Here is a 72,089-nt window from a genome sequence, read left to right as displayed (position 1 = left end):
AAGCTTGACTCTTAGTCTTGTCCATCCAAATTGGAAGTCCCAAAAACCAGTTTTATTTGTTATTATCTATCGTCCACCTGTCGTTACTGTGAGTTTCTCTGTGAATTTTCAGACCTTTTGTCTGACTTAGTGCTTAGCTCAGATAAGATAATTATAGTGGGCGATTTTAACATCCACACAGATTCTGAGAATGACAGCCTCAACACTGCATTTAATCTATTATTAGACTCTATTGGCTTTGCTCAAAAAGTAAATGAGTCCACCCACCACTTTAATCATATCTTAGATCTTGTTCTGACTTATGGTATGGAAATAGAAGACTTAACAGTATTCCCTGAAAACTCCCTTCTGTCTGATCATTTCTTAATAACATTTACATTTACTCCGATGGACTACCCAGCAGTGGGGAATAAGTTTCATTACACTAGAAGTCTTTCAGAAAGCGCTGTAACTAGGTTTAAGGATATGATTCCTTCTTTATGTTCTCTAATGCCATATACCAACACAGTGCAGAGTAGCTACCTAAACTCTGTAAGTCAGATAGAGTATCTCGTCAATAGTTTTACATCCTCATTGAAGACAACTTTGGATGCTGTAGCTCCTCTAAAAAAGAGAGCTTTAAATCAGAAGTGCCTGACTCCGTGGTATAACTCACAAACTCGTAGCTTAAAGCAGATAACCCGTAAGTGGAGAGGAAATGGCGTCTCACTAATTAGAAGATCTTCACTTAGCCTGGAAAAAGAGTTTGTTGCTCTATAAAAAAGCCTCCGTAAAGCTAGGACATCTTTCTACTCATCACTATTGAAGAAAATAAGAACAACCCAGGTTTCTTTCAGCACTGTAGCCAGGCTGACAAAGAGTCAGAGCTCTCTATTGAGCTGAGTATTCCATTAACTTTAACTAGTAATGACTTCATGCTTTCTTTGCTAACAAAATTTTAACTATTAGAGAAAAAATTACTCATAACCATCCCAAAGACGTATCGTTATCTTTGGCTGCTTTCAGTGATGCCGGTATTTGGTTAGACTCTTTCTCTCCGATGTTCTGTCTGAGTTATTTTCATTAGTTACTTCATCCAAACCATCAACATGTTTATTAGACCCCATTCCTACCAGGCTGCTCAAGGAAGCCCTACCATTATTTAATGCTTCGATCTTAAATATGAATCAATCTATCTTTGTTAGTTGGCTATGTACCACAGGCTTTTAAGGTGGCAGTAATTAAACCATTACTTAAAAAGCCATCACTTGACCCAGCTATTTTAGCTAATTATAGCCAATCTCCAACCTTCCTTTTCTCTCAAAAATTCTTGAAAGGGTAGTTGTAAAACAGCTAACTGATCATCTGCAGAGGAATGGTCTATTTGAAGAGTTTCAGTCAGGTTTTAGAATTCATCATAGTACAGAAACAGCATTAGTGAAGGTTACAAATGATCTTATTATGGCCTCGGACAGTGGACTCATCTCTGTGCTTGTCTGTTAGACCTCAGTGCTGCTTTTGATACTGTTGACCATAAAATTTATTACAGAGATTAGAGCATGCCATAGGTATTAAAGGCACTGCGCTGCGGTGGTTTGAATCATATTTGTCTAATAGATTACAATTTGTTCATGTAAATGGGGAATCTTCTTCACAGACTAAAGTTAATTATGGAGTTCCACAAGGTTCTGTGCTAGGACCAATTTTATTCACTTTATACATGCTTCCCTTAGGCAGTATTATTAGACGGTATTGCTTAAATTTTCATTGTTACGCAGATGATACCCAGCTTTATCTATCCATGAAGCCAGAGGACATACAGCAATTAGCTAAACTGCAGGATTGTCTTACAGACATAAAGACATGGATGACCTCTAATTTCCTGCTTTAAACTCAGATAAAACTGAAGTTATTGTACTTGGCCCTCAATTCTTAGAAACATGGTGTCTACCAGATCCTTACTCTGGATGGCATTACCCTGACTTCTAGTAATACTGTGAGAAATCTTGGAGTCATTTTTGATCAGGATATGTCATTCAAAGCGCATATTAAACAAATATGTAGGACTGCTTTTTTGCATTTATGCAATATCTCTAAAATCAGAAAGGTCTTGTCTCAGAGTGATGCTGAAAAACTAATTCATGCATTTATTCCTCTAGGCTGGACTATTGTATTCATTATTATCAGGTTGTCCTAAAAGTTCCCTAAAAAGCCTTCAGTTAATTCAAATGCTGCAGCTAGAGTACTGACGGGGACTAGAAGGAGAGAGGCATATCTCACCCATATTGGCCTCTCTTCATTGGCTTCCTGTTAATTCTAGAATAGAATTTAAAATTCTTCTTCTTACTTATAAGGTTTTGAATAATCAGGTCCATCTTATCTTAGGGACCCATCGTAGTACCATATCACCCCAATAGAGCGCTTCGCTCTCAGACTGCAGGCTTACTTGTAGTTCCTAGGGTTTGTAAGAGTAGAATGGGAGGCAGAGCCTTCAGCTTTCAGGCTCCTCTCCTGTGGAACCAGCTCCCAATTCAGATCAGGGAGACAGACACCCTCTCTACTTTTAAGATTAGGCTTAAAACTTTCCTTTTTGCTAAATCTTATAGTTAGGGCTGGATCAGGTGACCCTGAACCATCCCTTAGTTATGCTGCTATAGACGTAGACTGCTGGGGGGTTCCCATGATGCACTGTTTCTTTCTCTTTTTGCTCTGTATGCACCACTCTGCATTTAATCATTAGTGATTGATCTCTGCTCCCCTCCACAGCATGTCTTTTTCCTGGTTCTCTCCCTCAGCCCCAACCAGTCCCAGCAGAAGACTGCCCCTCCCTGAGCCTGGTTCTGCTGGAGGTTTCTTCCTGTTAAAAGGGAGTTTTTCCTTCCCACTGTAGCCAAGTGCTTGCTCACAGGGGGTCGTTTTGACCGTTGGGGTTTTACATAATTATTGTATGGCCTTGCCTTACAATATAAAGCGCCTTGGGGCAACTGTTTGTTGTGATTTGGCGCTATATAAAAAAATTGATTGATTGATTGATTGATTCCAACTATGTTGCAATACACAAGCCGGTCTCCAAACAATGAAGGTAGGGTCTCTGTCTGCATTATCTGCATCACATCAATTTCTGGTGGGTGCTGGACTCCGCTATGGCTGCCCTTTGTCACAAATCCTGTTGGTGCTTTTCATGGATAGAATTTCAAGAAGCAGCCAGGGATTGGAGGGTGTCCAATTTGGTGATCTCAAAATGCTAAAATGGTTCTGTTGGTTTCATCAGACAGTAACCTAGGCAGGTTTGAGGCACAGTGAGAAGGGACTGGGATGAGGATCAGTATCTCCAAATCTGAGGCCATGGTCCTCTTTTGGAAAACACTTGGGGCCGCTGGCCAATTTTGACCAATGTGTCGACTTCCGCAGGTGGCTATCAGAACGTTTTGGAACTGAAATCCAACACCTTTCGGATGTGCGCCAATTCATAAGTCCGACACCACTCTGTGTGATTCCGGCTATGTGTGACTGGGTATAAGGATCACAACTAAGCAATTCATGAAGGAGTTAGAAGCATCAGACAAAACTGTGACATGGTCCACATTTAAGATAGTACAGTTTACAAGGTACATAAAAAAGACCTTTGCCTGTGTCATGGTCAACTGCAAACAGTTTTCTGGTTTTGGCCCCATCCACCCTCCAATTAGAGTAGAAAGCAAACCTTAAGCAAACGTTATGAGCTCATAGTGCAGACTGTCAACTTTAAGGTAATCATATGTTGTAGGAATTAGACAATGTTTAAGTCTGCTTCCAAGTATTTTCTGCAAAGGTAACTGGACAACAGAGGGATGAGTGGTTGCATGTACAGGTCTGTATTTTTACATCATTTCATTGACAAGTCAGCAAGTTCAAGATCTAAACTTAATTTTGTCTGTTGAATATAGTCCTGTCCACAGCAGCAAGCTTTCAGCTCTTCCTGTTTCAATAAAGTGAGCAATACATTTCATAATATCAGTCCCTTGGACCACAGACCAGCATGTAGAGTGGGGCTTTTTCTCAGACTCAGGCCATCATATCTTATTCTTGTTCATTGACCAAAGTGTCCTGTGGCATGACAATGAATCCCAACTTGCTCTGCCTTTTTGTGTGACATTAATTTGCATCTGGGTTGACACCTGGCCTCCAGCCTGTAGAAATCTCATGAGCAGATCAAAAGATTGGAGAATGGTCGGGTGTCAGCCCTTTATGGATGCAACAATGAGAAACTCTGCTTCCCAGAAATGAAATATAATTAGAAATACATGACTGCATTAATGAAATTTAAAAATATGAAAAAACAACAACTGCTAATGCAATTACCAAATTACTTAAAAATGATAGATTCATGTTATGAAAAAAATCATTTGTGTGGCTTTTTGGGGCCAATGTGCATGTCATAACAGTGATGAATATCATATAAACTCTTCATAACCTGTGGCTATCTGGGCATGAATGATTTAACAGTCAAAATACTGTTGAAGAAAAAAAAAGGTATGTATGTGTGTGTGTGTGTGCACGCGGGGCAGTCAATATGTGAAATTGTTGCATTTAAGAGGTGAACCCGTACACAGTATTCAGGCTGCAAATACAAGTGATCAAGAGATCATAATCATGGTGAGGGTGATTGCCAAAGGCAGATGATGAATGGGGTCAGCAGGGCAAAGCAGAGTGGATACAGAAAGCTGGGTAGTGACTGGAGTTGATGGTTGACCAGCAGGCATTGAGATTAGCAGGAATCAGGTGGTTGAGTGAGGATGAGAACTGATGGAGGCCAAAACCTGGTGAAGCCATCAAACAAAATATAGTATGTAATGCATCAAGCAGGCACACAAACACGGTCTTAGAGCACATTGAGAAATAGTTAATTTGTAAAAATGTAGCATGAGAACGAATCAAAGGGCTCATTCTGTAGAAACATCTCAAGGATAGTAAAGTAAGTCCCTTCAGCTGCTCCCTTGTTTTCACTCGGGTTCACCACAGCAAATCCAAGGTGGATCTGCATGTTGAATTGGCAATAGTTTTACGGCAGATGCCCTTCCTTACACAACTCCACATTACATGGAGAAATGTAGCAGGGGTGGGGTTTGAACCAGGAACCTTCCACACTGAAACCAAGCGCACTGACCACTTAGACACCGCCCCTAGAAATCAGTGTAATCAGTGTACATGAGCTCAATTTTGAGCTTCACGGCAAAGGCTGTGAATACTTACGTACATGTGATATGTTAGGGTTTTTTAAAAATATTTAATAAATTTGCAAACCTCAAAAAACTTTTTTCACACGGTCATTATGGGGTACTGTGTGTAGAATTTTGAGGGGAAAAATGAATTTCATACATTTTGGAATAAGGCTGTAACATAACAAAATGTGGGAAAGGTGCAGTGCTGTGAATACTTTCTGGATGCACTATGGATCCATTGTGGAATCAAAGCATTGCAGCGCTTGAGAAGTTTTTATTGAATGAAGGGCCTTTCACACTGCAAGCGTTGAGGGTTTTAGATGTGTCGCGGATCATTTTAAAAACCATTATCTTCAGTGAGACACTTGCGTTTTTGACACTGCGCAAAGCATTGCGTCAAAAGCTGAGCTAATGCAACGCTCCACCGGGAGAGGACATTGCTGCTAGTTGTCAAACTTAAAGCCAATCCAACTTTCGCCACTGTGTGCTGTGACTTAGCTTTGCGCTGTCCAATAGAAACAAGGCATCAGGCTAAAACACGGAAGACTACAGTGCAGAAACCACTCATCTGTATATAACACTGTATTATATACAGATCTAGTAGCAGAAATGTGTTACAGAACTACTCATTTATACAAAGCAGTTTTCTGAAGAAAATCCTTGCAATTTTTTTTTTACCTCAAAATTAATTTCTGATTACTGTAAAAAAAGTTATAGAACACTTGTAATTAAAATAGTAAAAAAATAAAAGATTATTTAGAAACCTTTGTTCATCTGTGAATTAAAACCATAACTTGTTGTTTCAGATAAGATGATTTCTTGATTAACATTATAAGGACCTTGGACATTTATTTTTAGATAAATGAAATAGCATGGAAATTAATGTGTACATTTTTAAGTCTGGTAGATTATTCATAGCTGCATTTCAACAAGAAAAGGAGACACTGTAAATAAATACAAATATATAAATGCAACAGGAGATGTAACAATGACTGCAGTGTGATTGTAAATTAAGATTTCTTAATGTGACATAAACCTCATGATGAAATCATTTTTGATTTCATCATGTTCATCATAAGTTGAAATGACTCATTTTTTAAAAATGAGTCATTTCAACTTGTAATTACACCAGAATATATGATTGCCTTTATTGTTGTGATCAGAACAGAGTAATTTTTAAAATATGAATTTGACTAGTGATTGTGAATGTTTTAAAATTGTGCACAATAGGGGTAGGGCTTCTACCTGTGCAAATGTCTTTTGACTGAACTTTGACTTCATGGCCATGTTTAATCATCCATTCATTTAATGTTAAAATATAAAATGAAACAGCTTTGTAAAAATAATAAAGTAGTTGCTGTTTAAAGAGCCTTTTTTTCATTTAGAAATGTGCCAGCTACGTTCCAAAGGTTGATGAATGCTGTTGTGGGCGATAGTGCATCTGTGCAGTGAAAATGTGGAGCTTGTAGAGACATTTACGTTCTCAGCAGTGGCATTCATGCATCTGGATCATTGAGATTGAGAGATGCATAGGAAGGTGTTCTGGAGTCACAAGGTTGCAGGACAGAGGTTTGACTATGCCAATACCTTTGCAGGAGAAAACATTCCAAGTCTGATGCTTCCCGTCTTATTGTATCGTTGTGAGATGCATGCTAACCAGTGACCTTTTCTGAGGATCCGTCGGTAAAGCTGAAATGACTTTGTGTCAAACAAGTGATATTTATGAAGAGTCAGATGAGGGGCATGACACAGTGTGCAGGTCCCTCAGTGTTGAGGACCCCTTCAGCTGATGAAGGTCAAGAGGATTCCAACATTGCACCTGGCTACAACAGATAGATGTTAACTTTTGACAGGTGGGGATGGATCAGTTGTCTGCCTGGGTAGTTGCCATCCTCGACCCAGGGTGATTCCTTGCTGTGGAGGATGTCATGTCACATGGCTTCAGCGCATGTTCCCACACTTGGTTTTACCTCTCCTTGAAGATGGTATTATTTTCCTTTGTTCCCATCTTCACAATGTGTGCTACCATTGAGTGAAGTTAATTGAAATCCGTCAAATGGTTCAGGATGAGTTACGCTTGCAGGACTCCTGGATAAATGCATTGATGGACAGATGTTCATATGCTCCCCAAAAGTTTTTATTTGCGGTGGTCTAATAATACTAAAGTGGCAGAAACAACGGTCTGGCAAAGAGTGAATGAAGAGCCAGAGTAGATACATACTGCATCACTGATGATTTGACAGGTGTGTAGACAGAATGGCAATCAACCAGCCAGGAGGCGATGGAGGAGTGTCACTCCCAAACCACAGACACACATATCCAGAGAGACAGACAGAAGCAGGAGGGATAAACATCAGTTACGGCTGAGACCTTGACAGAAGTGTCTCATTCTAAAACATTTTCTAAGCCATTACTGCAGAGAACCAGACATAATGATGGAAACCCATTATCGCTAAAAAACATCATCAGTCTGACAGCTTGGAAAAAACCCCAAAACATCATCAGCGAAAGAGCAGCACAGTCAAAAGTCACCTGATACTTTGAGGATTTTCCATTTTCCCTGAGCCGTGCATCAAACAGATAAAATCCAGGCTGAATAAAGTGACGGTCATAACTGTAACTCCTCATCTCCGCTCTCCTGTTACGTTCTGTCTGAGTCACAGAGCGAATGACAGACACAGGCAGGAGCTTGTTAGCGTGTTGGAAATAATTTGTTGGCTTCTGGATTGCAAGTTGTTAAATCTTTTCTTGTCAACAGATGTGAAAACAGGCTCGGCACATCACCAATTTGACAACATCAGCAGGGTGCCGGGTTCAACCTGCTGCTGCAGAAAAAAAATAATTAGAAAAGCCAGCCAAGCTAAACAATCATCTATAAAATAATCATTTAATCATTATAGTTGGTGTCATCATGGTTCATTCAAAAGTCATCCATGGCGAATGACTTGTCAGTATCTGCATTATGTAAATCCACTTCTTGTGCACTGACAGCACCAGAGCACTGATGCGTTATGTGAGGTTTGATTGCAAATGTAATTACTGTTTTTTCAGATTATTCTGACAGTAAATGACTTCTGACTGTGTGGTTGATTTTATTTGTGTTACTACATTAACCTTTTTGATTGCTTTAGTTCTCAGTTGTAGCAGGAAAGAATGACCCAGGCTTAGTTTATGCAAATCATATGCAAAAGGGTTCCGAGCAACAATCAGACTACAAACTGTTGCACATCAGTAAACGCTAATACTGATGGAAACTTTTATTTCAGCCCATTAGCTCCAGGTGAATCATTACTTCCACCAAAAGAGAAGGGCAGAGGTTTGTAGTTATCACAGCTGTTTATCTGTATGTTTGTGGACAGTATATGTGCTATCTAACACATGACACAAATCCATTTGGGACACGGCAGTGTGGACATTGCTATCTAAAAAGGCACTAAATCTAAGCACAAACGTGAGCACTGCACACATAGGGGGTGCATTAATGGTCCCAATTATTCAGGAAAAGGTGGTTATCAACCAATTTCTTGCCTGTCTGTGTGAGAATGATTTTTTGAGCTGCTAAAGTCATAATTTAGGGCTCATCATTTCACAAAAACTGCATTCATAAAAGTCATGAATGACTGGTTAATGGTTCTCAAACTAGACTCTATGTCATTGTTACTGTTACTCGATTAAGTGTTTGACATGTTTGATGGCTGTATTTTGTTGGAGTGGTTTGAGAATTTTTTCTTTTTATTTGTGGAGACACACTTCCAGTGCTGACACAAATCTTGACAGGCCAACTGCAATGTGTTCATTAAAATGGCACAACAAATTAATTCTCAACTATGAAATCTGGGGTCCCTCAGGCATCTGTTGTTGGTCCACTGTACATGTAGTAGTACCTGTTGTTCAGATTATACAGATTCATCGAATTGGATTTTGTCATGAATGCTGAGGACCTTCAGGTGTATAAGCTTGTGGCTGTACGGTATAGCTGTGCCTGTCAAATTGCAACAGTGGAAGCTTGCCTAGTTCCAGTGAAAAACTGCATGCCTTCTAATTTCCTGCATTGTGTAACTGCATTGTAAATGGATTGTGTATGGAGTTGTTTCAAACCCTGTCATGTTTTGTCATGGCACTTAAAAAACACAACATCCAAAGTCACGTTGAGGTGAAATTGTGGCAGGAGGGCTTACAAGTCAGTACTTGGATACTGACTTAAGACTGTTCAAGGTGTAATTGTTCCATAAAACCTTTGAAACATAAAAGTTTCAAAAGAAGTGTGTGTTTGATGCAAATGAAATCCCACATAGGAGCGGGCTCTGAACTGCTATGGTCAAAGCAGTCTGTCAAGATAATGCCTATTATTGTTGAGTTCACAAGTATCTGCATAGAAACTTTGCATAAACGGGTCAATTAACGTTTATATCTCGGGGGAACTCATTTAGCTTTTGCCTGCCTTGAACCTCGGAATCTTCTTAGTCATTGTCTCCTCCTTTCGACTTTCAAACAGTGGCTTACTTTGGCAACACTGATGAAAGAGTCATAAATTTGCAAATGTTGAGCTTCTCATCTGCTCTCTTTGGATATTATAGTGACCCACATTTTATGATGAAACTACACTGAAATTTTAGTAATGTTAAAACAGAGAATGATACATTGATTTTCTAAAAACAGATGAGGCAGCTTTTGTTAATTCTTGAAAATTTAGTTTTTTTGCTGCATTAACTCTTTAAACTGAATAACCTTCCTGGCATATGGATTGGTGTGCAGAGAGACAGATATACAGAATTAAAGAGTAATAGAGAGAGTCTCTACTGTACAAAAGTTATGTAATGACAGATGGCATCTGACCTCAACAGCTTGAAAGGAGATCCACCTTTTCAAGTTCAAAGAACTAATGAATATACTGTAAATGAAAGGCATAGACAAAAATGAATCGGCTGCAGATGAAAGATCAGAGCCGTCTGTAATTGTGATTATGTATGCATTGGCCCCATTCAGCAGATGAAAGATATCAATTGATTGCAGGCATCAGCACTTTCTGCATTTTAAAGGCCAATAACCTGCCCTCTTTTCCGGTCTCTCCTTGCAGGCAAAGACGATCCCATGTAATGTGTTTATGTGTACGTGAAACAGACATCTAATATTGACACTGAAGCACCTGTAACTCCATGCATTAAGGACATATACAAAAAGTGCATGCGATGCATATCTGTCTTGTCTTTCCTGTTTCTGGGATGTGTCAATAACAATGCACCACATTTCAAATACTTGTGCTGACCATCAAAGTTTGATAAATATCTCACTAATTCTTTTCCCCTCTCTTAACAGATATTATGGCATTTATTGTATAAATCACGCTTTTCTTAAGTAGTTTGGGAGGCCCTGCAACTTATACTCTGGTTCAACTTATGCCGAAAATTCACAAGTTTGTTATTAATAATAGTAATTATTAAGGGTGTAATGGTACATGTATTTGTATTGAACCGTTTCGGTACGGGACCTTCGGTTCGGTACAGGGCTGTTCACAGGTGAGTTTGCGTTGTGTGTGTTTACATTCAGTGTTGCAAACTTAGTGACTTTCTCGCTAAAACTGGTGACTGTCCAAACCCTCTTGATGACTCATTTTCTCAAAAGTGACTACTGACAAATCTAACTACTTTTCCTGGCATTACCAGAGACTTGTCTGATGTTTGGCGACTGAAAATGAAAGTCTCTGTTGTCACTGAGCGGCAGCAGGTCTCCCCCTCCTCCGCTGCCTGCAGTAGCCTGTAAAGCACTGAGAGGAGGGATATCTACAATCCTCCTCACTCAGGCTCACTCAGCCTACTGACCTTGTTTGCTGCACTGATTAAATAGTCCCCATACTTTGAGAAGCCCTGGACTTGAGAAGTTATTTTAATAAGTGATGGCCAATTTTAATGGCAAAGTAAATAAACCAAGAATCAAGTTTATTTGTGGTTCTAAATATTTTAAAGGTGGTTTTACTCACTTTTTTGCCTCTCCCACATTTTTGTTTTCAAAACTTTATTTAAAAGATATATTAACTAGAAGCACTCAGAGAGTGCAAACCTCCGCCAAGGCCATGAGGTCACTGACGCCATAACATCTACACGCCGTGGAATCATTGAACCTAACAAAGTCTAACAATGATGTTTGCTCAGTAGTAAAAAAGTTTCATCTGCTGTGACTGGATAGCATGTATCCTTAGTGCTTGGCATCACAGTTTATTGCAACTTGCACCTTTCCCAGAAGCTACTGTCATCTGAGCACCGATATTGATATTGCATCTGCTTATAGACAAAAACAAATAAGAGACAAAATTCAATTTATTATTCAACTAAACTGCAAATATATTAATTTTTTAACATTTATGAAACACTTCTTTAAACAAGGCCATAGGGTCACTGATCCTAAAGAGATTCCCTCCTTGGCACTCAACAAAAATATAAACGCAACACTTTTGGTTTTGCTCCCATTTTGTATGAGATGAACTCAAAGATCTAAAACTTTTTCCACATACACAATATCACCATTTCCCTCAAATATTGTTCACAAACCAGTCTAAATCTGTGATAGTGAGCACTTCTCCTTTGCTGAGATAATCCATCCCACCTCACAGGTGTGCCATATCAAGATGCTGATTAGACACCATGATTAGTGCACAGGTGTGCCTTAGACTGCCCACAATAAAAGGCCACTCTGAAAGGTGCAGTTTTATCACACAGCACAATGCCACAGATGTCGCAAGATTTGAGGGAGCGTGCAATTGGCATGCTGACAGCAGGAATGTCAACCAGAGCTGTTGCTCGTGTATTGAATGTTCATTTCTCTACCATAAGCCGTCTCCAAAGGCATTTCAGAGAATTTGGCAGTACATCCAACCAGCCTCACAACCGCAGATCACGTGTAACCACACCAGCCCAGGACCTCCACATCCAGCATGTTCACCTCCAAGATCGTCTGAGACCAGCCGCTCGGACAGCTGCTGGAACAATCGGTTTGCATAACCAAAGAATTTCTGCACAAACTGTCAGAAACCGTCTCAGGGAAGCTCATCTGCATGCTCGTCGTCCTCATCGGGGTCTCGACCTGACTCCAGTTCGTCGTCGTAACCGACTTGAGTGGGCAAATGCTCACATTCGCTGGCGTTTGGCACGTTGGAGAGGTGTTCTCTTCACGGATGAATCCCGGTTCACACTGTCCAGGGCAGATGGCAGACAGCGTGTGTGACATCGTGTGGGTGAGCGGTTTTCTGATGTCAATGTTTGGATCGAGTGGCCCATGGTGGTGGTGGGGTTATGGTATGGGCAGGCATCTGTTATGGACGAAGAACACAGGTGCATTTTATTGATGGCATTTTGAATGCACAGAGATACCGTGACGAGATCCTGAGGCACATTGTTGTGCCATACATCCAAGAACATCACCTCATGTTGCAGCAGGATAATGCACGGCCCCATGTTGCAAGGATCTGTACACAATTCTTGGAAGCTGAAAATGTCCCAGTTCTTGCATGGCCGGCATACTCACCGGACATGTCACCCATTGAGCATGTTTGGGATGCTCTGGACCGGCGTATACGACAGCGTGTACCAGTTCCTGCCAATATCCAGCAACTTCGCACAGCCATTGAAGAGGAGTGGACCAACATTCCACAGGCCACAATTGACAACCTGATCAACTCTATGCAAAGGAGATGTGTTGCACTGCATGAGGCAAATGGTGGTCACACCAGATACTGACTGGTATCCCCCCCAATAAAACAAAACTGCACTTTTCAGAGTGGCCTTTTATTGTGGACAGTCTAAGGCACACCTGTGCACTAATCATGGTGTCTAATCAGCATCTTGGTATGGCACACCTGTGAGGTGGGATGGATTATCTCAGCAAAGGAGAAGTGCTCACTATCACAGATTTAGACTGGTTTGTGAACAATATTTGAGGGAAATGGTGATATTGTGTATGTGGAAAAAGTTTTAGATCTTTGAGTTCATCTCATACAAAATGGGAGCAAAACCAAAAGTGCTGCGTTTATATTTTTGTTGAGTGTATTTCTTTTTGTTTCTTTCTCTAAAATTGTATATAATAATCATTAGATTATTAATATATAAACAAAAATAAATTTAAGAAATATTACAATTTGAAAACAAATGCACCCAAACGTGATGACAGTTGCAACTGCTTAATGCTAACTTTTAACATTGAAAATGCCATCTACATGCTAACGCGTTAGCATTGGGATCCTGATTGTGATCCGGATCACCACTAAAATTTAATCACTTGTTCCTCTTGTCATTTCCAACCACTCCACAAAATTTCATCAAAATCCGTTCAAAGCTTTTTGAGTTTTTGACAGACAGAGGGCTAACCCTAAACAAAAATAAATTTAAGAAATATTACAATTTGAAAACAAATGCACCCGAATGTGATGACAGCTGCAACTGCTTAATGCTAATTTTTAACATTGAAAATGCCATAGACATGCTAACGCGTTAGCATCGGGATCCGGATCATGATCCGGATCACCACTAAAATTTAATCACTTGTTCCTCTTGTCATTTCCAACCACTCCACAAAATTTCATCAAAATCCATTCAAAACTTTTTGAGTTATCCTGCTGACAGATAAACAAACAAACAAACAAACAAACACGACCGAAAACATAACCTCCTTGGCGGAGGTAACAACCATTCAACAAACAGTTAATTTGCCCTATTGACGTTTCAAATCCCACAAAAGCGAGATCTCGCCATGCTGTGAGATCTCAGTATCACTGAGAACTGCATTGAGACGCTCTGATCGAGCTGCACTTTAACCGCTGCACACGGACAACACCATTAACATCGCAACATAAAACTATTTTTATATTGTGCCTAAAACTCTCGTGAATATATTCTCTGGGTTTATAGATGTTGTTATTGCGTTTGTTTTATGTAAACATGCGAGAATCACAGGCTGTCTCTCCGTTATTTTCAATGGGAGCTGCTGTGAGCTACGCTCGCTTCCTGATCATGTTGTTCTGGGGGAAAGTGAAGTTTGCTCTTTAACGTCTTGATTATTGTTCTTTACAACACTGCTTGTCCTCTTTGTTCCAGACTAATATATATATACGAGGTCTCTTAGATAATAAACCGACCCTTTTATTTTTTTTTTTTAACTATATGGATTTGAATGACATGCGATTACACCAATCATGCTTGAACCCTCGTGCGCATGCGTGAGTTTTTTCATGCGTGTCGGTGACGTCATTTCCCTGTGGGCAGGCCTTGAGTGAGATGTGGTCCCGCCCTCTCGGCTGAATTCCTTTGTTTCACACGCTGCTCGAGACGGCGCGCGTTGCTTTATCAAAATTTTTTCTGGACCTGTGAGGAATATCCGAGTGGACACTATTCGAGAAATTAAGCTGGTTTTCTGTGAAAAGTTTAACGGCTGATGAGAGATTATGGGGTGTTTCTGTCGGTGTAAGGACTTCCCACGGAGCGGGACGTCCTGCAGCGCTTCCAGGCGCTGTCGTCGGCCTGTTTCGAGCTGAAAACATCCTAATTTAAGGCTTAATTCACCCAGGACATCGTGAGAGAACAGAGAAGATTCAGAAGAGGCCGGCATGAGGAATTTATGCGGACATTCCACTGTTTAAGGACATTTTTTTAATGAAAGACGTACGCGCAAATTCGCCGAGTCGTTTCCGTGACGACTCGGCAAATCTGTGTGCGCCGCGACAGGAACAACACCTCCGTGTTGAAAACCATTTGTAGAATTCAGGCGGCTTTTAATGGCTTTCAACAAGTGAGTAACTGAGAAATTGTTTAACAGCTTGGGCATGTTCCAACTTGCCCGTTAAGATTTCCAACGGAGGTGTTTTTCCTGCCGCGACCCCCCGCGGTCGGGTCCAGCCCGACATGCGACTCTGCCCGCACGTTCTTTCATTACAAAATGACCGTTAACAATGGAATGTCCGAATAAACTCCTCATGCCGACTTCTTCTGAAAGTTCTCTGTTCTCTGACGACTTACTGCGTCAACAGAGCCTGAAATGTGGAAGTTTTCAACTTGAAACGGTGAGACGCTGCCGCCTCGAAGCGCAGATCGCCGTCAGGCGCCGTGGACCGTCCTTAAAGTGACACTACCAGACCAAAATCTCTCATCAGCCGTTAAAATTTTTACCGAAAACCAGCTGAATTTATTGAATTGTGTCCACTCAGTTGTGCCTTACAGTTTTGAAAATTTTTTTATCAAACAAAGCAACAGTCTCTGAGCCATTCCTAAACAATGAAAAAAATCGACGAGCGGGTGGACGACTCCTCACTCAAAGACTGCCCACAGGCGAATGACGTAACCGACAGGCGTGAAAAAACTCTTGCATGCCCACGAGGGTTCAAGCATGTCTGATGTAATCACACGTGATTCAAATCCATATGGTTTTTGAAAAAAATAATAAGGTCGGATACTTTTCTAATAGACCTCGTATATATAATATGTCTGAAATTCAATTTGCGTTTATTAAATTCTACGCAGATTAAACGTAGCAGACACGGATTATTTGTTATAATTGTTTTAGCAAGTTTTCAGGGTATCATGCAGCAGTCTCTCATTAACATGACGAACAGCATAAAAAAATTACATTTTTGTAGAATAATATTCATTTACAATTATCATCATGTGGATTCTCTATGTTGTTTGACTGCAGCGACTCTCTGGTGCGCAAGGGATTATGGGATATGTCAATAGGGCAAATAGAAAGAGATAGAAAATAAAATCAATTGTACAAATGTAAAGGGATTCATTAACATGAATTATTAAAAAAAAAAAAAATCCCTTTATAGAGTGTGACAGTTTTGGACAAGTTAATTTTTCTGGCAAAAAATATGAAGGTTGAATAAAATTGAACGGGGCTTCATGCTGGAACTGTTGTGCTGCTCTTTACTTGTGGAAAGGTTTTGTTAAAAGCTGTTTACTAGGAATGTATTTTTAATAATATTTCATAATTTGTCGTTTATTTGAGAACATTTTATTTAACTTATTACCAGGCAGCACTTTGTAATTATTTTATTTTCCTGTTTGTATAATGTTACAATAAATTATTGGTTTAAACAACAATCAAATTTAGGTTTTGCATTTTGTTCCCATGCTGTATCGAAAATGGACCGAACTATGACCTCACTACCGAGGTACATACTGAACCGTGATTTTTGTGTATTGTTACACCCCTAGTAATTATAATGACTATTTATATGGAACTTTCCCAACAATCAAAGCACTAAACAAAATAAGCTCCAATAATAAAAGAATGAATGCCATTAATAAAAAACATAATAAAAGACATATATATATATATATATATGACATCAAGCCATTTTTCTCCAAACAAGTGTTGCTCACTGAATATCTTCTCTTTTTTTGGCCATTCTCTGTAAACCTTAGAGACGGTTGTGCATGAAAATCCCAGTACATCAGCAGTTTCTGAAATACTTGCACCAGCCCAACCGGCACCAACAACCATGCCACACTCAGTCACTTAAATCCCCTTTCTTCTCCATTCTGATGCTTGGCTTGAACTTCAGCAAGTCGACATCACCACATTTAGTTGCGTAAATGCATTGGGTTGCTGCCATGTGATTGGCTGATTACCTATTTGTGTTAACAATCAGTTGAACAGGCTGACTTTGTAGCATGAAATTATTGGGTATATTCACTTTTAATGTGTTGCTTCACTGCTCTTTGAGGCCGTACATGTAACCTATGAGCATCTCATACTCTGCCAAGAGGGCCCCCCCAGCAGCAACAGCAGTAGTGAAGAGTTTAATGCTGCATGTCTTTAATGTGGTGAAATGACACTGACATGAAGATTGGGTTGGGTGGAGGACAGCAGTGTCAGTGATGAATAGCTGGGTTGGGAGGTTGATGTGACGGTGGTGAGAACAGATGTTATGTTTGAGGTGATGGCTAAGTGAAGGTGTTGCAGTTCATGTTGAGAGAATGACGTTATTATTATGTACCAACAAACTGCATCTTCTGAATGCTGGTGTTAAGACCCAGTATTCAAAATAATGATTTCATGTAACAAGACTCTGATTCATGCTCATGGCACCATGAGACAATACATGAATTGCCACCAAAGAAAAGGTTTAATTTGGACAACAATGTTGCTGCTCTTACACTACACTGAAAAAAAAAAGTTTTGCCTGAGGTGGAGATACAAGGACATATTGGAATATAAATCAAAAGACTTAACCTTTTGTACCATGTCGTTTGCAGGACAACTGGCATTTTAATCCTGTAACATGCTGACATTTAGTATGTGGTGTTCACATTAATCTCCATCTCCGTGTAGCTCGTATTACCTTGGCACTGACATTCTTGTATCTGACCTCAGCCTATGAGGTCAAGAGATGACTGGAAAGACTTTATGGACTCATGAAATCTGTGTGCGGTGGTGTACAGCCATGCAGATATCTTTGCAGGAAAATAAAGGTCAATGTCTTTGGGATTCTGGTGCTTCCAGCCTTCATGTATAGTCGTAAGTCTTGTAGCCCTGTCAAACCTGGTGCATTACTTTTTAAATGCTTGGACTTTTTGATGAGGAAATGGAATGCATCGACGTAGGTTATTTATGAAAAGCCTAGTCATCCACCAAGCTCCCTGAGGTGAAGCAGTTGAGAGTCTTGTTCCTGAGACACCCTTTCCCCCTTCAACCACCCAATATTTGTTAAACATGGAATTCACAACAGAAAGTGAACCCACAACAACAGACTCCAAACAGAAGAAGGTTCAAAGGGTATATTGTAAAAGAAAAGGGGTTCCAAAAGGTGAGAAGGGAAGGGCGGACGCTAGGCTGAGCATGGCACACAGGGCTGGTCAGTGTGGCTGGGGTAGAGGAAAAGCACAGGTGACAAAAAGGTGCAACAAAGACACAGAATACTTCCAATATACAAAAGTTAAAGCTGGCCAAGTAGTTACCACAGTGGTTACAACAATGAACTGGTACTAAGTGGACCAAGCCTAATTACTGCATCTTAAGGTGGAGGTAATCAGTGTAGATGAGGATCAGGTGGACTTGATTAGGTGGAAATTAGGTCAGCCACACCCGGGAGAGACAATGGGCAGATCCTAACAATATTAGAGATTAAAATGACAAGAGGGAACAGAAATCCATTCCTACGATATTTTTGTCTGCCATTTTGGGAGCTTATCTAGCACCCACAAGTAAATAGTGCTGAAGTAAACAATGCACAGATCATGTCCCTTCTCTAACAGCTAACATCGTTGATGTTTTTGGGGTATAAATCAATTATTGTACATGATTGATTGATTGATTGATTGATTGAATTTATTTTACACACACACACACACACACACACACACACACACACACACACACACACACACACACACACACACACACACACACACACACACACACACACACACACACACACAAAATGTCTCCTCTAGCCATTTTAATCTCTATGGTGTAGACAGATCCCTGCTGCTCCTGGACCACCTGGCTGCCAGTTGCATCCAGGTCCTCTTTACCTTATGAATCTCTCAAGGAAGAGAACTCACGTGAAATATTGCACATTTTTTTGTCAGTAGGACAATCGGTGCACAGATGAGTGCAAGTACTTTTACTTGCACTCAACACTTATCTCAGTGTTGGCGCTGCACATGAAAATGACAACTGACTTAGCCAGAAACTAGCAATGACACTTTCCCTGTGCTGTGCCTACAGATCCTCACTTCTAACTCATCACACTTTCACGTTCGGTTAGTGTCCCTTTGTGTCACTATGTGACAAGTTAAAAGAGGCAACCGAGAAGTTTTGAGCCTCATCTAAAGAAAATAGGGTGTGGTTCTCCATCTTTGCATTCTGAGAAGTCAACATTTCTCGAGAATGTGTCAAGTTTTGAGTTCCTGGGTGCAATATTAAGAAATGTTAGTTTCTTCTCAATCGCCCGTCGTAGGTAGCTCCTTTGTGTCACATAGTAACGCACAGGGAAATGCTTTTTTCTGTATGTTTTCTCTCAATAACAGACAGAACTATCTACTTGACTTCCAAGTCATCGGGAAACATTAATCTACGTACTTGTGGGTTATAGTTAAGGTTAGGATTTGTGTCACTTTGTAACACAAAGGGGGTATTCAAGTCATCACGTATTGATGTTTGGTCAAAATGACTCTTTTGTGTCAAAATATGACAAGTTGGATGTGTTGTCTGTGCACTGCTTTATGGCAGGTAAGGAAAGAGTCCATGATGACTGATATCAGGTGACTAAAAATGTTTATAATATAACTGGAAGCAAAGCCTTCAAGTTGTTTGGAAAACTATTTGAGCTGTGCTTCAATTATGTTCCAGATGTCTCTTGGCCTTTGAGATTGAGAGATGCTAGGAAAGAACCTATCGATTCATGAGATCACTGAAGGGATGTTTTTGCGATGGTGATACCTTTAGCAAGGAACAAATGTCAAAGTCTTTCAGGTATTTCCTGTTGAGACTTGGACGCAAACCATCTACCTAAAGTGACAACTTGATGTCTTTGGTATTACGTCTTTTCAGAGGATCTTTGGGAACCACTGGAATGACTTTGTGTGAAATGAATGGTTACTTCAAGAGACGCAGTTGGATAGTACCATGTACATTCTAAGGGGCCGGTCACACGGCGACAGCTGAATGAAGGATAAAAAGTCAAAAGGTCACAAATCGTTGAGAAAAAGTAGACGAATGATCCTGCACTTTTCCCATCACTGAAAAGCCTGCAAATCAAGCGCAAAAACGAACAAAACTGCAAATAACTAAAGAAAATCAGCAAACATTGAACTCGACGTTTTAAACAAAATCAAAATGAAACATTCACGATGATGTGACCGACAGCAGGTATGAGATGGAGCGCAGCCAGCCTTGTCCTCATGTCTGCAGTACTTGCAGGTGCGGGATTTGGCATTCTTGACAACAGGTGAGAGATGTTGTTTGTCTTCACAACAACAACGTGTGTGCACATGCAGGCCAGCCACAAAAGGCTGAAACGTGCGTAAATGGTTAAGTAGTTCATAAAACTATCTTACTGCTATTGTTTCTGTATGACAACGTTGCTTTTTGTCCCAAACGTGGACGAGTTATCAGTGATACAAGGATGTTATGTTCAGCTCATTGGAGCTTCAGTTACTGACCCGTTCAGATATCATCACATTTGTGCAATACGTCGGACTTGGGAGGTTGGACGACGATTAAGCAGAACGCTGACATTATGGAAACTACACAAATGATAAGGAACTGTCAAAACAGAAAGCAAAATGAAATACGGAGGTTGTTGTCTGGATTCATTCACATTTTTCAACAGTCTGAAAATTCTGACGAAGCGGCAGCTGCAGGAATGGAGGTTAAACAATGCCTCCAAAAAGTCAACGTAAGTCCAGATTTCTTGTTTCATTTTGGGCTTCATTGTCCTTTGTTAGTTCCGTGTGACCGGGACGTAAGGCAACATCATCTATGACATTTTTGCCATGTTTGTGCATTTCTCTCAGTGTGATCCATCGTGCAGGCGCCTCACTGTTGAGGCTAACAGGATGTTCACATTTCACCTGGCTGTGGCTGATGGCTACTTTTGAATGATTGCATATACCGGTTGTTTGCCTGGGTGGCTGCCATCCAGATCCAGTCACGATTGTTAGCATCTTGTTAAACCTGGAGTATCCTCCCCACCCAGATCATCAGCATTGGAATGTCTTGTTTTTTCTCTCAGCAGCTCAAATAACTACACGCTGCACATGATGTACCACTTTGCAGTTTTTTTACGCCTACATTTTTATCTTTAGATCCTTTGCTGGTGGATCATTAAACATTCATCATATGGAGAAGACATCGGATAGAAAAGTACAGCCAACAAAATAAATAAATAAATAAAATCCGACAAGCAAAAAAGGGAAAGAAATGTACAGACAGAGGCGAGCAGAGACAAAATGAATCAAAAAAACAAATGTCTGCTCCTTGTTTTTCTTGTCCTAGCTGGCTGTCAGCTCGCCAGCTCTGGTCTTCAAAGCCACAGCAGGTGGTGGCACTCACAGTCTGCTCCCTGGCTTGCTTCTCAAACCTCCCCATTGTGTTTACCTTCTGTAAGGATTACACTCCACGCTCATTTTTCACATGTAGATCATTTTCAGTAAATCCCTCCCATGCCTCTTGCTCAGTCATCAGGCTGGAGTATGTTTGTGTCTGCGTGCGTGCATGAAACTGAGGGAAGGAGTGTGCCATCAAGAGAACAATTCTATGCATTTTTTCCCTCACAGGGGTTTCATTCCTTCCTCTGAGACTACTTTCATCCATGAGATTGTCTTATTTGGCCCAGAAAGCATTTCATTCCTCCCAGTGACAGCATGCTCTGTGATTTCCTTGGCTGGCACATCAAAATGAACAGACAGGGTTGTCGGTGTTTGTTTTGGAGAACGGTGTTTAAGGTGCTTCACAGGATGACATGGAAATCAGGTATTTTTTTTTCTTTTGCAAACTTTTTCTTTATTGCTTATTCAGTTAAATAAATTGATACAGTTTTAGTTAGAATTACTGACACCCCAACATTTTATACACAGAATAGACTTTCAGAAATAAATGGAAATTAATCAGTGTTGTATTCAGTACTTAAAACTGTACTGCCTTTCAAATTTCACTAAACCGACAAAATGTAGTTTCTACTGAAATCCAAGCATTATATCGGCTCGTTTTAATGAAGGGAGCGTATATTCCATAACATGCATGAGTTTTTGAAATTACCGGAAGTTACCTTTGACCTCAGATGATGCACGTACACGGGGCGTGCATGCTAACATCCATAAGATGTCTTGTGAATCACTTCAGAGATTTTGTCTGGTTTCAAAACCAGTGTTTTTAGATTTAGAAGTGTTTATTTCTTTCCAACTGTTACATGAGAAACATATTAGATTTACTCGTATACAGAAATAAGCTGTTTTGTAGCATTTTCCGCCATGTTAGATTATTTTACTTGAGAGAGCAATCAGCTGATGTGACTATGCATCCCTAATCTGATTGGCTGTCATCATGTGCTTGCCAGTATCCCTCGTGCAAGCTGGGGGAAGCCCCCACATGATCTATGGTGTCCCGATAATAGGCTATATGGGTTGCTACCAAATGTAGTTCAAAGCTGTTTTTTATACATATATTTTCCCTTTCAGGGGAATTTTTTATACATTTTTTCTAGGCAGTGTGAATTTTGATCATGTTGACAATGTCATATTATGAATCCTCAATTTAAAGGCCAATAAGTAAAATTATTGTAGTGCCAAAGAAAATTCATTTTAATGACTTAAATCTTAAAAAATTGAAATTCCATAGAGCTTTAAAAATGCCCAGTCACAAAATAATATATGTCTGGGACTTAATTTATATCAGTCATGCATAAATACAAACAGTATGGTACTGTATGGCAAATCTGTCTTGACCAGGAGACTAATGAGGGACAACTCTGAAGGAGTTGTAGTTCTACAGATAGTATAGTGGTTTTTTTTTTTTTTTTGTCTCTTGCATTATCAGTCACAGTTTCAATTTGGAATGGAATAAAGAAGAATATTAATGCAACAAAACAGATCTCAAGTCTCCCTTATGCTTTTTGGTAAACTGTATGGGAAATTTCACATCTTTTTCAGAAAAAGCATCTCTGTTCCAGGGTATTTGTATTGTTTATTAACTGTTTAATTGTGTCTAAATATTTAAGATGCTGAATGTAGTGAAATATTGTCAATTTTAAAGAAAATATCCATCTTAATACTTAATATTTACTCAAATATTGAATGTATATTATAGTTCTACAGATAGTATAGCGGTATAGTGGGTTTTTTGTCTCTTGCATTATCAGTCACAGTTTCAATTTGGAATGGAATAGAGAAGGATATTAATGCAACAAAACAGATCTCAAGTCTCCCTTATGCCTTTGGTAAATTGTATGGGAAATTTCACATCTTTTTCAGAAAAAGCATCTCTCTTCCAGGGTATTTGTATTGATTATTAACTCTTTAATTGTGTCTAAATATTTAAGATGCTGAATGTAGTGAAATATTAATGTCAATTTTAAAGCAAATATCCATGTTAATACTTAATATTTACTCAAATATTGAATGCATATTGAGATCAGTATTTTATTCAATATTTAGCTGGGTGGAAAACACATATCTCTTCTGAATTTTGTCACTACTGCAAATAAATAAAATTCATCCTATATGTCCTTTTCATGTTTTGAAGTTGAAGAAAAATGCATCATATTTAATCAAATAATCAGTTAAATATTTAAGAGTTTCAATATTTACTTAAACAGTTACCTTGCTACTCAGTGTTTGAAATATGTAAAGATTTATTTATACACTCTCCTTTGCTGCACCCAGTGGTGGGCACACTTCCGATAATCCGATAACAGATAATTATCGAAGATAATGTTTCCATTATCGGATTATCTTTTTAGATAAATTTAAAAACCATCATCGGACTAATTATCTTCAGATGAATTACCGTCCGATAACTTTTAGACCGATAACGTACTAAACTAAGCTGAACAGTGAAAAACATTTTTAAAGCTGTTGAGACCTACTTCTTAAAAGCTTCCTAATAAGCATGTTGTTCTACCCTCTGCAATCAGAAACCACTCTATCGTCTGTAAGCAAAAGAGAACTGGTGACCAAAAAAAAAGTCATTTCCTTTAACACCATACTAATATAATCGCAATGTCACCAAGTCATCCAGAGGGCATACATGTTTAACTTATGGTTCAAATTTTAACCACTCATTTTAGACAAGTTATTTAAAATTATTGTCATGTCTGAAGTTTATAAAGTGAAAATAGATATATGTTTTCGTTTTAAAGTAATGTGCTAATTTTTAAGGTTTATAGACGTTATAGACGTTAGTGTATTTGCGTTTGTTAAATTCCACGCATCTTAAATGTAGCAGACACAGATTATCTGGAATTTTGTTTATTTTTTCAAGGCTGCTACTGCCATCTACTGGCCAGGAGTGTTCATGGCAGTATTAAACGTCTGGGTACATGGCTGCTCTCAAAGTGTTGGTATTGTCCATTGTCCAGGCGCTTTTTGTGTGCATATATGTTAACTTTGTATTCTAAAACTACGGTTAGAAGTAATTCCGACTCCTTATGGGTCCACACAAACGAGGTTGGCGCCTTGTTTTTAGTTTTTGTGGAAGTGACGACAAGAGAATAAGGCTCCTTATTGGACAGAATTTTAATCAGTACCGCCACCCAAAGGTTTGGCAGACTAATTACAACACATTTATACGGTTCGATGTGGATGGATTTTTTTTTTTAAATGACGTAGTGTGGAAGTTTTTTCCCCAAACTGAAAGGGTAAGATATTCGGTTTTACAAATACCCGACAACGTGTGTACATGGCCTCATGTCTGTGAAAGGCACTATATAAATAAATTTACTTACTTACTTACTAATATTGAGTGCACGTTTTACAACATCATAAAAGATTTAAAACATGCAATTGCGATGACACTTCCAGGGCTCCGTAAAAATGCCTGTTTTTGCAAATAAAAATGGAATATTTTACAAAAGCACATTTATCTTTAAACCAACACACGACACACGTCATATTAACGTGTTGGTTTACATAATGGATTACTGAACCAATCACTGTTTAGCACTTTTACCCAGAATGCTTTGCGGTCTGTGTTTGCTACAAAACCTCAGAATTAGTGCCTTATTCAACATTAAAAGATATATGCTATATTTTAACTTTGTACAAATGACAGAAATGACATTAATGGAGTTATTCTATCAGTATTTTCAAAAAACCATAAGTTAGTATGACTTTATTTTTCAAGACCTCTGCCTGACCGGAGTGTTGAAATTGATAGGGAGCTGGCTTTAGGGCTCCTCTTGGTGTGCTTCTGTGGTGGGAGTGCTGTTGTAAACAAGAGCTTCCAGCAGGGACAGAATGTTGAAAGAAAAATGATTATGATTAGTAAAAATTTTGTGGGTGCTCTCAGGATTTGTCTGTGCTGCTTCTTGCAGGGGGCACCATGGTCAAACATTCTTGCTTATTCTTTAGGTCTTTTACCGCTTTTGATGCTTTCAAAAGCGATCGTGTTAAAAATCAATTTCAGCTCTTTAGTAACTGCAAATGTCCCATAGACAACACCGGAATTTATCAGTTATCTGTAACTTCCGATACATTTTTGGGTGGTTTATCGGTAAGTTAATTTTTTGGTTATCTGTGCCCACCACTGGCTGCACCTATGAAACAATGTAAATGAAGCCCAAGTCATAGTTTTCTGGCTTTAGTCATTTGTATGTGTGTTCTTTATTAAATGCATACCACCACAAACAATGCTTTTGGTTTCTTTTCTTATTTGTAGCTCAAAAAGTAATGGACAAATTTCAATAAAATTTGATGAGCAGGTACAAGAGAATCTTATTATTATTTCTGGGAACTACATGAATCCATCTTGGAGGTGTTCTGGAATATACGAGGTCTGTTATAAAAGTGTCCGAACATTTTATTTTTTTCAAAACCATATGGATTTGAATCACATGTGATTGCATCAGACAAGCTTGAACCTTCGTGCGCATGCGTGAGTTTTTTCATGCCTGTTGGTTGTGTCATTCGCCTGTGAGCAGGCTTTGTGTGAGCACTGGTCCACCCCTCTCGTCGTTTTTTTATTGCGAATAAATGTCTGAATGATTTGGAGCTTTGCTGCATCAATTTTTTTCCAGAAACTGTGAGAGACCTCCAGGTGGACACCGTTCGGAACCTGCCCCAACATGTCCTGGAAGGCTTCATCACGCCGTTGCTTTGCGCCATGCTGCTCCACCGCGACGCACGTAACTCCTCCGCACGTCTGTCTTAATGTGCTGAAAAAGTGCTGATGTCCACGTCTTTTCACAATTCCTGTGCTAGTCAGACGACATACCGGATCAAGACAGCCTCCAGTTTAGAAATGAACGGCACATTTCACTGTTACAGGAGTTTTTGTCATGGAAAGAGGAGCGGCTCCACCGCGTTTTTTTTCATTCCATGAAAAAAACTCCTGTAACAGTGGAATGTGCCGAAAAAGTGCTGATGTCCACGACTTCTGCCTTTTTGTGAAAGTCAGATGAGGTCCCGGATCAACAAAGCCTTCAGGTTGGAAATGATCTGGTTGTTTCAGTGGGGTCTGAGCATGTCGATCGGTGCTGGGAGCGCGCCGCTCTCTCAGCAGTTGTGGGCAGTCCTTAAAGCGGCAGTAACACTCCTTAATCTGTATAATCCCCATAAAATCGCCCCTGAAAGCCATATTAATTTTCCGAACGGTGTCCACCTGGAGGTCTCTCACAGTTTCTGGAAAAAAATTGATGCAGCAAAGCTCCAAATCATTCAGACATTTATTCACAATAAAAAACGATGAGAGGGTGGACCATTGCTCACACAAAGCCTGCTCACAGGTGAATGACGCAACCGACAGGTGTGAAAAAACTCATGCATGCGCACGAAGGTTCAAGCTTGTCTGATGCAATCACACGTGATTCAAATCCATATGGTTTTTGAAAAAAAATAAAAAGGTCGGATACTTTTCTAACACACCTCGTATTCTGCAACTGAGATCCAGTAGAATATTTGGCACATGGCAAAATTTTACTCAAAATTTGTGAGAGCATGTTGATGAAATTTGGTAAGCAGACAATGTTGTCACAAATGAGGGATTTTATTTTGAATTTGAACTGGAACATTTTCCAGACCATATATGGCCTTGGCTGAGGTATGCTCTCTCTGAGTGCCTTGTAGTTACCTTTACATCTGTCTGTCTGTATATTTCACAAAATATTTGATCATTTTAAAGTAAATGTTTAACATTTGTGCTTATTTAAACATTTAGTTAGATATTTAGCTCAACATTCAGTTAATATTTTCATATTTTTTGTGATAATTACTAAATTTTGATCAACTGCACTGCTTATTTGAACAACTACACATTTACAAATGTCAAATGCCTCATATTATCATGTAAATATAGTAAGCTATATTTACAGGATAAGACTTGGAAATGCAGAAGTAGGAAAACTGGGACGCCTTTCTCTACATTCAACATAACTACTTTCGTTCGGGAAGAAAGATGATTTCATGTAGCTTAATAAAAGTTATTGTGATGCCTTACAGCACCAACTAAGTGTTTTTCAATTCCACAATCCTAGATGTCTCCTGTCCACTTTTCTAGTATGATTTTAAAAACAGTTGCCTCTGGAGTCCTCAGCAGTCAGGTTCCGTCTTTTAGTTTTGTACGCGGTGCTTGGCTGATAACGCTGTAACTGCAAAACCATTCTTCATTCCTCCTTTGATATAATTTGTAGAAGTGTTGGGGATGAAGTGGGGCTGATCTTTGCTGACAGAACAGAAAAAAAATGTCCTTTGTTTTTCCATAGACTGCATCTATATTGGATAAAAGCTTGCATGATGTCACCTGTAGGTTTACTAGAGAAAAATGGAACAGCCAATATGAAGCCCACCTCTGGGCGTCAACATGTTGTTAGCAGCGGCAGCGCTGATGCTGTTTATGTCATGATGAGCTCATTAATGCAAACAGGGTTGGAGTGTGGGTGGGTCAGTGTGTGAACACACCCCTCTCTTCGAGTCTGAACCAGCTAAGCTAACAGGGAAACCTCGATTCGGATATACAGTATGTATTAAAGGATTATAATTGAGCGCGAGGTCTCTACAGGAAAATATTAGACTGAGGTGTTGACAGTACGTGCGAAAAACACAGGTCTGATATTCCGGTACAAACCGAACCACTCTACATTCCTGCAGTTTGGCGGCAGCCTGTGATCACCAGAGTGGTACGGAGGTGGTCACAGGAGGCTGAAGACAGTTTTCGTGGTTGTTTTGAGAAGACCGACTGGGCTGTGCTCTGTGATGAACAGGGAGAGGACATCTAAAGCATTACAGACTGCATAATGGATTATATCAACTTTTGTATAGACAATATCATCCCAACCATCACCTCAATAACAAACCGTGGGTGACCAAGGACATCAAGGCAACACTGAAGAGGAAGAAGGCTGCATTCAGGAGTGGAGACAGAGGAGCTGAAGAGGGTGCAGCAAGAACTGAAGAAGAAGACCGCAGAGGGGAAGGACAGTTACAGGAGGAAGCTGGAGAGCAAGCTCCAGCAGAACAACATGAGGGAGGTGTGGAGTGGGATGAGACCCATCACTGGTTGTGGTAAGAAGGTGGACCAGATGATGGAAGGAGACCTACATGACGCCAATGAGCTAAACCTGTTTTTAACTGGTTTGACTACATGGACTCTGCCCATCCTTCCCCCAGCTCCTCTCATTGCTCCCATCCCCTGTGTACTCACCTCACACCCCAATTATTACCACCACCCTCCTCCCACCAACCTGCCCCTACTACCTCACAGGCTGCCCACAGTATGTAAGACTTTGAGACATTACATCCGACACCATCAGGAACAGCACGGGAGCACCACAGGGTACAGTCCTGTCTCCCTTCGTGTTCACACTCGACACCTCCGACTTCAGGTTCTGGTCACAGTCCTGTCACCCGCAGAAGTTTTCAGATGACTCTGCCATTGTGGGCTGCATCAGCAGTGACCAGGAAGCTGAGTACAGGAGTGTGGTAGACAGGTTTGTGGAGTGGTTTGGACTCAACCACCTGCAGCTCAACATATCTAAAATGAAGGAGCTGGTGGTGGATTTCAGAAGACAGAAGACCTATTCAAACCCAGTTACCCTCAGTGGAACAGAGGTGGACATTGTGGACTACTACAAGTACCTGGGTGTTCACATAGACAACAAACTGGACTGTAAACACAGATGTTGTGTATAAGCCTCAGGAGGCTCAGATCTTTCAATGTCTGCAGAAATATATTCCAGATGTTTTATCACTCGGTGGTCTCCAGCATCATCTTCTACACTGTAGTGTGCCTGAGTAGCAGGCTGAAGGCACCTGACATAAACAGACTCAACAAGCTCATTTGGAGGGCTGGCCCTGTCCTGGGGACTGGAGTCTGTGGTGGAGGTGTCACAGAGGAGGATGTTGATGAAGCTGCACAGCATCCTGGACAACACCTCCCACCCCCTGCATGCCACACTTACGTCAAGTCAGAGCACCTTCAGCCATAGACTGAGATCACCGAGGTCCAACCCAGGAGGTCTTTCTTTACCTATGGTAACCAGACTGTATAATCCCCCCCCTTCTGCAGGATGAATACATAAGGAACAGAGTTATTCAGAGTAAATTTGTTGTACATAAAGTTGACCTTATCTTAAATCCCTGGATATGATTTTATTTATCACTAATTGTTGCCATCATTATTGTTGAAGTATTCTTGTGTAACACTGGAATGACTTTGGGTTAAACAAATGGCTATGTAGAAAGGCTAAGATGAGGAGTATTACTTGCATTGTTGAGGGAAACAAAATTTTGCTCATGTTGCATGTTTCATTGTGCATGACCCAGGATGTAGGTGGCTGGAATCTGAGGACCGCAGCAGCTGGAAAATGCCAAGGGGGTGCTCATATTCCACCTGGTTGCGACTAACAGACAACTACTTTTGACAGGTTGTGATGGACCGTTTGTTTTCCTGTGAGCATAGTTGCCATCTACAACCCAAGGCGGGTCCATAGTGTGGTGGATGCAGCAATGCATGGCAACATTGCATACTTCCTGACCTGTTTTAGAGCCTTGTGATAGCGATTTGACATCAAAGACGAGATGGATCTCATATATAACTTCACGCTTGCTCTAATAACTGAACTGTTTGTATATCTGTCTATCGATACCACAAATGGTCATATGTGTGTGTGTGTGTGTGTGTCTCTGTGGTTCCTTCTGTGTCCGCAGCAAAGGTAGCACTCTTGGCGTAGTTTATATGCATTAGTCACCACCTCACGTGATGGAAAAATGTAGCACACATCAGACATCCTTTAGGCCAATTAGCTGCATAACAAGGCATATTATTGTAGATATTTATTTTGTGAATTGTTCTGTAATTTATGTCCGTAGCATGGCCCAAGGAGAGGGTCACCCCTTTGAGTCTGGTCTGCTTGAGGTTTCTTCCTCAGAGGGAGTTTTTCCTTCCCACTGCTGCTCTGGGGGTTATTAAGGTTAGACCTTACTTGTGTGATGCACCTTGAGGCAACTCTGTTGTGATTTGGCGCTATATACGAAAAAAATGTAATAAAGTGCTCACAAAGGAGCCATTTGATCATGTTAATGTTAGCCATTACCACTGCGCTATGTGATACTGGAGACTTCCAAAAGATGACATCATTTTCAAGACACATAAAGGATTAAATCTACCATGAATCACTGCTTTAAGGTGCTCACGTTAAAGCCTCATTCAGGTCATTAGCTCTAGTTTGAAAAGAAACTTAAAACTTATAAATTCATAAAAAACCAAAAACCAAAAAAACAAACAACAACAACAACAACAACAACAAAAAAACCATTGTGTTTATGTGCAGGTCACAAACCAGCTTTGGAGGTACATACTACTGTATTGTAGTGTATGGAAACATGGCATTAATTATTCTAAGTCAATACAGTACAGAATGTGGAACAATAAAATGAAAAAATAAAGTAAAATGCACAATAAATATCTTAACACGATTAGGAAACGGCACAAGTTTGATATTTTTAGCACAATCATCAGCACTTTTAAAAAGCTCGGCAAGAGCCCCCTGTGAGTGCTGTAGTTTTTTTATATGGGAGTCTAAAACCAATGCATGAATGCAATGATTTCAGTGGTGTGCCTGTTTTTTTTGGTTTGTGTGTCTGTTTTATGAAAAACACTTAAAATCTGATCTTCATGCAGGCGAAGACAATCCTTCTGCTAGTAAGTTTAAAGTATATTTCCGAAGGTTTGTGCATTTATTTATTTATTTTTGTAACTGAAACCATCTCATTAAAACCAAATAGGGATGTTGCAGCTTCAAAGACTCGTATGTGCAGAACATCCGCATTAACATACTCTTTATGCTGACTTCAGGGCTTCAATGCTTTTCCATTGTGCTTTTTTTTCACATAAAAGAAAAAAGTCTTACACACACACACACACACACACACACACACACACACACACACACACACACACACACACACACACACACACACACACACTGGCTCATCATATCCACACAATATCTGTCTGTGTGCACTCAGCAAGATGCTGTAAACTGAAGAGCAACAAGAACCCAGCCTCTCATGGAGGGGAACACAATGGGGACGTGGCGGGTGAGGAACCTGGAGTGAACAACAGCAACAAAGAAACTGTGTTGTGTCGTTGCTGTTTGGAGCAAAGATTCCTTCAGTAGAGACGCACTTCTCTCACCACCCACAACTTTGATGACTTTGCTGCAGAATCTTTGCACAGAGAAACATCTGAAAGCTTTTTGATTTGGGGAGGGTCCACTGGTCCTAGCCTCTTTATATTATTTGATGGTGTATATTACAACTCCAAACTGATTTTAAAGTTCAGTTTACAAACATAAAACATATGATTCTGCTGACAATACACCATTAATCACCTTTAATTGTAGTGTTGTCTACAAATCTGTTGAATTGAAAATCAACAAATTATGGCAATTCACCATAATTTAATGTTTTTTTTATACCCCCATCAAACTAGAGGCCGAATGAGCCCAAATCCCATCCAAATTAAAGATCGATCCACATTCGGGAAGTGCCAAGGTGCAGTTACGGCCATCAGATAGCTTTCTGAGTGCGGTCTAAACAGTCAGGCACAGTCATGCGGCCACCTCAAATGTTTTGCACATGTTCAAAACATTTGTGGCGCAGTCTAAAAACGATCGAATGGCAGTCAAAGTGCCGTCTGACTGCAGTCTGACTGCATTATAAACAATCGGACAGCGTGAAAACGGCATTCGTGACATTCTTATCACCTTCGGAGGGACATTCGGCATGTTTCCGCCACAGCTGAATGTCTCTAATGCGCCTGAACACATTACGAGTGCACTTGAATGAATGAATGAATGAATGGATTTATTCGTCACACACACACAAATTCGAAAGAACAGAAACATACAAATAACATGAATGTTATATAAACAAAGCCTGTGAGTCCGAAAGGGTGTGGGCAGAAGCAAAGCTTATCAACGCCCACCCCTGCTAGTACAAGTCCAACAATTATAACAGTCATAATAACATAAACACAAATTCTCAACACACTACATATCAACACACAGACACACACTTCAATTTTCAATTACACTTCAATTCATGTATAAGTATATTATGTATATATATATAAAGCGCCAAATCACAACAGACTTGGCCCAAGTCACTCCACTCAAATAAAGACCAACCTTGCCGACCCCCAGAGCAAGCACTAGGCAACTGTGGTGAGGAAAAACTCCTTCTTAGGAAGAAACCACAAGCAGACCAGGCTCTAGGGGGTGACCCTCTGCTTGGGCAGTGCCATATATACCTATATACGTACATATATACATTAACACACACACACACACACACACACTCACACACACATATATATATATATATATATATATATATATATATATATATATATATATATATATACGAGGTCTATTAGAAAAGTATCCGACCTTATTATTTTTTTAAAAAACTATATGGATTTGAATCACGTGTGATTACATCAGCCAAGGTTGAACCCTCGTGGGCATGCGAGAGTTTTTTCACGCCTGTCGGTGACGTCATTCGCCTGTGAGCACGCCTTGTGGGAGGAGTGGTCCAGCCCCCTCGTCGGAATTCCTTTGTCTGAGAAGTTGCTGAGAGACTGGCGCTGTGCTTCATCAAAATTTTTTCCAAAACTGTGAGGCACATCTGAGTGGATACCATTCGACAAATTAAGCTGGTTTTCGGTGAAAATTTTAACGGCTGATGAGAGATTTTGGATTGTTTCTATCGCTGTAAAGACTTCCTACAGAGCGGGACGTTGCGCAGCGCTCCGAGGCGACGTCGTCATCCTGTTTCAAGCTGAAAACCTCCAAATTTAAGCCTCTGTTGACCCAGGACGTCGTGAGAGAACAGAGAACTTTCAGAAGAAGTCGGGATCAGCAGTTTATCCAGACATTCCACTGTTAAAGGAGATTTTTTAATGAAAGACATGCGGACGGATTGGCGCGTCGGCTCGCAGCCAGCACCGCGCGCCCGCCACAGGAGAAACACCTCCATTGGAAGCCTTAAGGACAAGTTGGAACATGCCCTGCTGTTAAACAATTTCTCAGATACTCACTCAACTGAAAGCCACCAAAAGCCACCTGGATTTTACAAATGGCTATCAACACGGAGGTGTTTTTCCTGTGGCGGGCGCGCTTTTTTTTACGCATCGTTCGTCATCGGTAAAAAAAAAAATCTTGAATAATCTCGAATAGCCGAACGTGTCCCCGCGGTGAACACAGCTTTTTGGTGGTTTTCATGTCAACCTATAGTCCGTAAATTATACGGATTTTTCCGAGTTTCAGAGTCATACGGACGTACAAATAAAGTCGGATATTCAGGGTTTGGTCTGCAATAAACTATTTCTGCAGCGCGGCTCCACTTTGAAACCATGAACCATTGAAGCAATGCTTCGATCCAGTACCTCGTTGGTTCTTTGATTCACTGCTCTTCAGAAACGGCAAGCCGCTTCTTAACCCCTCGCAAAGCCATTAAAATATCATCAGTCACTTTTGTGTGGATTAAAGTCACTAACTGGGACTCTTGTCTTGTTGCAGTCAAGAAACGAGAATCGTCCTCCGTTCCGTTCACACAGCTCGAAACGCTGCGCGGCTGAGACAGAGTCCGGTCGGAATTAATAACTTCAAAATTAATCGCCGCTTTAAATAAAATGACACCTCTTTCCAAATGTAATACAGACAAGAAACTACAATTGACTAAAAGGTTTTTTTTCCTCCCAAAAAGAAACGTGCTGTATTTTCTTTTCAAATTCCATCCTGAAGTGAAGCACAGCAGCTGTAAGCTCAGCTCAGATATATGGAAACACATTCATGCCAATGTCTGAAAGGAAATGCTTTTGACAAAAACTACAGATTTTGTTTATTCCTATTCATGTCCAGAGATCAAGGATTCACCATGTAGAGTTCATTATGTACAAAGTTTAAGGATCCAGTGACCAAATTCATATTTATTTACTTTAAGACTCAATAAAATGTTCAATTTCAATTCAATTTAATTGGCTTATAAAGTGCCAAATCACAACAAAATCTAAATATACTAAAACAAATACATCACAATTGTACACATATCAAATTGTGGTATGTGTACAATTGTGACGTATTTGTTTTAGTACATTTAGTCATGGACATGAATATTGTTATTTTGATATGAAACAGGATAACAAATGACCTGCCAGTGGTTTTATATTTGATTTCATTAGTGTGTTTCAGTTGAAATTTACATTTTCAAATTTATGCAATGTTCATTTACATTTTCAAATAAAACTGTGCTTTTAAGCGGCTTTTGAATTCATTTTTGGGTTTCACATATAACATGCGATTAATCATGATTAATCACAGAAAGTCATTGAATTAATGCGATTAAGATTTTTTATGTTTGCCCACCCCTAATATATATATATATATATATATATATATATATATATATATATATACGAGGTCTATTAGAAAAGTATCCGACCTTATTATTTTTTTCAAAAACCATATGGATTTGAATCACGTGTGATTACATCAGACATGCTTGAACCCTCGTGGGCATGCAAGAGTTTTTTCACGCCTGTCGGTTACGTCATTCGCCTGTGGGCAGTCTTTGAGTGAGGAGTCGTCCACCCGCTCGTCGATTTTTTTCATTGTTTAGGAATGGCTCAGAGACTGTTGCTTTGTTTGATAAAAATGTTTTCAAAACTGTAAGGCACAACTGAGTGGACACCATTCAATAAATTCAGCTGGTTTTCGGTAAAAATTTTAACGGCTGATGAGAGATTTTGGTCTGGTAGTGTCGCTTTAAGGACGGTCCACGGCGCCTGACGGCGATCTGCGCTTCGAGGCGACAGCGTCTCGCCGTTTCAAGTTGAAAACTTCCACATTTCAGGCTCTGTTGACGCAGTAAGTCGTCAGAGAACAGAGAACTTTCAGAAGAAGTCGGCATGAGGAGTTTATTCAGACATTCCATTGTTAACGGTCATTTTGTAATGAAAGAACGTGCGGGCAGAGTCGCATGTCGGGCTGGACCCGACCGCGGGGGGTCGCGGCAGGAAAAACACCTCCGTTGGAAATCTTAACGGACAAGTTGGAACATGCCCAAGCTGTTAAACAATTTCTCAGTTACTCACTTGTTGAAAGCCATTAAAAGCCGCCTGAATTCTACAAATGGTTTTCAACACGGAGGTGTTTTTCCTGTCGCGGCGCACACAGATTTGCCGAGTCGTCACGGAAACGACTCGGCGAATTTGCGCGTAGGTCTTTCATTAAAAAAATGTCCTTAAACAGTGGAATGTCCGCATAAATTCCTCATGCCGGCCTCTTCTGAATCTTCTCTGTTCTCTCACGATGTCCTGGGTGAATTAAGCCTTAAATTAGGATGTTTTCAGCTCGAAACAGGCCGACGACAGCGCCTGGAAGCGCTGCAGGACGTCCCGCTCCGTGGGAAGTCCTTACACCGACAGAAACACCCCATAATCTCTCATCAGCCGTTAAACTTTTCACAGAAAACCAGCTTAATTTCTCGAATAGTGTCCACTCGGATATTCCTCACAGGTCCAGAAAAAATTTTGCTTTATCAAAATTTTGATAAAGCAACGCGCGCCGTCTCGAGCAGCATGTGAAACAAAGGAATTCAGCCGAGAGGGCGGGACCACATCTCACTCAAGGCCTGCCCACAGGGAAATGACGTCACCGACACGCGTGAAAAAACTCACGCATGCACACGAGGGTTCAAGCATGATTGGTGTAATCGCATGTCATTCAAATCCATATAGTTAAAAAAAATAATAAAAGGGTCGGTTTATTATCTAAGAGACCTCGTATATATGAGGTCTGTCCAAAGAGTATCAGACCTTTTTATTTTTTTCAAAAACCATATGGATTTGAATCATGTGTGCTTGCATGAGCCAACCTTGAACCTTCATGCGCATGCGTGATTTTTTTCACGCCCGTCGGTTGCATCATTCACATGTGAGCAGGCTTTGTGTGAGCACTGGTCCTCCCCTCTCGTTGGATTTTCATTGCGAGGTGGAACGATTTGGAGCTTTGCTGCATCAAATTTTTCCAGAAACTGTGAGAGACAGCCAGGTGGAAACCATTCAGACGATTCAGACGGCTTTAGGTGACGATCCTATGGGCATCACACAGATTAAGGAGTGTTGCAACCAGTTTAAAGATGGCTCACAATGGCGGAGGGTGCGCCGCGCTCCGAGCGGCCATCGACAGGCTGAAACGACCAGATCATTTCCAAAGTGAACGCTGTGTTGATCCGGGACGTCGTCTGACTACCAGAGAAATTGCAGAAGAGGTGGACATCAGCACTTTTTCGGCACATTCCACTGTTACAGGAGACTTTGTAATGAAAGACGTGCGGAAGTTGGAAGTCTCACGACATGTTGTGACACGTCCAGCTCTTACACAATTCCTCGGATACTCACTTGACTGAAAAGCCACCGGAAGCCGTTTGAATCTTCCGAATGGTTTCCACCTGGCTGTCTCTCACAGTTTCTGGAAAAATTTGATTCAGCGCTGCTCCAATCGTTCAGACATTTTCCTCGAAATGAAAATCCAACGAGGGGGGAGGACCAGTGCTCACTCAAAGCCTACTCACAGGCGAATGACGCAACCGACAGGCGTGAAAAAACTCACGCATGCTCACGAAGGTTCAAGGTTGGCTCATGCAAGCACACGTGATTCAAATCCATAAGGTTTTTGAAAAAAATAAAAAGGTCTGATACTTTTTGGACAGACCTCGTATATATATATATATATATATATATATATATATATATATATATATATATATATATATATGTTTCCCCCCCTCTCTCTAAGTTATTACCATCGGCACCATACTTCTATTTGACTAGCATTTCGACTACAGGATCTTGATGTATAAAAATAATACTTTTGACCATGGTTACGACACCAGCAATAACAGGTATTATGCAGATATGTTAACAGATATTATATTAATAAACATATAGTAAGATTTTATCATTATTATCATTTTCTTTTTTAATAATATAATTTCCAATTATGGCTATGATATATATAATTAAATTGATGTACAGTATAATTCTAGGTATTTTATGAAAGTTTGTGTGTCCTAGCGAGGCCCCTTCTATTGCTGACAAGGCAAAAAAGCAAAGGTAAATTAAATAGAAATAAATTAAAAAGTCATAATGATCACGCACCTCTCTCCTCATTCATGTATTTCAACAGAACCATTTCTTTGTATCTTTTTTTGAATTGATGGATATTTGGACCTTGCTTGAGCTGAGGTACCAAACTATTCCACAGCTTAATGCCACACATGGACACACAGAAACTTTTCCTGGTAGTTCTCACTGCCTTGACTTTAAAGTTACCACATCCCCTAAAATTATAGCTCCCTTCTCTCTGAGTGAAGAGACTCAGAATATTACTAGGTAATGAGTTTTTATTGGCTTTATATAATAATTGTGCAGTGTAGAAATTAACCAAATCTGGAATTTTCAACTATTTGGATTGCAAAAATAGACTATTTGTGTGATCGAGATATCCTACCTTATAGATGATTCTTATTGCACGCTTTTGGAGTATACAGAGGGGATGTAGCAAACTTTTGTAATTGTTGCCCCAGATTTCTATACAGTATGTTAAATAAGGAGAGACTAAAGAACAATACAATAAATATAATGCATTATGATCCAGAAAATATTTTGCTTTGTACATAATAGAGACATTCTTGGAAACTTTTTTATGTATGTGGCTGATATGAGACTTCCAGCTTAATTTACTATCAATGGTTATCCCTAAAAATTTGATTTCTGACACTTTATCTATTTCGACACCGTCTATATTTATTGGTAAATTAGAATTGTCATTATGATTTCCGAAAAATACATGACTTTAGTCTTATTTATATTTAGGGATAATTTATTAATATTCAACCAGGTTTTCAGCTTAATTAATTCACTATTTACCACATTAATAAGTTTGCTATAATTATCACAGGAATAGAATATATTGGTGTCATCTGCAAATAATGATAATTTTAATAATTGTGACACATTAAAAATGTCATTTATATAAAGATTAAAAAAAATGTGGACCCGGTATGGATCCCTGTGGACCCCCACAAGCGATGCCCAAACATCCAGATTTGAATGCACCCATCTGCACAAACTGTTGTCTCTCTGTTAAATAGCTTTGAATCCAGTTCCAAGCCATTCCCCTGATACCATATCTTTCCAGGTTATTGAGTAGAACTGAGTGATTAAGTGTGTCAAACGCTTTCTTTAAATCAATGAATATTCCATCTATATAGTTTTTACTATCTAAGGTGTTTGTGATCTCTTCTATTGCTTCAGTTATTGTAAGTGAAGTTGACCTTCCAGATCTAAACCCATATTGACTTTCGTTAATTATGTTATATTTTTCTATAAAGGATTCTAACCTGTTGTTAAAAAGCTTTTCTAAAATTTTGGAAAATTGTGGGAGTAGAGAGACCGGTCTGTAGTTTGTGAAGTTGTGTTTATTTCCATTTTTGTATAGTGGAATAACTTTTGCCATTTTCATTTTGTTCAGGAATGTCCCAGTTTGAAATGACAAGTTACATGAGTCAGGGGTTTTGATATGCTTTTAATTATTGTTTTTACTAGCTTCATATCTATGTCATAACAGTCAGTTGATTTTTTATTTTTACATTTATTAACAATATCTATTATTTCAGCTTCACTAACACTGGAGAGATACATTGTGTTTTTATTGATTTTTATGAGTGATTCCTGCTCCTTGTTACCACCTTCGGGAATTTTTTGCTGCCAAGTCGGGTGCAATATTAACAAAGAAGTTATTAAAACCATTAACTATATTATTCATATTATAGATGTCCCTGTTCTTATCAATAAAATAATTTGGATAAGAATGACCTCTTACCTTATTTTTGATTATAGTGTTAAGAATTTCCCAGATTCTCTTGGTGTCATTTTTATTATTATTTAATAGATTGGTATAATATAATTTCTTGCTGGCTCTAATTATATTAGTTAGTTTGTTTTTATATAATTTATATCTATGTTCAGATTCTTTTGTCCTTAGTCTAACAAATTGTCTGTATAATGTATTCTTCTTTTTACAAGCATTTTGTAGACCTTTTGTGGACCATGGACTTTTGGCAGCAGTACTGTTTTTGTTGACGTGGCGTATTGGACAGTTTATCTCATATAATGAATTGAAAATGTCTAGAAATTTATTGAAGGCACAATCCACATCATTCTCCCTGTACACAGTGTGCCAATCCTGTTTTGTTAAGTCATTATTGAGGTGATCTATTGCTTTTTGGGTTCTTACTCGTTTAAATGCAGAATATTGGGGTTTTACCTGAAAATTACAATTGGAGTCATACACAGTGAACACAGGAAGATGGTCAGTTATGTCACATATCAATAAACCACTTATATTTTTAGTTTCTATATTGTTTGTGAAGATGTTATCTATTAGAGTTGCACTATTCAATGTAATTCTGCTTGGCCTGGTGATAACTGGGTATAAGCTCATGCTGTACATTGTGTTTATAAATTCATCAGTTGATGTATGTCTTTTGGGGTTTATTAGATCAATGTTATAATCTCCACATATAAGTATTTTCTTGTTATTTATTGATGAAAACATTTTATCCACCCAGTTTGTAAATATAGCCAATATAGCCTGGCACCCTATATAAACAACTTATAATAATGTTTTTCTTGTTTCCATTATAAACTTCTATTGAAATACATTCTAAAACATCTTTTATTGTTAATGTCATACTTTCTTTTTAAATTTAATATTTTTATGCACATATATAGCAAAACCTCCACCTCCTTTATTCACTCTGTTGATGTAGTTTAGATTATAACCATCCAACTTAAATTGTATTCCTTTTTGTGCATTGAACCATGTTTCTGAAATTGTTATTATACTAAAGGGTTTTGTAAACTGCTGAAGATATTCTTTGATACTGTTAAAGTTTGTGTACATACGTCTGCTGTTAAAGTGGATGATTGATAATTTACCTTCTGATTTAACTGTATTATTGTAATCCTCTTCCGTATAGTAATTGCAATGAACAGTATCAGTCGAAAAAAACATATTATCAGGGTCTATTTAATTTTCCAAATCCATTATCTTATGTTCAGTATACTCAGTTGCTTTTAATTCCAATAATTCCTGGTTTATTATCCTCTGTTGTATTATTTCATCTCCTGAAGTAGAGATTTTGGGTTTTGATTCAGTGGTTTATAAAGTAGAACTAGTTTTTTTTTTTTTTTTTACTTTTTTATTTCTCCATACATTATTGACTCATATTTCATATTTTTCCAGCTCTTTTATGTCCTTAATAACCAGCACCTTAGCTACTTCAGGAGACCCATTCAGTTTAATGAAGACTTTACAATTCCTGACCCATGTATTCTGAATTTTGTTTGTCTGTTCCTTAAGTATCTGTTTTTTGTTTTTTTTTTAGCAATGTCTGCATTTGTTTTTGTTAAGTGATCATTCAAGTAAACATTCGTACCTTTGTTTTCTTCCTTGCCTCAACAATGTAACCTTATCTTTTCTGTTGAAAAACCTCATGATAAGCACAGGAGGAGCGCCTTTCTTCATAGAAAGAGGGTGACAAGCTTCAAGACAGTTTATGTCCAAATCAATGTCCCTGGACGCCAGGAACGCGGTGACCTGTTGTTCTGCAGAGCTCTCCTCCATCTCGCCGGGTTCGAGATCACTTCCCGCGGTCACTGCGTGGGCATATGAGTGAGGTTTAATCTTTAAACCAGTCACAACTACATCGTTAATCCTTGAATACTGCTCCAAGTCCTCAACTCTCTTCTCAAGAGCCTCGATCTTCTTGTCCTTATCCTCTAATAACGCTCGTAGTCGCGCGACTTCCTCCACCAGCTTGAGTATCTTGTCCTGCTTGTCCTTTATGTCAGCTACGTCCAGTGACACTGTCTCAAGTGCCTTTTTAACCTCCTCCGACTCCTCAACCACCGAGCTTTTCTTTGGTGCCATTTGTAGTGTTTTCGACTCCGGTTGTTTACACTGCTCGGTACCTCACCTGGAAGCAGCGTGGCTAACCGCTAGCCCCAGTCCCAAACTTCGCTGAAAGTTATTGTTTTACATAAATCCAAGGTCCAGTAACCTTTTTTTACGTTGGATTTTAATCCATAGCCATTGTCCGTTTGGTCCGATTCCGAAGAAAAAAATTCTATAAATAAGTTTTCAAAGGTTCTTTTGCCTCTTCTCACGCTGCTCACACTCGGATAACCCGGAAGTTGATGACCAAGTTGATGACACTCACTATCACCTGACAAAATTACTGTCAGGTGATACAGCAGCACTTCGAGTGTTGCTGGTTTCTATCCTGCCAAACTGCAATCAAACAGCTTGTAAGTGCATTCTTATTGTTCTTATTTTCACCTGGCAGCTGTCCAGGTACTATTACTGTGTTCCACCTACATTTGCACCACGTTGGCACATGCACAAATCAGTTGGGGCGTGCTCATTCGTACTAAGTGTGACGGGGTCTTAGTTGTCACACTTTTGTAACATTACTTAACCTACTTTAGTGCAGCATATAGCCTACCATAAATATAAAAACAACTTCAACATGCTCTCCTTAATACTAAGACTAGGACGAGTGGACCCTAGGACTAGTGGAAAGTTCCCTTTGATTTGACTCTGTGGCTTGATTTTGTGGTTGTGTTTGGTTTCAGGCAAAATGAGCCTGTCCACTGTGTACCACAGAGTGCTGCAAAAAAATGGAAATTGAGGGAACTAAATGAGTGCAAAATGTCCCTTCCCATTTATGCAAGTCCATCTGGTCTCTTTCTTCCCTGAATAGAGCAGAAATTGTACTTGTGTACTTGTTTGTATAATGTGTTTCTGTTTGAGAGTGGAGACACTTATTGATATGAATGGTGGCCAAACATAAGATGCACCCGATCATGTTGTTCTCAAAGCAGCATTTTGGCCATGAAATTTCAGAATGAATTTTCAGTCACGTGAATTCAAACAGGGCAGTTTCTCATTCAGAGGCAAGTGCACAAACCGCTTACACCACAGTGTTGTTAAATTCTGCCAAATTACTGCCAGTCCCTAGTATGATGCCAGCTTTAATCAGGTATGTAAAGAAGGCCCTGAAACTCATCATCTACTTTGACATCCAGTTTGTTGGCTTGCTGAAACCTCTTGACTCCTCCATCATTCCCCTCTCTCCATTCCTTGTTTTTTTGCTCATCCATCTCTCTGCACTTTCCTTTATCTTTCATGAAACTCTGCTCGTCCCCACTTTTTGCAAGTGTATAGTTGAGCCAATTTTAGTATATAGTACAACGCTTACTGTGCAGGATGCATATGCAGCTGTGTACGTGTATGCATGTGTGTGCAACTCCTGTTTGCTATCCTTTTAGTTTTTCCTGGCATTGAGTTTGACAAGGTTGGTTGCAAACAGGATTACATATTGTTGGCTGTAAAAGGAAGACTTCAATTTATGGCTTGAGGAGCACTTTTGAAAAATAGTCCATTAAAAAAAAAAAAAAAAATCTATGTTCTATCAATACATTTTGGATTTAAATATGCACTGTGTCTTGTGTGCCATCAAAAACATTTGACATATCTTGGAAATTACATTTAAGTGCCCCAATATTTTTGCATGGCATTAGTCATTATTAGTTACAAAGTATGTAGCAACATTTTTCTTTACAATTCACAAAACTGATGTATCAATGCTAGCATATTTTCTCAAACTCTGCATTTTTGTGCTGTAATAGGTAATGTGAAGTTCAGTCATTATTTGTTTCTATCTATCTATCTATCTATCTATCTATCTATCTATCTATCTATCTATCTATCTATCTATCTTAGTAGAGCTGTTGACTGATTAAAATTTTAATCACGTGTCTTTAGTTAACCCATGATAATCATGATTAATTGCAAATTAATCTCACAAGACGTTGCTTGGATGGCAGCATGTGTTGCTCTGAAACCTGGATGTACCTTTCAGCATTGATGGTGCCATCACAGATGTGTAAGCTGCCCATGCCATGGGCACTAACACACCCCCATACCATCACAGATGCTGGCTTTTGAACTTTGCACTGGTAACAATCTGGATGGTCATTTTCCTCTTTTGTCCAGAGGACATGATGTCCATGATTTCCAAAATCAATTTGAAATGTGGACTCATCAGACCACACCACACTTTTCCACTTTGCGTCTGTCCATTTCAAATGATCTCGGGACCAGAGAAGGCGGCGGTGTTTCTGGATGTTGTTGATGTTTGGTTTTCGCTTTGCATGGTAGAGTTTTAACTTGCACTTGTAGATGTAGTGATGAACTGTGTTAACCAACAATGGTTTTCTGAAGTGTTCCTGAGCCCACGTGGTAAGATCCTTTATGTTGGTTTTTAATGCAGTGCCGCCTGAGGGATCGAAGGTCACACCATTCAATGTTGGTTTTTGGCCTTGCCACTTGCCACTTAGAAAGTTCTCCAGATGCTCTGAATCTTCTGATTATATTATGGACTGTAGATGATGGAATCCCTAAATTCTTTGCAGTTGAACATTGAGAAACATTGTTCTTAAACTGTTGGACTATTTTTTCATGTAGTTGTTCACAAAGTGGTGATCCTCGCCCCATCTTTGCTTGTGAATGGCTGAGCCTTTTGGAGATGCTCCTTTTATACCCAATCATGACACTCACCTGTTTCCAATTAGGTGTTCTTTGAGCATTCATGAACTTTCCTAGTCTTTTGTTGCCCCGTCCCAAATTTTTGGAAACATGTTGCAGGCATCCATTTTAAAATGAGCAAATATTTGCACAAAAACAATAAAGTTTATCAGTTTGAACATTAAATATCTTGTCTTTGTGGTGTAGTCAATTGAATATAAGTTGAAGAAGATTTGCAAATCATTGTGTTCTGTTTTTATTTACATTTTACACAATGCCCCAACTTCATTGGAATTGGGGTTGTTGAACTGTAGTAGTAAAACAGGGTAATAGTGACTCAGTGATGTTTTTGTTGTTAAAAATATATTCGTGTTACTATTCATTTTCTTCTTATTATTGTTCTTCTTGTTAGGAAAAATGTCTTCAGAGATAGACCTTGACTATAAGTGGCCCTTTCTTTCTCTGTGGCTCCACCCCTGTGTATTGTATCTGTAAACAGAAGTTAAACAGATGACACCAAGGAAAATGGGTAACACTAACACAAGCGCTGCGTCTGTGATTGCTCCATGCTTCTGAAACAGAGAGACATGCAGTGTTTAAAGAGCGGACACTGGGTTTATAGCAAAGCAGACAACCCTGGCTCACATATTTGGTGACGAGTTTAATTAATCAGATTCAGATCAATCAAAAATGCCTTGATCAAGCACATCTGCTGATTAAGTATGTGTTTGTTCTGCCATCCACACACTGCTGCATGCCTTCCTGATGTCCCAAATTACAATGCAGACCAAGGGTCACAGAAGGTGTGTGAATTAATCACATGTTAAAAATTAGTTGTGTTAAAAAGAAGTTGTGTTAATGCCTTATTATTGTTTTATCTTTGACAGCCCTAAAACAGAGATAATGTAATTATACTGCTCAAAAGTTAAACTTATACATGGAGACTATTTCATTTTAGGGCGGATTTCCATAAAGAGCTCCACGTTTTGATTGTGACTGAATCTGCCATAGAATTTTTACTTTTATCTCTTCCACCCATGGCTTAAACATGATATAATATGGGTTTTTATTTTATCTCAACCCATATCAGTGCACTCAACACCCACCAGGTGGTCATCTCTATATAAAGGCAGCTGCACAGCCTGTTTGTCTCCCCTTTTCTCTCAGCTGCTCTTATGATGGATTGTTTTATAATTTCAGTGTCATCTTCACATAGCAAAACATTGCAAACCATTGTCACCATCTACTGCCACCATGTCAATGACAAAAAAACTACTTCCCACTACAATGCCAGTTAAAGAATATAAGTGGTCTGCATTCTTAGTGGTTCTACACTCAACAAAAATATAAATGCAACACTTTTTGTTTTGCTCCCATTTTGTATGAGATGAACTAAAAGATCTAAAACTTTTTCCACATACACAATATCACCATTTCCCTCAAATATTGTTCACAAACCAGTCAAAATCTGTGATAGTGAGCACTTCTCCTTTGCTGAGATAATCCATCCCACCTCACAGGTGTGCCATATCAAGATGCTGATTAGAGACCATGATTAGTGCACAGGTGTGCCTTAGACTGCCCACAATAAAAGGCCACTCTGAAAGGTGCAGTTTTGTTTTATTGGGGGGGGGGGGGGGGATACCAGTCAGTATCTGGTGTGACCACCATTTGCCTCATGCAGTGCAACACATCTCCTTCGCATAGAGTTGATCAGGTTGTCAATTGTGGCCTGTGGAATGTTGGTCCACTCCTCTTCAATGGCTGTGCAAAGTTGCTGGATATTGGCAGGAACTGGTACACGCTGTCGTATACGCCGGTCCAGAGCATCCCAAACATGCTCAATGGGTGACATGTCCGGTGAGTATGCCGGCCATGCAAGAACTGGGACATTTTCTGCTTCCAAGAATTGTGTACAGATCCTTGCAACATGGGGCCATGCATTATCCTGCTGCAACATGAGGTGATGTTCTTGGATGTATGGCACAACAATGGGCCTCAGGATCTCGTCACGGTATCTCTGTGCATTTAAAATGCCATCAATAAAATGCACCTGTGTTCTTCGTCCATAACAGACGCCTGCCCATACCATAACCCCACTGCCACCATGGGCCACTCGATCCAAACATTGACATCAGAAAACCGCTCACCCACACGATGTCACACACGCTGTCTGCCATCTGCCCTGGACAGTGTGAACCGGGATTCATCTGTGAAGAGAACACCTCTCCAACGTGCCAAACACCAGCGAATGTGAGCATTTGCCCACTCAAGTCGGTTACGACGACGAACTGGAGTCAGGTCAAGACCCCGATGAGGACGACGAGCATGCAGATGAGCTTCCCTGAGACGGTTTCTGACAGTTTGTGCAGAAATTCTTTGGTTATGCAAACCGATTGTTTCAGCAGCTGTCCGAGTGGCTGGTCTCAGACGATCTTGGAGGTGAACATGCTGGATGTGGAGGTGCTGGGCTGGTGTGGTTACACGTGGTCTGTGGTTGTGAGGCTGGTTGGATGTACTGCCAAATTCTCTGAAACGCCTTTGGAGATGGCTTATGGTAGAGAAATGAACATTCAATACACGAGCAACAGCTCTGGTTGACATTCCTGCTGTCAGCATGCCAATTGCACGCTCCCTCAAATCTTGCGACATCTGTGGCATTGTGCTGTGTGATAAAACTGCACCTTTCAGAGTGGCCTTTTATTGTGGCCAGTCTAAGGCACACCTGTGCACTAATCATGGTGTCTAATCAGCATTTTGATATGGCACACCTGTGAGGTGGGATGGATTATCTCAGCAAAGGAGAAGTGCTCACTATCACAGATTTAGACTGGTTTGTGAACAATATTTGAGGGAAATGGTGATATTGTGTATGTGGAAAAAGTTTAGATCTTTGAGTTCATCTCATACAAAATGGGAGCAAAACCAAAAGTGTTGCATTTATTTTGGTGCCTTGGTGTGCGTCAGCAATTTCAAGTTGACACCTGTCCACCCTGTCTCTCACCCCTCCAGGAGGTGCTAGAATGGTGCTGGCAGTATTATAATGCCACCTGAGATGTGTGGTGTGTCCTGATGGCGAGGTGCTGCTGCCTGATCACCTGCATAATGATGTTTCAACACTGTCTCGCCCTGAGAGAGACTTTACCTGTCCCCTTGCTTCCGCAAGCCAGAAGTGCAAATTGGCTGTTGCTTGTCCGCAGTTGGTGCCCATTCTCTGTTACACGCTGGATTATTGTACCTTCACAACTGATATTAAACAGCTGCATATGTCATTCATGCTGTACTAGCATGTAGAAGGCTGGCAGTGGGAGAAAGGGACCCCGTCCATCGAGGATGCAGTCAGCTAATGTCTCCTACCGACATTTGCATCCGTTCTGTCAGAGAGGGACAGAATCACTCTGACCAAGTCTGACAGGTGTTACCTAGATGATGCTCAGATGGCACCGCTCTCCAACACTGTGAGTCTCGTCGAAGTCAGACACTGCAGCGTGGGCACAGAGAGTGTCTCTCCAACACCTGCTCAACTTGATCTATAGAGTCTCTTTTTCCACCAGTGAGGCAGGACTCCAAAAGAACCAAGGTCTTAGTCCTATATGACACTCTGTCTCTGGTCTAGATTGCTTTCCAGTATCAATAAAAGATGTTGTTTCAGCCATCACATTGCTCTCTAGGGGTACTCCCTGTCTTGTTCGATGTTTGAAACTGTTGCATTGTCCACAGTAGAGATGATCAATAAGAGGTAACCTGATTGGGTTGGGTGAAAAGATATGTAGCGGTCAGATGGTCCTAGGCTCCACTCCATATACAGATGCAGTTGAGATGGAGGTGGCGTTATTGTTCCATCTGTTTTCACTGAAATCTGCAGGCTAGTAACAGAACCTAATGATGATGCTGCTACTCCGCAGTCTTACACAGTTGGAGAACAGAGCTTCCGATATTATACGTATTCTCCCCTTTGTATATGTGCACATTCTGTGTACTTTTCCTACGTAAATGTACAAACAGAACTGGAGTTACATCAAGGTCATTACTTTCCCTGTTATCCTCCTTCATTAATTGGTAAAGTAGGGCACTTTCACCTTTTTAAGAAGACATTCAGTTTCTTCTGAAATAGCGCATGTCATTTAATTCATTCAGTTTAAGAACTGCAATAATTAGTTAAATTTGGCATTAGTCTTTCGTCACATTCTTCCCAGATATTGGAATTGTACATTTTTAAATATTAAATATTCATGGACTGACTACCTATTGGCAGCTTATTTGAACTCATTAAGTACCCACACTACAGAATACATACTTAATTCAGTGGTAGCTTCAGTCCAGTAAAGTACCAATGAATTGTGTTATACTTGCAGGGAATAAAGAGGTTAGGTGCACAAATAGCACATTCCTTTATGCCATCCTTTCAATGAATGATGATATTTACAGCCTCGAATGTTGGAATTGGCAGTTAAACCTTCTTTTACAAAGCTGTTCATTAAATTTTGATGAGATGATGTGATTATGGTAGTTTTAAGACTCTTCAGGAGGATATAAGGCCATTTTTTCTACCAGACTTACCCTTATATCTTAGTTTTGCAAGAGTAGGATCAAGAGTCCTACATCAAAGTGTTTCTCAGCAGTTCTGTTGACAAACCCAGAGTTTAACATTTTGGCTGAATCAGCAATGCTGATAATTTGTATAAAGTTGTTGTGCTGTGCTTCCAGCTGAGGCTCAGCTCTCTTTGGTTCATATAGTTTTGCTGTATAATGCTCAGACGTCAGAGGCATGTGGATGTGAGGCTAATCTTCATGGACAGTACCTTGAGGGCAATGTCATCATTTTTAGTACTTCTGTAACTAAAATTACAAGTATGTTGGTGCCTATGCCTGTTTGCTATTCTGAATTTTGATTTGCAAACAAGAGCAAAACAATGCAACATTGTTGTTTGTCTTTGGAGTGCCCCTGTTTTGGTCAGGGTCGCCACAGCGGATGCAGTACAGATCCACATTGGGTTTTGTATGGGATGGTCTTCCTGGCACAGATCGCGATTAGGAGAAACAGATGGAGCCCCTGGTGTTCCTAAGAGGTCTCCCCCATCCAAAAACTAACCAGGAAGTACTCTTGTTAGCTTCTGTGATGTGACAAGATCCGCAAAAAGAGATTGGCTGCCAAAGAAAAGAAGTTTAAAATTTTAAATATTTCAAAATGAAAGGGTATACAACTACAACTGGGTAGACCATGGCACAGAAGGTTGTTTGCCAACTGAAAGGTAAATAAGATTCAATCTGCAGTTGGGGGACCATCCCAACTGGGGACTGCAGGATGCTATCATCTTCATGCTGTGTAGAGCTTATTCTCACCTGGAGGAGGCAGGCAGCACTATGACAGTCATGTTCTTTGACTTCTCCAGTGTGTTCAACACCACCCGGCAAAACTTGCTCAGCAATAAAATGCTTGACATGAAGGTAGAGGCTCCACTTATGGCCTGGATTACCAACTACCTCGCAGGCCGCCCACCATATGCGAGGCTTTGGGATATTACATCTGACACCATCAAGAACAGCATGGGGGCACCACTGGAGACGGTTCTGTCTTTCTTTCTGTTCACACTCGACACCACAGACTTCAGGTTCTGGTCACAGTCCTGTCACCTGCAAAGGTTTTTGGACGATTCTGCCACTGTGGGCTGCATCGGCAGGAACCAGAAGGCTTAGCATAGGCGTGTGGTGGACAGGGTTGTGGAGTGGTGTGAACTCAACCACCTGCAGCTAAACATACGTATCTAAGACAAAGGAGCTGTGGTGGACTTCAGAAGACGGAAGACCCATCCGAACCCAGTTACCATCAATGGAACAGAGGTGGACATTGTGGACTACTACAAGTACCTGGGTGTCCATATAGACAACAAGCTAGACTGAACTGTAAACACAGATGTTGTGTATAAGAAAGATCAGAGCAGACTGTACTTCCTCAGCAGGCTCAGATCTTTCAATGTCTGCAGAAATATATTGCAGATGTTTTAACACTCGGTGGTCTCCAATATCATCTTCTACACTGTAGTGTGCTGGGGTAGTAGGCTGAAGGCAGCTGACATGAACAGACTCAGCAAGCTCATTAGGAGAGCTGGCTCTGTCCTGGGGGTTGAGCTCGAGTGTATGGTGGAGGAGTCAGAGAGGAGGATGTTGAGGAAACTGCACAGTGTCCTGGACAACACCTGCCACCCCCTGCATGCCACAATGATGTCCTGTCAGAGCACCTTCAATCGTAGACTGAGACCATCAAGGTGCACCACAGAACACCACATGAGATCTTTCCTACCTGTGGCAATCAGACTGTGCAATTCTTCCCCTTCTGCAGGATGAATCCATAAGGAACAGATTTATTCAGAGTTACATGCAATATTGTCAAACATCTTGTGCAATACAGCTTCCAATAATTTTGCATAAATTTGTTGTTTTTATTGCAAAAGAATTGATTGATTTTAAATTAATATTAACACTTTCTGTAATTGTATATTTAACTAACCATTGTTTACTGTTTCTGTACTCTGGCAAAATAATTTCCTTCGGGGCAAATGAAGTTGATCTTTATCTTTTAATCCCTGTCTCTTTGTCATAGTGTCCTCAAGTGAGACACTAAACCACAAATCTCAGCTTGAGCCACATGTGGGGGAATACTGATGCAAAGTTGTCGTTCCCGCAGGGATTCACCATTGTGAAAAAAGTATACTATGTACCGATCCACCTAACCTACTAAAACTTATTTTTATATAATACTGCAATAATAATGATTTTGAACATATACCTTTTAAAGTTTGAAATTAATCTGCATTAAACTGCAGAGCCTGAATAATGGAACTGCATACAAAAAGGAAAACATCTGGATGACTTAGACTGGAAGTGGGTCATCCAGATGTTTGGAGTAGGACGGGCAGAATCATGTTTAAACACATTTGAGCATATAAAGAGTTTATTATTTCTTTGGTTTGGAAGATTTCCTGATGAATGGTGGATTTCACTGGAGGAAGCAAGAATATTAAGAAGAATAATACAAAATTCCTGTCAGATATTCTGGCCAAACTTACTCAGGGAGAACCGCAGGTGGCCTTTCACAGCCAAACATATACTTCTACTGACTACTTTGACAAGAAAATAGAGGACATTAGGACTAAAATATCCCAGCAAACCTTAGTCAGGTAGAATAATACTCGAACAAAGTTTGGTATTAACTCTGACAGAAGACCAGTGCATGTTTTGACACTCTTGGTGTTTTTTCTGTCTTGTTAGAATGGACATAGCAGATACTTGCCTCAGTGTGTCTGGTCTGCTTGAGATTTTGCTGTATCATCAAAAAATGCAGAGGTAGTTTTTCTCTGACCGCTGTTGCCATTGTGCTTGTTCATGAGGAGGAAACATTTGTGACTTTACTTTGGTGATGTGGGTTTAACTTGTACTAATTGTTTTTTTTTAATACTAGAGAGTAATCAGGCATGAAAGACTACAAGTCACATGTTCATATTTGTAATTATTACATCATTTATAATCATATTTAGACTGACAAATTAGTCATTATTTCCAACATAAATCCTAACAGTTCAACCAGATGGTTTCAAAAAAACTAGATGAACACAAAGTGACACGAGGGGAGGGGAAATGTTTCACTTTAATTAATCCTGACTACATTGGTTGTACTAGCTTGCCAAGAGCTTGCTATGAGTGTGCATGATGGAAACACAACAGATGTAGACCTCCACACACATCTGCTACCATTAATGATGGTAGTTTTCCATGAGTTTCAACAAGTTGCCATTAATTGATAGGAGATGCCATGAGTTCCCTCAGCACCCCCTGCTTCCCCATGAATATCCATGAGCTTGGCAAGGTGCTCTGTATCTGCGGTCCCCATCCTATTTTGCATCAGGAACTAGTTTCATGCAAGACAACTTTAAAATGGACCGGGAATGCATAACAAAATATAATAAAGTGCATAACCTATAATTTGATTATTACATATAGTGTGAATGCAGTTATGTGGACAATAAGATGGTTTTCCATTATGTTCTAACTTTTTATATAATATATATTTTTTGAATTTGTAAATGCAATTATGACATTTTACATTATACACTTTATTTCTAGTATTATTTAATTGTAATATATAATACATCTCATCATAATGTAGAATCAGTGGGAGCCCTGAGCTTGTTTCCCTGCAACTAAACTGTCCCAACTAGAAACATCAGGCCCAAACATCAGTCAAAGTTGGGATTTAGTCAGATCTGGTTCTATTTCCATGGGACTCAGATTGAGGTAATTTTTTTTAATACCCCTTACCTACATTTATCACTTTAGTATGAGTCACAGACAGCTAATAAAATTAAGAACATATACTTTAAAAAATATATATGTATTATACACCATTAAACAAACCATGATAACAATAACCACGACGAGTGACAATGAAGATCGTGGTTGTAACAATATTGAGGATGCTAATAGGAAAAATATAGGAGAAAGATGGGCAGACATGGCATCCTTGATAAAAGAGGTGATTAGGCTTGTAATAGTAATCATAGAAATATTATATGTGTAGTTGTGGCTATGTCAATATCAGGCAAATTCATATACCAAAGGTTTTATCAAAGATATCTGAATAGACAGCTACCCCAGTAACTGCACCTGGTGCATAATTCATATGAACTACTGTAAATATGACCATAAAACGTTCTTAGCCACTGTGGCCAAAAGCATTAAATTATTTCAGCCATATGGCTTTTCACTTATCATTTGTCTGTGTGGCTAATAAGCAGCACTTGTCCAGGAATAATCAGCTGTGGTTGCAACAAGTAGACAGTAGACAAGGTGCTCTCCAGCAGCAGTGTTGGTGACCTCTGTTGGAGTATAAATTATCACATATGTAGAGGATCATAATTTTTTAAAATGCATCTTGTGGTAGCCCTCTTCGCTTTCCCATGCTCACATCCACAGTGAGTGCTATGAAATATTCAGGTCAGTCATCAGAGGAACTTTCCAGCTAATAAAGATCTGTAGGTCTTTACTGTCTTTTGATACCCACCACCCACTGGAACACAAGGTGGGAGATATCTGAACCCTGCAACACTGGGCTGAAAACATCCTAACAAGTGCCCAGGCCCAAGAAAAGGAACACCAATGCCTGAAGGAGGTTCTTAAAGCTTGTGGATATCATAAAAGGACTTGTGAAAACAGCTACAGGAGCAAAATGGAATTCCAGTGGGTAAAGAAGAATAAAAAGAAGAATGCTGTCATTCCATATGTGGCTGGATGTTGTGTGGGCCGCTGAAGAGGAGGTACTGCTGGCCCACCACCACCAGATGGCGCCCTGCTTGAAGTGCGGGCTTCAAGCAGGAGAGGGCGTCATAGCAACAGGGAGTGACAGCTGTCACTCGTCATCAGCACCAGCTGTCACTCATCCACATCACATCACCACCACCATAAAGGCCGGACTGCAACTCCACCTCCCCGCCGATAAATCAGCTACCTTGGAGGTAATTCTCTGCTGTATCTAAAACTGTGTCATAATCTGAACTCTTTTTGCAGCTGCTTTCCTGTGGTGTTTGCCTTATCTGCTGGATTGGTGTTTGGTGTGATCAGCGACGGCTTCGCTTCACACTCCAACCAGATAAGTGGTTAGACAGGAGCTGCACGAGTGTGTGATTGGAGGTGGAGGTGCTCCCTCCCATAAGAACACAGACGGTGGAATTACTGAGTGTGCAAACTCACACTCATCAAAACTGTTTCTGTTCTCTGCCAGCAGTACCCGGTCTGACAGCTGGAGACGGTGGCCACCTGGGGCTCCAGGACTTGGCGGCTCCGGTGTTCTTCAGATCCGTTGGCGTGAAGGCCGTGTGGGATCCGGCTCGGTTCAGGACGGACGTCTCCTATCCTCAAGCCTGCCCACATGTCACTCAACATTTAATTGTCTGTGGTACCAAAACTGTATTTGTCTGTATTCCGTTGTGCACTTCACAACATTAAATTGTTACTGTTTATCCATTGTCCGTTCATTTAACGCCCCCTGTTGTGGGTCCGTGTTCCTACACCTTCACAACACTGGATAAATATTTAAGTCTCTCACTACCCCAACGAGAACTGATGAAGCTTTTCTCAAAGATTGAAATGTATTCAAAGAAATAAACAACTACAGTTGACCCGACTCAACCAATTTGGATGCTTGGTCAAGATACTTTCTCTGTATTGTGTCAGTACCACTCAGCTATAAATGGGCTTATCAGGGAAAGTAACCTCTCACAGACTGACATCCCATCCAGGGAGAGTCATAGACTCTTATCTGCTTCATATTACGGTATCCTGAGATAAACACAGGTACCAATGGGCCTCAGGGCCTGTGTAGTGCTCTAATTGTTACATTTTGTGGTGTGTTGGACTGTGGATCATCTGTATTTCCCTAAGGTATCCATCTATCTGTCACAGCCAAGTCATATGTGGGCATCCCCTTGGTCTTATTCAGCAATCATACATCTGTACATGTGTATGCTGCATCATGCTTGTGTAAAATGCACCACTAACGCAGCAGATAACTAACACAATCCTTCAAATGGTAATGCAAGCACCAAATTTGGCACAAATACTCCTTAGACATTATTCTTTTTGTTGAGCAAATATGATTAATAAATGGAATAGTTTTTACTGTGTTAAATGCTTTGTCTCCAAAGTAAAGGTCAAGCAATATCGACGTCCATTGGATTCTACGACATGTGACATATGTTACCCTGTAATGTCATAACTAAGCATGGCATGTGGTGCAAACTATTCCTTTTTAAAACCCTATTAGCTCAACCAAGAATTTGCATCATTTTAACCAAAATTCAAGCAATGTTAACTTCTGTCCCCTCTTCAAACTGAAATTGATCTTTGTCACCATTCTTGCCGTTTTTAACCCATAACTCCATAACATTTAGTCATAGATAGTCCAAACTATACCTTTTTGGAATCTTTATGTTCAGGGAAGTAACGTGGTATAGTTTTCAATATGACTGGAGCAATTTTAAATTTTGACCTCTGTATAATTCAATTGACCCCTACCTGGCCGCCTGTTGAAAATCCAAGTGGCCAATCCATTTTTTTCAGACGAGTAATGTCTAAGGAGTATTTGCACAAAATTTGGTACTTGCATCACAATTTGAAGGATTCCTCTGTAAATATTTTGTTACCTGCGGCACTTCTCTGAGTTTCACCTGAAGCTTACTCATGATGCAGACTCTTATTAGCATCTCTGAAAGAAACTGCCCATTTCAGTCAATCATTCACCAGAGCATCCTACACTAACAAAAAGAACAACTTAAAAAATATTACAATTAATAAAACCTGAATGAATTAATTTGTTTGAACTTACAAACTTAAGTTCAAACAACTTAATTCATTCAAGTTTTATCAATTGTAACACTTTTTTAAAGTTGGTTCAACTATTCTCTTTTTTCAGTGTAGTACCAACGACCAGTCATCATCTTAGGTCACTGATGTGCTGGACTTCATGTGAATCCTTAGGTCAGCAACAAGTCTGTCATTGGAAGGGGGCTTTAAGACTTGAGTAGCCTAATTTGTGACCTTCACTCAAATCTGTAACTGTATTTTATAATTAATGTCTGAGCTCACATTAGTTTTGTCATTACTGAGGATACTTCTGAAGGCTTCTATAGGACTTCTTTAGTGCTGCTGCAGGGTATGACTTTATGCCGCCTGATGAAAACTGTATCACAGGATATGAGGGTGCTAATGGGCAGTATTACAGATGGGAAACATTAGTGCTAACGGCACAGTGGCTACCCTTTGTATTCATTAGCACTGCCCTTATCTTCCCAGCCTTAGGTGGCTCGAACAGTCTGCACATCACCTATACGTTAGTGCAGAATAAATACTGTGCTATGGCGCATGACACAGTTAATTGGGCAGAAGAGGTAAAGTCAAATTCATAAAGTTCACTACAATACCTCACTGAGAGTTACCATCAAACACAGCCTGTTGTGGGTCACACCTAAAAACATAACTGATGCACACAAATCCATTTGTAAATAATAGATAAAGCAATGGCTAATGCCGCGTTCACACTGGACGCCACGTGACGCCACAGTGCCACCATTGTCCGGTGTGTCGCTCTGCTTGAGCCGCATTTACACCGGATGCCACGCAACGCCATCAATTCATCATTTGCTGCAAGAGCTGCATCTGGAAGACAGCTGCTTTCAGCGGTACTTCCGCCTCTCCAGGACCCAGTTTGAGGACCTCCTGTCCCGTATATGCGCACACGTGAACAAAGAAAAAAAAAAAACTGGCTACTGCTACAGTTCCTCGCTCTCCCCTCCAACTCTGTCATAATTGTGTTGTAAACCAGTCACCATTTGTTTTATTATAAATCTGTGTAGTTAATGAAATGATCTTCACGGACAATTTGTTTGTACGCGCACATGTGAAAAAAAAAAAAACTGGCTGTTGCTGCAGTTCATCGCTCTTCCCTCAAACTCTGTCATAATTGTCTTAAATGAATAAAAGACAAAAGGGACATAAGTCCTGCTCACAGACTGATTGCCAGAGACAGGACATGTCCACATCAAGTATAAACTTCAGACATCTCCACGTCACTACATATCCAGTCCCTGATTGGTCATCGTGGCGCGACAAGATGAAAAAGTTCAGATTTTTCAACTTGGGGAAGAGGGTGACGTGACTCGATGCAACGCGATATCGCGCCACAAACACGCCAGTCACTCAAAATCACTTTATTTGCGTCACTTTATTCACGTCCATCACATCGCATTGCGTCGCATTGCATGGCTTGGACTTTTGTGGCACCACAACGCGTCCTTCCATAGGGATTACATGGCAACCTCTCGCCGCCATCGCTCATGTCGCATCCGGTGTGAACGCGGCATAACAGGTAAAACTCTATATTTACTACAGTGAAGTCCAGCTGTTTCCTCTTAAGCCCATTTAAGAGTTTTCATGATGTGATAATCTTTCATCAAAATGGTCATTTTGATTCCATAACATTTTTTTTTTTTTTTTTGCTATGCACTGTATTTATTACTGGTTTTGGGTGGCTGAGGGGGATATGGATTTTTTTTTTTAATTGGCATGACTTTGAAGTCATTCCACTATTAAAACAGAGTGCCAGCAGTTATTGAGTACGTAGCTCCTCCTCAGTGGCTTGTGATAAGTCATTAAGTACTAGAACTGGAGTAACTGATGACTTCTGCAAATAAAATCCATGTACAGTTTAAATAGCAGGTACTATATAGGACTCTTAGAGGGACTTGGGTTTACAGCTACAAAACATTAAAGTCACTCTTATATTAATGCTGTTTCACAAAATCTGGATTTAAAAGTTAACTTTAAAGCTTGAAATAGAAAATAAATAATCTCCTGTCTACTCGTTACACTGAGTGCCATGGCAATGATGTCGCCTGCCACTGTAACTACTTAATACAGCTGACTCTCACACAGGCCTATAGTCAAAAATAAATATGCTCAGCCAGAGCGCTATTTTCAGAGAAGAGCAAAAAAAATGGGAACTCGAGGCTTACCATTGTGGTAAATGAAAACTTATTAATCGAGACAAGCAGGCTTCCTTCACCATGCCAGTCAGCACTAATTAAATAATTTGCACCGTTTATGTTTTGCCAGAAGACAAACATTTAAAAACCCTTTTCCGTTTTTGTGATTCAATTAAATTTGGCCTACTTTGCAGTGTGCCTATCACTGACTTTTTGGATCCAACAGGCATGGAAGAAATTATTGGAGAGATTGCTTTCAACTCATTTCAGTATAGACGTGTTGGCAACCGATAGGAAATAACGTTTATCCAAGAAATGCTAATATTTCAAAAGCTGAATGGCCTCCAGGCCATAAAGCATGAGTAATTTTCATAAAAAGTCCTGTTCTTTTTGTCTGTCTCAGATGATATGAGTCATGGTTGAAAATTCCAAATGCATTTATTTGAACTCTATTTGATAACAAAACAACAAGTGAAAGACTGAGCCAGCTGGCAAGCAGTGATCCACATGGGCGTGGAAGTCTTCAAACAAATGTGGATGAACAACAGGAGAGGAGAAAGAGGAAGGAGAGACAACAAGATCCTGGCTGACAGAAGCTTCCAGCAGCAAGCACGTGCAACATCTGCCAGAAATGATGCACGTCAACAGTGGGCCTGTTCAGTCATCTCCGCCTCCACCATCCCATCCGGGAATCGATCAAGAGACAATCTTCCTCACCACTGAGGGATTGCCACGACTGAATTTCATAACAAAGTACATTGTCTTATTCAAGAATGCAAGGATTCTTTATTGTTATACCATATATGTTTCCACATGACAAGCTACGAAATTAGGTTTCAAAAGGTCCCAGACGTTAAATAAATCTAAAACTAGACTAGGGAATATAAAGAAATAAGAGCAAGAATAAAATAAAATAAAATGAAAATCAACACAGTTGTAACAAGCAGCATGACAGAATTGGTGTGCAAAAAAACAACAAAAAAAAAAACAATAAATACGGTTGTGCAAATCAGTTGTGCAAATATACAGGTGTGGGAAGACGCTGTTTCTCAGTCTGAATAACTTGAGGGCCTCAATTACTAAAGGTCTTCTTCTTTTTCTTCTTCCGGCTTTTCCCGTTAGGGGTCGCCACAGCAGATCAATCGTTTCCATCTCACCCTGTCCTCTGTATCTTCCTCTGTCACACCAACCACCGGCATGTCCTCCCTCAGCACATCCATAAACCTCTTCACACTCCCTCTTCTCATCCTGCCTGGTGGCTCCATCCTCAGCATCCTTCTCCCTATATACCTTGGGTCCCTCCTCTGCACATGTCCAAAACACACTCTCCATTACTTTGGGGCCTGAATTACTAAAGGTAAAATATAAAAATGTGCGCAAACACCATTCCATTCACAAATACACCTATATACTGAGTTCCTAACAGTGCCCAATGAGGATTGCATCTGTGAAATGCACAAAATTCCACATATTATTATTATTAAAACCTTCTGTGACAAAACTCCTTGCAAGTTTACGTTTCCTTACATACGGATTATTCCAGCGTGCAGTGGCTGGACCTGCTGGATGTTCCAGAGCAGGTTTTCAGGTGTGCTGTCCCCAGGGTTGGGTAGGATTACTTTGAAAGAATACATGTGGATTACATGTATGTATGTATGTACATACATTTGGATTACTTGTAATCTGATTACTTTTGGATTACATTTCAAAGTAATCCTACCCAACTCTGGCTGTCCCAGGTCGTGAATTCAATGTTGCACAGGGTGTACCACTACTAAGCTTCCTACAAACCTGACATGCACTTAAGGACATAAAACAGGATTCGTGTCATAGACGTGATAGACTGTTCCCCCAGCAAACACTGAACATGTCTACAGGAAAAGGAAACACACACATTCCTTCAATGTGCAAATTGTGTGTTACTCCCACGCTGTCATAAATGTGGTCAAATACTCGGGATCAGTGCAGCATTCCATTATGTTTTGGAACAGTGCACTCTATTCTAAGCTGTGAGGTGATGACGGAGATGCCTGGCTTTTACATAACTCAACCATAGCACATAAGCATAAAGTATTATATGAAACATATCTCGTATGCCATATGGGCTCATTTTCTAGAGTATGTTTAAAGGTGATGGTGCATAGCCTTTACACCGTTTCCTTGTAGCAACTGTGCTTGACTGGCGCACTACAGAGGAAGCCAGGTACAACACAACCAATATGCACACATGGAATGCTATGAAGGGCGCATTTGGCATGCTGACAAAACGGTTCCGATGGCTGACTCACTCTGGCAAGGCACTAGTACAAGGGGCCCAGACCATAAAATATGGCCCAAATCATAGCTGTGTGCCGGGGTTGGAATATGATGACATAGAAACAACACAATGCTGCAGGATTGCAAACACGCAGAGATCTAATCCAAACTCATTTTTCATGAGCAACTTGACAAATGCATCTTTTTGTTTACCTTCAATAATCATCTTTATCAGAAAGACCACAAGGATGAAACATAAATGTAAAGGGTCCAATTTGTAAATACAGTAACCAACACATTTGCAACCTAAAAGAAATTACATATGTAATTTATCATGTCAACCGGTGACTTGTCACCGGTTCTGTTCATTATTTTTATGGACAGAATTTCTAGGTGCAGCCAGGGTGTAGAGGGGGTCTGGTTTGGGAACCACAGAATCTCGTCTCTGCTGTTTGCGGATGATGTGGTTCTGTTGGTTTCGTCAAATCAGGACCTTCAGCGTGCACTGGGGCGGTTTGCAGCCGAGTGTGAGGTGTCCGGGATGAAAATCAGCACCTCCAAATCCGAGGCCATGGTTCTCGACCGGAAAAAGGTGCTTTGCCCTCTTCAGGTCCGTGGAGTGTCCTTGCCTCAAGTGGAGGAGTTTAAGTATCTCGGGGTCTTATTCACAAGTGAGGGACGGATGGAGCATGAGATCGATAGACGGATCGGTGCAGCGTCTGCAGTGATGCGGTCGCTGTATTGGACCATCGTGGTGAAGAGAGAGCTGAGTAGGGGGGCAAAGCTCTCGATTTACCGATCGATCTACGTTCCGATCCTCACCTATGGTCATGAGATTTGGCTCATGACCGAAAGAACGAGATCACGGGTACAAGCGGCCAAGATGAGTTTCCTCCGCAGGGTGGCTGGGCGCTCCCTTAGAGATAGGGTGCATAGCTCGGTCACTCGGGAGGAGCTTGGAGTCGAGACGCTGCTCCTCCACGTCGAAAGGAGTCAGTTGAGGTGGCTCGGGCATCTTTTCCAGATGCCCCCTGGACGCCTCGCTGGAGAGGTGTTCCGGGCACGTCCCATTGGGAGGAGGCCTCGGGGAAGACCCAGGACACGCTGGAAGGATTACATCTCTCGGCTGGCTTGGGAACGTCTTGGGGTTCCCCCGGAGGAGCTGGGGGAGGTGTGTGTGGATCGGGAGGTCTGGGCGGCTTTGCTTGAGCTGCTGCCCCCGCGACCCGACTCCGGATAAAGCGGAAGAAAATGGATGGATGGATGGATTTATCATGTCTTGCTATTTTCCCCATTTTTACTGACTTCACATTTCTTTCGGGGTTCTTTCTTCTTCTTGGGTTGCATGTCTTGCCACTGTGCTTCTCACCACTCTCTGGCTGCTCTGCTGTAGGAGCACATGAAGTGAGACAGGTCACCACTTTCTGTACTCCACTCTCAGCACCCCTTGCCAGGGCTTTTTGTAGCGACTCTCAGCGCTGATTTGGTGTGTGTGTGCGGCGGTGGCCCCAGCGTCTTGCCTCAGCGTATGCCATAGACATGCTAACGCATTAGCATCGGTCCCATTTTTAACCCTTTATCTACGGTGATGGCGCCCATGCCATATTTTCCATATGCGTATTTTTTTTTACCGTAACTCCGCCATAGTTTGTCGAATCCGAATGATTCAAAGTGCATTGTTAAGCTAACACCAAGGGCTTTCCAATGATATATGGTGTATTATGGTAAACGTAAGCCTGTGACATCTTAACGCAGAGGAAAAACACGGAATTTTCACACTAGTGCGCCGCTGATTCTCATTACCGTAAGTTCTCATGTAAGCCCTCAATCTGAAAAATTTCAACACTGACAGCAAGCCAAGAACCCATGCTTTCCAACAGTATGCTATATGTTGCATATATTACAGTAAAGTGCGTTCGGTGACTTTTGAAACCAGGGAAAGTATGAAAAAGAGCGCAAAAGTGACAGAAAAGTACAGAGACAGACAGCAAACATAAATGTAGTAATTTTTGAGGAAAAGCCAGGGTGTTAGTGTCATTTGTGAAGATGTGTGTGCGTGTTTGTGTGGGTGTGATGGCTCCATCAGCCACAAGCCACTGCCCGGTGCCAACAAGCAGTGGAAACCCAACTTGCCAGCGATCCACAAAGGGGCGGCGTTCTTGCAAGGTTTGCAAGAGGTCAACCTGCTGGATGTGCAAACTTTGTAAAATTGGCCTCTGTCTTCAGCCAGACAGAAACTGTTACAAACAGTACCACACTGACTGATGTAGTTTAGATCTAATTTTGATTCTTGGTTATATATTTGTATATAGTTTTACACTTTATTGTTTTATTCATATTGTAAAATTTTGCACAAAATGAGTGATCAAATGAGTGATTTATTACACATTTTAATAATACATAATACAGATAATAATTGATATATTTATATATAGTTTTGCACTTTGTTGTTATTCATATTGTTTGGTTCTGCACTTTAAAATTGGTTACTTTTTGCATATTTTCGCCTTGCAAAATGTTTACTTTTGCACTGTTTCTGTGCTGTTTCTGAGTTCTAGACACACAAAATTAATTATTTTGATTATAAACACTTACAGCTTCCTGTTAAAAATGTGAAATCCAAACTTCTTTTACATAACAATCATTTTTCACTAAAAAACTGAAAAAAAAATCAAGTTTGTTTTTGTGTTTTTTCTCATTTTAAATGCTAAAACTTACAAATAATGTGTATAAATAGTTAATCAGGTGTAATATAATTGAAATTCAGGTACTCTTGGAAAAGGGTACCAAAGCACACAAACATAGAACATTATTTCTTAATTTTATTGCTAAATTATAACCAATCGTCCATTTATAGCCTCAGTAGGTAAAGGGTTAAGTTATAAAATACATCTATCAACTGTTTCAGAAGACCATAACAGGTAGGTTTACCATAAAAAAGGTAAATATTACTCACAGACATATGCTCGTTAGGGTTTTAACAGGGAAAAATGAAGATAAAGCGAAATAAAGCGAAGAACCAACGAAGCAGCAGATTGAAGATCGAAGCACTGCTTCATTGGTTCAAGGTTCAAAGCAAGGCCGCGCTGCAGAAACGGTTGATTATACAGACCCTCTGCAGGGTCTGTAATCAATGTAGAGAAATGATCATTTTCCTGACAAACACCCCCAAAAACAACGGCCACTCTGAAGGACCGATAAGGGAATTGTTAAGCAAAAAGACTATTGATGTCGATGGATCGAATCATTTCTTAAGGATACCCGAAAAGAACCAGTTCATGACACGCAACCTTAACAGCAAACAAGCTTTTTTTTTGTTTTTTTTGTTTTTGTAAAACTCACATTAAAGACTCGCAATTATCTTAGTTAAACACCTAAATACATATTTTGGTTGAACTCACCTCCATAACGACGCAATGTTGCAAACAAATTGCCGCAAATGTTTGTTTACACTGACAATGAAATCTCGGCCTCCCCAGCGAGAACGTGATTACGTGCGAGATTTGACACTGTAAAGGCGTCTATTGTACAATTTACAGATGGAATTTTCATTAATACTCAAAAAGAATCCATTTTGCTTGGGTTAGGTGTTTTGATTAGAGATTTTTAAATCTTTTTCTCCTCTAAATATAAATGCAAAGCTTTGCATTTAAAACTTGAACTGTTTTGGGAGAAGTGTGTTGTGTGGGCCGCTGAAGAGGAGGTACTTCTGGCCCACCACCAGAGGGCACCCTGCCTGAAGTGCGGGCTTCAGGCACGAGAGGGCGCCGGAGCAACCGGGAGTGGCAGCTGTCACTCATCAACAAGCACCAGCTGTCACTCATCATCATCACCCACATCTCCATAAAAGCCGGGCAGCATCTTCACCTCACTGCCGAGAAATCGTTCTACCCAACAGGTAAACAACTCAGGCTGAAGTAACACATTAGTAACGTCTCTTGCTTCTGTGTGTAATAGTATTGTTGCTGACGTACCTGTTTGTACGGAGTAGTCGTGTGTGGGGAGTTGGCGTACTCCGCTCCTCTGTCTGTTTTTTCTGCCAGCAGTACTCGTTCTGACAGCAGGAGGCAGTGGCCACCTGGGGACTCAGCGCTTGGTGGCTCCGGAGTGCTCCAGATCCGTTGGCAGTGGAAGACGTGTGGAATCCGGCTTTCTCTGGACGGGCATCTTCTACCCTTGAGCCTGCCCACACGTCACCGTAAATCATTGACTGACATCCTAAATTGTATTGTCTGTTGTTCTGCTGTGCACATTCACAACATTAAATTGTTGTATTTTGGCTTATTCCATTGTCCGTTCATTTACGCCCCCTGTTGTGGGTCCGTGTCCCTACACTTTCACAACAGGATTTCTCGGCCAGCGTCATGGATCCCGAGGGGCGTCAACCATCGTTTGAACCGCCAATGGAAACACAGGGTGCACAGGTGTCGGCAGGAGTCATGTTAGGTGAACTACAGCACATCTTAATTGCCTTCACTGCTCGGTTGGACTTGGTAACCGATCAGAACGTTATACTCAATCGGAGGATGGAGGCCCTCACCGCCCAGGTGGAAGCGCGCACTCAGAGCGCTGCTGCAGCACCTCCTCCAGCCGACCAAGCACTGAATACAGACATTCCAGTGGTGATTCAACGAACCCCCCCCCCATCCCCTGAAGCATACATAAGCCCTCCAGAACCGTACGGAGGTTGTGTCGAAACGTGCGTGGACTTCTTAATGCAGTGTTCGCTCGTCTTTGCACAACGTCCCGTCATGTACGCATTGGATGCCAGCCGGGTGGCTTATGTTATTAATTTGCTTCGAGGAGAGGCACGCGCCTGGGCTACGGCGCTCTGGGAGCAAAATTCACTGCTCCTAACGACATATACTGGGTTTGTGAGGGAGTTTAAACAGGTTTGATCATCCCAACAGAGGCGAGACCGCTTCGACCGTGCTGCTGTCAATGAGACAGGGACGTCGGAGTGCAGCCGAGTATGCAGTCGACTTCCGCATTGCGAGGTCCAGCTGGAATAACGTTGCACTCCGCGCCACCTTCGTAAACGGACTGTCTCCGGTCCTGAAGGAGCACCTGCTGGCTAAGGATGAGCAGCGGGATTTTGACGGGCTTGTCGACCTGGTTATACGGTTAGACAACCAGTTAGAAGAACACCGTCGGGAGCGGGGCGAAGGGCGTGGCCGGGCGCGAGCCGTCCCTCTTCCTTCCGGGTCCGAAAGGGTGCCGCCGTTCCCACGCTCCACAGTCAGAGAGCTCCGTGGAGCCACAGCTCCCCCTGCTGACGAAGCTATGAACACGAGCAGGGCTAAAGTAAAATCAAATGACAGACAACGGAGCCTGGCTCGCGGAGAATGTTTTTTCTGTGGCTCTGATGAGCACATACAAAGAAACTGCCCCAAACGGTTAAACTTCAACGCCCGCCCTTAGAGACTGGGTTAAGGGTGGGTCATAACATCCACGCGGGGAAAGCCCGTAGATCAGCACGCATCCCAGTGACGATCCTTTGTGGGGATCTTACCCTTCACGCTCCAGCACTGGTGGACACGGGGTCTGAAGGGAATCTGCTGGACAGCAGATGGGCCAGGGAGGTAGGGCTCCCTCTAGTGGGTCTACCGTCACCATTGAAGGTACGGGCACTAGATGGCACCCTTCTCCCATTAATCACACACCAGACACCACCCGTGACTTTGGTGGTGTCTGGGAATCACAGGGAGGAGATTGTGTTCTATGTGACACCTTCTACCTCCCGAGTGATTTTGGGATTTCCATGGATGATTAAGCACAATCCCCGGACTGATTGGCCGTCTGGGGTAGTGACGCAGTGGAGCGACACCTGTCACCGGGAATGTTTAGGATCCTCGGTTCCACCCGGTGTGACAGCTAATGAGGAGGTTAAAGTCCCCCCCAATCTGTCGGCGGTGCCGGAGGTGTACCATGATCTTGCTGACGTCTTCAGCAAGGATCTGGCACTCACTCTTCCCCCGCACCGTCCGTATGATTGTGCCATTGATTTGATCCCGGGCGCTGAGTACCCGTCCAGCAGGTTGTACAACCTCTCACGTCCGGAACGCGAATCAATGGAGATCTACATCCGGGACTCCTTAGCTGCCGGGTTGATCCGGAACTCCACCTCCCCAATGGGTGCAGGTTTCTTTTTCGTGGGCAAAAAGGACGGCGGACTCCGTCCATGCATAGACTACAGAGGGCTGAACGAAGTCACAGTTCGCAATCAATACCCGCTGCCGCTGCTAGATTCTGTGTTCACGCCCTTGCATGGAGCCCAAATCTTCACAGAGTTGGATCTTAGGAATGCGTATCACCTGGTTCGGATCCGCAAGGGAGACGAGTGGAAGAAGGAATTTAACACCCCGTTAGGTCACTTTGAGTACCTGGTCATGCCGTTTGGCCTCACTAATGCGCCCGCGACGTTCCAGGCATTGGTTAATGACTTCTTGCAGGACTTTCTGCACCGGTTCGTCTTCGTATACCTGGACGATATTCTCATCTTCTCCCCGGATCCTGAGACTCATGTGCAGCATGTACGTCAGGTCCTGCAGCGGTTGTTGGAGAACCGGCTGTTTGTGAAGGGTGAGAAGTGCGAGTTCCACCGTACTTCTTTGTCCTTCTTGGGGTTCATCATCTCCTCCAACTCCGTCGCACCTGATCCGGCCAAGGTAGCGGCGCTGAGAGATTGGCCCTAACCGACAAGCCGTAGGAAGCTGCAACAGTTCCTCGGCTTTGCGAATTTCTACTGGAGGTTTATTAAGGGCTATAGCCAGGTAGTTAGCCCCCTGATGGCTGTAACCTCCACCAAAGTCCCCTTCACCTGGTCGGATCGGTGCGAAGCCGCGTTTAAGGAGTTGAAACGTCGGTTCTCGTCTGCACCCGCTGTGGTGCAGCCTGATCCCAATCGCCAGTTTGTGGTCGAAGTTGATGCCTCTGACTCAGGGATAGGAGCTGTGCTGTCCCAGAGTGGAGAGTCCGATAAGGTTCTCCATCCTTGTGCCTATTTTTCCCGTAGGTTGACCCCGGCAGAACGGAACTACGACGTCAGCAATCTGGAACTCCTAGTGGTGAAAGAGGCTCTTGAGGAGTGGAGACACCTGTTGGAGGGAGCTCTGGTGCCCTTCACGGTTTTCACGGACCATCGGAACCTGGAGTACATCTGGACCGCCAAGCGTCTGAACCCCAGGCAAGCCCGCTGGTTACTGTTCTTTGGGCGTTTTGACTTCCGGATCACCTACCGCCCCGGGACCAAGAACCAGCGATCTGACGCCCTGTCCCGGGTCCATGAAGAGGAAGTCAAGGTCGAGCTGTCAGATCCACCGGAACCCATCATCCCCGAGTCCACTATTGTGGCCGCCCTCACCTGGGATGTGGAGAAGACCGTCCGGGAGGCCCTGGCACGGAACCCGGACCCAAGTTTCATCTGCCACCGGCCTCTCCCCGTTTGAAGTGTGTTTGGGGTACCAGCCCCTATTGTTTCCGCTTGTGGAGGGAGAGGTCGGGGTGCCCTCGGTCCAGGCCCATCTGAGGAGGTGCCGTCGGGTGTGGTGTTCTGCCCACTCTGCCCTGCTCAAAGCCCAGACAAGGGCCAAGGCCCATGCAGACCGCCGGCGATCCCCGACCCCTGCATACCAGCCCGGGCAGGAGGTTTGGCTATCAACGAAGGACATTCCATTGCAGGTAGAATCTCAAAAACTGAAGGACCGGTACATCGGCCCCTTCTCCATCATCAAGGTCCTCAGCCCTGCCGCAGTGAAGCTAAGGCTACCATCTTCACTGCGGATACATCCTGTCTTCCATGTCTCCCGGATCAAGCCTCACCACACCTCATCCCTCTGCACCCCCGGACCGGCGCCGCCTCCTGCCCAGATCATCGACGGGGAGCCGGCGTGGACAGTACGCTGGCTCCTGGACGTCCGTCGTAAGGGCCAGGGGTTCCAGTATCTGGTGGACTGGGAGGGTTATGGACCCGAAGAGCGCTCCTGGGTGAAGAGGAGCTTCATCCTGGACCCAGCCCTCCTGGCCGACTTCTACACCTGTCACCCAGACAAGCCTGGTCGGGCGCCAGGAGGCGACCGTTGAGGGGGGGGTCCTGTTGTGTGGGCCGCTGAAGAGGAGGTACTGCTGGCCCACCACCAGAGGGCGCCCTGCCTGAAGTGCACAACATTAAATTGTTGTATTTTGGCTTATTCCATTGTCCGTTCATTTACGCCCCCTGTTGTGGGTCCGTGTCCCTACACTTTCACAACAAAGTGCTTCTTTTCCTCAAAAGTACCAACAACATCTCCTGTCATAGCAAGGTCATCTCTTGTCTTTTTGATGGTGTCAAAGGACTTGTTAGTTTCTTTTCCTCACCGCTGCCAGAATATAAAGCAGGTAATCAAAAGCAAAGTGAATCACAATCTTTGTAAAAGAAACAACACAAAACTGATCAAACTTTTCTGTTTGACTGATCAGTCGGAGTTCATTGTTTTGTGCTTCTGTTCACTTTTATTTAAAAAAGCATCATTATTTTATACTGTGAACTTTACAAATGCTCTATTTAACAGACAGTAGAATAAGGTGTTAGGACAGCATGCCCTTAGAATATTGAAAAAAAGGAATATACTACAACATAATTAAATAAGAAATAAGTGTGGTTTGCTTAGAGTATGCAAATGGTTGTCAGTGTCAGTATGTGTTCCAATGAAATGTGTTTTTTTTTTTTTTTTACCTTTTTGGTTAGTGGGAGTAAAGCCCACTTCCTGGTTGGATGCAAACTCCATACAGAGGGTCCCACCTGGGAAACGATCCCATGACCTTCTTGCTGTTGCGTTTCATGATTGCAAACCGATTAGGGGCCAATTCCACTTCTGAACTAATTCAAATGCTCTTTCATGTTATTCAGAAGGTAATTACAGTCATTTTTAAGTTATGTTAAATGTTATATTTAAATACTTTTATGCATTATAAACAGTATCAATAACAAAAAGCCACAAAGCCAATGAAATGCTTTATATATTATAGCTTTATCTTCTACTTGGAGGAGTGGAGTTTGAGTTTTTCCTTGCAAACCATTCCTGTTAATGTTTTCTGCATGCAGTGTATGAATCAATAATACTTGTGTTTCTTTTGACTGCTCATTGAAAGAGTGAGTTTGTGATTTTTGTGTCCTTTAGAAGAACACAGGCAATGCTGACAGACACTACAGCCACACGTTCAACAGACCATAGACTATTTATTAAGCCACATTACTAGGATGACTGAGGGTCATTGAGCACAATCATAAGTCACTGTTAGTGTGGTGTGCTTTGGAATTATACGATATGTGAAGGGTGCAGAGTAGTTGTGAATGAGAATCACTGTGGGTTCAAATGATTTCTGCAGCATGAGAATATTGTATTTGTCCATTACCAACTTTGTGAACACATTAACTTGGTGTGTGGTGAATGGGTGCATGGATCTGATGGACAGAGAGCTACGACCAAAATTGTGAACATGATAAAAATTCTGGTTGTTGACAACTATTCAGTACGTCTGTCATTCGGTGCAGGTGTTTGGAATTCATTCTGCAGATGACCTTGTCAACTGATCTGTGAGAGGATGAACACTAAAATCTAAAAATATAACGCAATGCTATAATACCCTTGGGCGTATAAGCATGTACCTTTTAACGGCGTCTGCAGGAGGGTGTGTGTGCGTGCATACATGATGTTTTGAAAAGACTGTAAGCTACCTCTGACTGTGTGATTTGCGTGCACTCAGACATCAGCGAGATGTCTTGTAAGGTTTTAGCAGTTTACAAAAACAACGTTTTCAGTTTTAGAAGTCTCTATTTCTCGCTATCATTTACATAATATATGAGAAAAATGTTAGATTTACATAAAAATGCAGCGGTTTCGGCAGCCAGAGAGATTTTGCAATTATCTATTTAGGAATAAAACCCATATTTCTAAACAGTTCCTCCATTTTTCAATGTAATAAGTAATTGGACAAAGTGCTGGTGTAGGATGTTGCTGTATACACCACACCAATGAACTAGTTTGGGTCCTGGATAGCAACCACCCAGGCAGACCATCTCCATCTTTTGAAATTAGTCATCTATCTGTAGCACCCTGATGAAACATGAGCATTCCACTTTTCATTACAATAATCAATTCAAGATGGAACATAGACATGAGCCAATGTTTCTGCATCGGCTATAGATGGAACAGCTCAAATGTTCCTGATATGCAAAAGAAAGCATTTTTTATCATTTCTCTGATTTGTAGATTAAAGAACGGTGTGGGATCAAGCGTCACCCCAAGACTTTTGCTTTGTAACTATCATGAAAGACACATGGATCCAAGGTTATTGTTAACTGAACAAACTGGTGCCCGTGTCTCACAGGACCAATCATCTCAGTCTTTTCTGAATTTAAAAGTAAGAAATTACAGGTCAACACTACTCTAGTATTCTATTTTTAGAGAGGTTATTTACATTCGTTTCCATGTAGATTTGAGTGTCATCAGCATCATCAGTATCTGTCCAAGTCTTCAAGAGGTAATATTTGAAGAGGGAATACCAAAGGGCCAAATACAGAACCCTGCAGTACCCCATACTTTACTGAAGAGGGTTTTGAAGTAATGTTGATGTACAAGACACTTTGAGAGGTTGGATAAATATGATGCCGACCACAATAGGACCCAACAAATAATATCAAAATGATTTTCAAGCCTGTCCAAAAGTATAACATTGTTAACCATAATGAAGACTGCAATGAGAGCCAGCTGCATCAACAGTACTGTGTTGGTATTTGCATCTACCTCCAGCAATTCATTTACCACATATTTAAGTGCTGTCTCTGTGGAGTAATTAGTTCTAAATACTGACTGCAAAAGCATGAAGAAATCTGTCAGGATTTAGGATTTTTCTTTGCATTTGTTCGGTTTTATTGTAATTGTTTGCTTTTGTCATTGTTTGTTCTCTTGTCTCTTTCTGCTTGGGTTTTATCTGTCTCTATTTCTCTTGTCTTTCTCTTGGTGCTTGGTGGTGGGCGTTTCCTTCTGTCTAGCCACACCCCAGTTCTGGAAGTTTCTACTCACACCTGTTCCTATTTTGCAGCTCATCACCTGGGTGTATTTAACCCCTTAATGCCCATCGTCGCATATATGCTACAATCTCTGACTCAAATATGCAACTTACCAAATTGACCTGTATGCCTGTTGTCGCAAATTTGCAACATACCATCATTATTATTATAACATTATAACATAAAGTCATTACCAGAATACCCAATATTACTATCTAGTTTTTGTGCAAAAGTGAAATTTATAATCTCAACATTATTTACCATCTACTTAAATGCAAAAACACACAAAAAACATTTTTTATATACAGCTATATAAATTCAGGCGTTAAGGGGGTAAGCTTCACAGTGTGCTCTTGTCCCTCGCCAAATTAATGTCCCTCTTGCCGTCCTTCCAGCTCTGTTTGTATTTTTGCCTTGATTGCCTCATCGTGGTTTTTGGCCACCTGCTTCTTTTCTTCGACCACGCCTTCTGCTTGATGTTTTTGTACTGTTGTTCATTCTTTACTGCCTTACCATGTAGAGATTCCAGCAAATGACCCCAGTAAACAATTTAAGCCTAGAGAACTGTGTGTATGTGTCCCGCAATTGTGTCCGGCTTTGTCAGACAAGCCTGATAAAATCATTAGCAATGAGATAAGCCACAATCTACTTTTCCAATAATTATTTTTTAAAACAAAGGCATATTCAACACCAGTCTTTTAACTGGCCAACAAATCCAGATCCATGTTGGGTTTCTTAAGAGGTTTAATAATTGCGGTTTTAAAGCATGCAGGAACATACCTGCTATAATAGACAATTTCTATCATACTGAGTCTTAATGAAGACCATAGGTCATCAGTTGGCAGGGGATCAAAGAGACAAGTAGTATTTTTAGCATAATCCACAGTTTGCAACAGCATTCCAAGTGTGATGTGTCGGAATTGTTAGATGTCAATTTTCTGTTATATAATTAACACATAAAGGATCATTCACCCTGGCTAATGTATGCTGAGATATGGTTATACTAATATCCTGTATTGTTTTGGTAAAGTAGCCCAACATATTTTGGTCAGTGTAAGACAAACAGCTTATGGACGGTTTTCCATGGTTACGTTTGTCCACAGTGTCGAGGAAGAATTTTGGATTGTTCTTATTTTTATTATTAGGTCAGAATAGTGGCCCCTTTTTTGCCCCTGATAACACATTTGTAATTTAATCTCTCTTGACTCATG

At 41.0% G+C, this 72,089-nt stretch overlaps 1 long non-coding RNA gene across 1 annotated transcript; it reads right to left on the bottom strand.

The window, feature by feature from the left end:
- Window positions 1-31,932: 31,932 nt before the first annotated feature.
- On the bottom strand, window positions 31,933-48,701 carry LOC117516527. Its single transcript, XR_004562450.1, has 3 exons — window positions 48,689-48,701; window positions 33,423-33,426; window positions 31,933-32,122 (listed from the first exon to the last, which is right to left on the bottom strand). It is a non-coding gene; the product is annotated as an uncharacterized LOC117516527 (long non-coding RNA).
- Between the last annotated feature and the right edge of the window lie 23,388 nt (window positions 48,702-72,089).

Source organism: Thalassophryne amazonica, chromosome 9 (assembly GCF_902500255.1).
Source record: "Thalassophryne amazonica chromosome 9, fThaAma1.1, whole genome shotgun sequence".
Classification (NCBI taxonomy): Eukaryota; Metazoa; Chordata; class Actinopteri; order Batrachoidiformes; family Batrachoididae; genus Thalassophryne; species Thalassophryne amazonica.
The sequence above is the reverse complement of the archived record's forward strand: the minus strand, read 5'-3'. Positions and strand labels throughout refer to the sequence as shown.